Below are 72,089 nucleotides of genomic sequence, written 5' to 3' on the forward strand. Positions count from 1 at the left end.
CACACAACTCTACATTTTGAACATATTGACAACCTAAAGAACGAAAACAGATTGACTAACGTAAGAAATCATCATTCTTCATGATTGAAATTTAAGAGCTCAAATCCTTTACTTTGGGGTTTGAAAGCCTAATTAAGTTGAAAAAGATCCAAAACCGAATGTCGTCCAAGCATGTCTAGTAATGAGGAAAATTGCACATAAACAAAGAACAAAAAAATAATAGAATAATGGTAATCACTTACAAAGTCCAGCATTCTGCTGCTGCTACCAAGGTTCTAAATATGTTGCCCCAAGCTATACTTCTTGGAGGTGGGGTTTTGGCCTATATTCAGTTAAAATTTAGTTCAATTTACATCCCAGATAATTTAATTCATCGAGCACTCTACTGCTGCTACCAAGGTTCTAAATATGTTGCCCCAAGTTATCCCTCTTGAAAGTGGGGTTTTGGCCTATGCCTATGCAGTTAAATTTTAGTTCAATTCACATCCCGGATAATTGTCACTGGTATTTATATACAGAAAAAGTATAAAGCAATGTGTTTTAGTTCTAGTGTAGAGCCAGACCTTCAGGCAAATATGGAAATTAAAAACCTTTATTTTGAAAGTGAGATCCATGAAACAAAAAAAAAAAATTTAAAGAGGAAAAAAAATAATAGTAAAACCTGTCAAATCACTATTATATGAATCCTTATTGATTACCTGCTACGGCGTTTCCTATGAGCGAAGTGTTGCACTTATACCACCTGGGTGTAGCAAAAGTGGGTGAGGTGGGCTAGGTTGTCGCCTCGAAGCAACATGCTATGTCGGCACCTAGGTACAGTGTCAAATATGAGAGGGTTTCCTTATCATTATGGACATGAGCAGGTAAAGAAGTTAGTTCAGGAGACTACGATTAAATTAACAACTTGGAATATAGTATACTTATAGGTAAATGCATGCAAATTGTGGACACAATGATTAGAAGAAAAATTAATTTAACCTACCTTTAAGAAATTAAGTGGGTGGATAAGAAAGCTAAAGAAATTGAAAAATCAGGATTTAACCTTTGGTACACTAGAAAAGGAAAACATAAAAATGGGGTAGGAATTATTATACATAAAAACTAGCGTTGTAAATGTCAAAATAGTAAGGGATAGAATTATAAAAATCAAGATGGTCTTAGGCCAAGAGATAATAAATGTCATTAGTGGTTATGCTCCTCAAGTAGGCTTAGCAAAAAACCTTAACAAACAATTTTGGGAATATGTGGATAATATTATACAAGCCATATCAAGAACTAAGAATATATTCATAGGAGCATATTAGAATGGACTCGTTGGAGGGATAATGAAGATTATAAGAGGATACATGGAGGATATGAATATGAAGACAAAAATAAGTCTGAGAAGATAACCTTAGACTTCGTCATGTCATATGATTTTATTACAATGAATACTTGCTTTAAGAAGAGAGAAGAGCACATATTAACCTTCAAAAATGGACAAAATAAAACTTAAATAAATTTTTTTTTCTTAACTAATTGGGTAGATCATTTAACTCTGCCTGTGATGCACTTAATGTCCTAATTTTTTTACACACAGTCCCAAGCCCGGGTTAAGGAGAAGGGTTGCGTTAGGTAGCTGACAGCCAGCATAAAATTTGTCAGATCACTATGATATGAATCCTTACCGAATATTTGCTAGGGCGTCCCCTACGAGCGACGCATTGCACTTGAACCACCCAGGTGTAGCGAAAAGTGGGCGAGGGTGGGCTAGGTCGTCGCCCCGAAGCGACGCGCCGTGTCGGCGCCCGGGTATGGTGTCAAATATGTGAGGGTTTCTGCATCATTCTGGACGTGGGCAGGTAAAGATGTTAGTTTAGGAAACTAGGATTAGATTAGCAACTTAGAATATAGGGACACTTATGGGTAAAAGCATGGAAATTGTGGATACAATGATTAGAAGAAGAATTAATATAATTTGCCTTCAAGAAACTAAGTGGGTAGGGAAGAAAGCTAGAGAAATCGATAAATCAGAATTTAAACTTTGGTACACTGGAAAAGAAAAACATAAAAATGGAGTAAGCATTATTATAGACAAAAACTTAAAAGATAGCGTTGTGGATGTAACTAGAGTAAGGGATAGAATTATAAAAATTAAGATGGTATTAGGACAAGAGATAATAAATATCATTAGTGCTTATGCTCCTCAAGTTGGCTTAGCAGAAAATCTTAAGAGACAATTTTGGGAAGATATGGATAGTATTATACAAGGCATACCAAGGACTGAGAAAATATTTATAGGAGGAGATCTAAATGGACACGTTGGAAGAGATAATAAAAATTATGAGAGGATACATAAAGGATATGGATATGGAGACAAAAATGAGTCTGGGGAGATGATCTTAGACTTTGCTATGTCATATGATTTTAGTATAATGAGTACTTGCTTTAAGAAGAGAGAATAAAACTTAATAACCTTTAAAAGTGGACAAAATAGAAGTCAAATATATTTTTTTTTAACTAGGAGGGTAGATCATTTATCATGCAAGGATTGTAAAGTTATTCCGGGTGAAAGCCTAACCACACAACATAGAGTTTTAGTGTTAGATATATGCATTAAAAAATGGAAGAAAAAGGATAAAATAAACCAGTGTAGGAGAACTAGATGGTGGAACCTAAAAGGAGAAAATATTAAAAAATTTAAAGATAAAATGATCAAAGATAGGGATTGGACCTCAGAGGATGGGATAGATACTAATACTCTTTAGAATAGATTAGCTAGCTCTATTTAAAAGATAGCAAAAGAGATTTTAGGTGAATCAAGGGGAAAATTCTCGAATAGCAAAGAAAGTTGGTGGTGAGATAAAGATGTACAAAAAATCATAAAGACAAAAAAAATTTGGTATAAAACGTGGCAAAAATGTAGAAATAGAGATAACTTTGAAAAATATAAGGAGGCAAGAAAAGATGCAAAAAGGGTCGTTAGTGAAGCTAAATATAGATCATTTAATAGTTTGTATGATAGATTAGGTACAAAAGAAGGGGAAAGAGATATATTTAAACTTGCTAAAGCTAGAGAAAGGAAGAGCAAAGACTTAGGAAATGTAAAATCTATAAAAAGTGAGGATGATATTGTCTTAGTTAAGGACGAAGATATTAAGAAACATGACGAAGTTACTTTAGTAAGTTATTTAACGAAAACCAAATAGAAGACTTAAACTTAGAATTGTCAAATGAGGAAAAGACTAAAAATATAAGATTTATTCGCAAAATTAGAGTTAACGAAGTTAAATTTGCACTAAAAAAGATGAAAAACGGGAAAGCTATGGGACCAGATAACATCCCAATTGAAGTTTGGAAATGCTTGGGTGAAAACGGAATTATATGGTTAACTAGTTTATTTAATACAATTGTAAAAACTAAGAAAATGCCAGATGAATAGAGGAAAAGCACTTTAATGCCTATATACAAAAATAAAGGAGATATTCAAAATTGTAATAACTATCGTGGAATTAAACTTATGAGTCATACGATGAAACTATGGGAAAGAGTAGTTGAACAAAGATTAAGGTTAGAAACGAAGATCTCAGAAAATCAATTTGGTTTCATACCTGGGAGATCTACCATGGAAGCTATTTATCTTTTAAGAAGATTAATGGAAAAGTTTAGGGAAAAGAAGAGGGACTTGCATATGATATTTATTGACCTTGAGAAAGCATATGATAGGATATCTAGGGAAGTTCTATGGTAGGTTTTAGAAAAAAATGGAGTATGTTGTAGGTGTACTGATGTCATTAAGGATATGTACGATGGAGTAATGACTAGTGTAAGGACTATAAATGAAGAAACTAGAGAATTTCCAATTACCATAGGTGTACATCAAGGATCTGCTTTGAGTCCTTATCTTTTTGCTTTAGTGATGGACCAATTGACTAAAGAGTATTCAAAAGGAGGTTCCTTGGTGTATGTTATTTGCAGATGATATTGTATTAATTGACGAAACTAGGGATGAAGTAAAGGCTGAGTTAAAATTATGGAGAGAAGCTTTGGAATCCAGAGGCTTTAAGATAAGTAGAAATAAAACAGAATATATGAAATGTAATTTTAGTAATGATAGGAGGAATATTAGAGACAAAGTTAAACTTGATGATGAAGAAATAAATAGCACTTGCAGATTTCGATACCTTGGATCTATTATGCAAGCTGAAGGAGAAATTGAAGATGATGTAATGCATAGAGTTAAAGCAGATTGGGTAAAATGGAGAAGTACTTCAAGTGTGCTATGTGATCGTAGAATACCCTTAAAATTGAAAGGGAAATTTATAGGACAGCTATAAGACCAGCTATGTTATATGGATCGGAATGTTGGGCGACGAAAAAACATAATATTCAAAAAGTAAAAGTTGCCGAGATGAGGATACTTAGATGGATGAGTGGTATAACATTGAAAGATAAATTAAGGAATGAACATATTCGTGGTAAGTTAGGTTTAGTTCCTATAGAAGATAAGATAAAGGAGAGACGACTCAGATGGTATGGACACTTGCAACGTAGGCCTTATAGTGCACCTATGAGGAAGAGTGACTTAGTTACTATGGGGGGCAGTGGAAGGGGTAGGGGTAAACCAAAAATAACTTGGGAGAAGATAGTGAATAAGGATTTAATATCCTTGAATCTATCAAAAGAAATGGTCCATGATCGCATAAATTGGCGGAAAAGGATTCATATAGCTAACCCCACTTAGTGGGAATAAGGCTTGGTTTTGTTGTTGTTGTTGTTGTTGTAATTGGGTAGATCATTTATCGTGTAAGTATTGTACAGTTATCCTAGGTGAAAGCTTAACCACACAGCATAGAATTTTAGTGTTAGATATATGTATTAAAAAACATAAGAGAAAGGATAGAATAAACAAGTGTAAGAGAAAGTTGGTGGTGGGATCAAGATGTCCAAACAACTATAAAGACAAAAATAATTTGGTATAAAACATGGCAAAAATGTAGAAACATTGAAAACTTTGAAAAGTATAAAAAGGCAAGAAAAGATGCAAAAAAAAAAGCCATTAGTGAAGCTAAACATAGAACATTTAATAATTTGTATGCTAGATTAGATACAAAAGAAGGAGAACGAGACATTAAACTTGCTAAAGCTAAAGAAGGAATAAGTAAAGACTTAGATAATATAAAATGTATAAAAAGCAATGATGATATTGTCTTGGTTAAGGAAGAAGACATAAAAAAATAATGGTAAAGTTACTTTACCTATCTAATGAAAACCAAGTAGAAGGTATAAACTTAGAATTGATAAACGAGGAAAGACTAAAAATATAAGATTTATTCGCAATATTAGGGTTAAGTTTGCCCTGAAAAAAAGAAAAATGAAAAAGTTGTAGAAGCAAATAACATCTCAATTGAAGTTTGGAAAATGCTTGGGCGATAATGGAATTATATGGTTAACTAATTTATTTAACAAAATTATGAACATAAGAAAATGTCAAACGAATGGAGGAAAAATACTTTAATACCTATATACAAAAATAAAGGAGACATTCAAAATTTTAATAATATCGTGGAATTAAACTTGAGTCATACAATGAAACTATGGAAAAGGGCAGTTAAACAAATATTAAGGCTGAAATGAATGCCTCAGAAAATCAATTTGGTTTTATCCTTGGGAGATCTACCAGAGAAGCTACATATCTTTCAAGAAGATTAATGGAAAAGTTTAGGGAAATGAAGAGGGACTTGCATATTGTATTTAGTGACTTAAAGAAAGCTTTTGATAGAGTACCTTTGATAGAGTACCTAGGGAAGTTTTGTGGTAGGTTTTAGAAAGAAATGGTGTATGTGGTAGGTATATTGATGTAATTAAGGAAATGTATGATGGAGTAATGACTAGTGTTAGGATTATAAGTAGAGAGAGACTAGAGAATTTCCAATCACAATAAGTGTGCATCAAAGATTTTCTTTGAGCCCTTACCTTTTTGCTTTAGTGATCGATGAATTGACTAGGAGTATCCATAATGAGGTTCCATGGTGTATGTTGTTTGCAGATGATATTATCTTGATTGATGAAACTATGGGTGAAGTAGAATCTAAGTTAGAATTATTAAGAAAAGTTTTAAAATCTAGAGACTTTAGGATAAGTAGAAATAAGATAGAATATATGAAATCATGAAATGTAATTTTAGTAATAGTAGGAGGAATATTGGAGACAAAGTTAAACTTGATGATGAAGAAATCAATAGCACTAGTAGATTTCGATACCTTGGATCTATTATGCAAGCTGAAAAAGAAATTGAAGAAGATGTAATACATAGAGTTAAAGTAGGTTGGGCAAAATGGAGAAATGCTTCTAGTGTGCTTTGCAATTATAGAATACATGATCATAGAATACCCTTAAAATTAGAAGGGAAGTTTTATAGAATGGTTGTAAGACCAGCTATGCTATATGGATCAGAATGTTGGGTGACTAAGAAACAACATATCCAAAAAGTAAACGTTGTCGAGATGAGAATGCTTAGATGGATGAGTAAATAAAACTTAGAGATAAATTAAGAAATAAACATATTCGAGGTAAGTTAGACAACTCAGATGGATTGGGCACTTGCAACGTAGGTAATAGAGTGTGCCAGTGAGGAAGAGTAATTTAGTTACTATGAGGGGCAATAGAAGGGGTAGGGTAGACCTAAATTAACTTGGAATGAGATAGTGAGTAAGGATTTGATAGCCTTAAATATGTCGAAGGAAATTATCCATGATCGTATAAATTGACGGAAAAGGATTCATGTAGCCAACCCCACGTAGTAGGACCTAAGGTTTGGTTTTTTGTTTGTTAAAATAATAGTAGTAAAAAAATCCTAAAATATTTACCACACTTTCTGAACCATGTTCATACAGTTGAATATAGAGATTTAACTTAAGGCTAAAATAAACTAGACATGCTATATGATAGTCGACTACAAGAAAATAACAAAGGAAATATCACAGTTCAAAGTATTCTAAAGAATACTGACAAAGAGATATATGGCTCGCAAACTAAGACGTGTCTAAGGACCAGAGGTGTACCCTTAACTAAGCCCTGATTCATGAGACATGCGCCTTCCAAAGTTCTTGTGTCAAACCATTGACTATCTTGCCTAGAAATATGCACAATAAATGTCCTCTAAAAGTATGACTGTAAAGGGTTTCAACATATGAGTTGAAAAGGATGGTGTAGTGTCGCTGAAAACAGTGAGTTTAGCATTAAAAAAGGTGGGGGGATAATGGAAAAATGATGTCAAACAGCGAAACCCATTAAATTCGGTTATCTTATTTTGTCCTTTTTTGTTTCCTTTTTTCTCATTTCTAGTCTTCCATTCATATATGAAAAAGTATACACCATCAAAACTTTGACAGTAGCAATTGAAAACTTGGTTTAACTTTACAAATAGAAAGACAAGTAATTTGAGGGAGGGTATGGGAGCAAGTGAGCAACATGTCATAAATCTCATAATAGACACACCTGTCTTGCAAACTGCTTTTGTTGATGGAGTTCCAATAATACTGTTTTTCAGTGATGGCACCAAGAGAATTTACTGACAGACAGTCGCAATAATTCCACGAGCATGTTCACTTAGTTATCATTACTAAATTCCAATTCAGTCAGAAAAATCCAACAGTGTAGGTAGTTTTAAGGGAATAAAAATTGGACAGTAATCTTACATGGATAGTCCTACTTTGGAAAATTAGAGGTAATTTTCAGATATACATATCTGCAGCTGAAAATATAGATTTACTTATAAGTATGAGAAAAATAGAAGAACATTACATTCTAGGATTTTATGTTAAACTATGAAGTTCCAAACTTCTTATTTTTCATGGGAACAAGTAGGAATTTGAGAGCAAGAGAACAACATGTCATAAATCCCAGATAAGCACACCTGTGTCCCACAAACTGCTTTGGCTTTCTTGCTGGTGGAGTTCCAACAATATTCTTGAAGAAAAGGAAGACGATAGCACCAAAAGAACTTCCTGAAAGATGGTCACAATAATTCCCACAAGCATGCAATCACTTAGTTATCATTACCAAATTCCAATACTGTGTATGAGCAAATCCGTAGCGTAGGTGGTTGTATGGGAATACAGATTGGGCTAGTTCTACTTTGGAAAATTAAAGGTAAATTCTCATATATGGGATAGAGGCACCTCTGCAACTGAAAATGTAAATTTACTAATTAAAGAGAAATAGAAATACTACATTCTAGAAGTTTATGTTGAACTATGAAGTCCCAAACTTCTTATTTTTCATGTAACACTCCAGGTATTGGTATAAGTCATTGGTTTGGTGTCTTAGCACCTCTAGCAAGAAAATAGCATGGATATATGTTAGTAACTTTGATAATATGTGATGTTTAAAAAGCAGTGGCAACTAAAACAAAAGCCCATATCATTCTTCTGTTTATAAACATGCAACCTATTTCAGGAAACTACCATTAAGAGTTGCAAGAAATTAGATGTGCCATAAACAAAATTAGCACAATGATTCTACTAATTGTGAACTTTGTAGGTGAGGTTCTGCCTGAACTATCATACTTTGGTCTCGTGATTTTGGCCGCTCAGTTAAGACAGAGCTTGGCATCCAATACTCTATGATATGGTTCTGTTATTTTCATTGGGCTCTTAAACTCAAATTTTGGAGACTGTTTCTATTCAAAATGGAACACAACATATGCAGACTTCAATAAAATAAGAAAATTTCTCTTACTAATAAATTTTTTGTGCGCTGTAGCAAGTATGCAACTCTCGACCTTTTAAAAAAAATAAAAAATAAAAACCTCTTATGGATTTGGTTGTGGTGCGATTGATGGACTTCTGTAAAATGAAAAGGATTATCCTCTCCTAAATGGGTTATGATGCAAGCTGTCAATATAGGAGATATCAATATTTCCGCTTTTGGGTGAACGCTCACAATATTAATGCCCTGAAGGGAGTCCCATAGAGTGTCTCCTCTCGCAATATTTCCCCACACCATCTCTCTGAAGCTTGCGAGTGGATCTTCTATCACAGCTCAACCTAACCCTGGGAATCCACTTGACCTCTCCTCTTCACCTCTTTCTCCCTTCGCCCTCTCCCTCCTTTACACTTCCATCTTTCGATCAATGCATCACAGTTGACATCTCTCACCCTCTAGTCTTTGACCATGGCAGTGCAAGATGCACAGTGTGGGTTGATAAAAAAATCTTCGACTTGGTCATCGAATGAGAGAAGACTGAGATCCTGAGGCTAATGGAAATGGAATACCGAAAGGAAGACATACTTCCATTTTCCTGGATCTCAAGGAGCTATTTTGGTTCCTTCATGCTCGCAAAGAGCTCTAAGCATCAATAAGAGACACTCCCATGACTTCTTTGAGGTTTCACAGAGTGAGAAACATGGATAAAACCGTGTCATTGAATCGAAACTCAAACAAGCATGCCAGGTTCCTCACCTTTTTAGAGACCAACAGCAGTGGATGGAGAAATATGGTCTTCCCACGAGGACATGACTTGAAGGAGTGGCATAAAATCTCTTATGTGGCAGCTGACCCAGGCAGTCATCTGCTTTCACCCTCTAAATGGAAGCCCAAGGCCAGTATGCACTCCAGACCATCGTTGCTCAGTTTGCACCTGAGAAGACTTCAGTCTCCCTTGAAGTTCCTTTGACTTTGTTTAAGCCTACTCCAGTTTGCTCGTCCCCACTGTGGTAAACCCATAAAACTAATCCTGAGCATTGACCAGCCACGACGCTCCGCAGGGTGAGAAAGACACTAGATCCATACGCTCATTCACTAGTGTCTTCTGGAAGAAAAGCAACATTTCTGGTTCTGATCTCTTCAAACCGAAGTTGGTCAGGCCCAAACACTTCTCTTTCAACAATATTGGGGTGAACCTTGATGTCGGCCCTGGAAATACGAATATGAGGGCTTTTCCCTTCGTCCTCCCAGTCCATAAGTCTACTTCTTTAGCTCAACTCAAGGCTTTCAGGTCCTTCAAACTCCATAAAATCCAGCCAATTCAACAAAGAAGGTGGCTGGTTTCAAGGATAACCCTTTGCAGGAATTCCCCCCCCCCCCCCAAGGTTTTGGCAGCACATGAAGTAGAGGAGCTGGAATCAAGACCCCCTAATCCAAAGGCTGCTGCAAATGATCTAGCTCTGATTCCAACCCCCAAAAACCACTCTAGGACTTTGCAAACTAGCCCCACTCCAGTGGATGTGCAGGATAGCCCCAGCTTCAAAGCATTGAATGGCTTGGACCTAGATAGCACTTATTTTAAGGATAAGTTTTTTTATTGGGTTTTACAGAAGGTGAAGATGGTCAGCAACGCCATTAGGGTGTCTCTCTATGGTTTTGAAGACATGGCTCTGAGATTGTTCGAGGAGATCGAGAAAGAAGAGAAGAGAGAAGGCCCAAACCAATTCTAAAAAACCTTTGGGCAGCGACAAGAAATTGGACACAAATAGGGAGCTAAAACGCTTGGAATGTTCATAAATTATGACAAACTGGGAGGATATGGTGGAGGCAAGCAATAGCCAGGGTCACATTGCTAAATCATGTTAAGGAAAGTCATCTCGTGGAATGTGAATGGGTTCAATGATAAATCTAAAAGAAGTCAATCAGGTCCTCTCTTAAGGAGTGGAGAGGTGGCATTGTCTGCTTGCAGGAGGCCAAACTGGAGACTATGGATCAACTTTTTTAGTCAGAGATCTTTGGGACATGAGAGTTGTGATTGGGTCTCCTATGGTACTGAGGGTAATCCAGGGGCATTCATGTTTTGTGAAATCTTACTGTTTTGGAGCTGTTAAATAATTCCATCAACTCTTGCTCTGCCCCGTGCTTGTTTAAAAACCTGGACGACAACTTTCTACAGGCTCTCACAGGGGTCTATGACGCAGGTGAAAGACCTTGTAGACATCTTTTTTGGACTGAGGTTTTGGAGATTAGAAGCCAATGGGACGCACCATGGATTATTGGTGGAGACTTAAACATAATGATTTACCCTCATGAAAGAAGTGAGAGTGGCTTAGAGAACAGTTGCATAAAAGAGTTTCTAGACTACATCGATGTGAATGCTCACATTGATCTTCGGCTCATGGGTGGAACTTTCACATGGTCCAACTCTAGAGAGCCACCCGCATTCTCGAGGATTGATAGATCCTTAATTTCAGTGAATTGGGAAACACACTTCCCCAAAGCTACCCAGCGCCACCTACCCAAGCCCACCTAGGATCACTTTCCTATTCTTGTTGTTGCAGGAGGAGTCAAACGGGGGCCAACCCCTTTTTGCTTCAAAAACATGTGGCTGAGGCACAATGGCTTTGGGTACACCGTTAAACTCAGGTGGTTCACGCTTCAAATTGAGGGGAAAGCTAGCTTTGTGCTAGCATCCAAACTAAAGGGGTTGAAGGAAAACCTTAAGATGTGGAACAAAAGAAACTTTGGAAATATTCAAGCAAAAATATTGCTATTCTTAATTGTATCAAGGATCTTGATATCTTGATAAGCAGGAGCTAGGTAAAAGTGCACAGTGCACACAGAAGGGCCAAAAGAGTATCGCTCAAAAAGGAATTGACTAATATTATCAGCCTTGAAGAGATTTCCTAAAGACAAAAATCTAGAGCCTTATGGCTCAAGGAGGGAGGTTGGAACACCAGATTTTTTCCATCAAACTACGAATGTCCACCACAGACTGAACACCATTTCCAACATTGAAATTGAGGAGACACTTTGATGGAGGAAGACCTACAAAGTCCTTTATTCGCAATGAGGACAAGGTGCATGCACAGATGGGCACTCTTTTTATCTTTTGTTCAGTGAAACTAGGCGTTCTCAAGCAAAACATTGTCAATACCATTGAGGAATTCTTTGGATCGGGTAGATTTGTAAGCAACATCAATGCCACTTTCTTAACCTTGATTCCAAAAAATTCTAGGGCTGTTAATATAAAGGTCTTCCATCCAATCACCTTGGTGGGAAGCATTTATAAGATCCTTGTGCTGTTAATATAAAGGACTTCCGTCCAAGCAGCTTGGTGCGAAGCATTTCTAAGATTCTTGTTGAATTCCTCGCTACGAGGATCAAAAGCGCCACTCCAAAAATCGTTGGGCGAAAAGAACATGCCTTTGTGGTCGGACAACAAAAATCATGGATCCAACCCTTATTACTAATGAAGTTGTGGGCAACTATCAAAAGGAAGGACAAAGGAGTGTGGTGCCCAAGCTAGACACGAAGAAAACCCTTAACCACATCAATTGGAAATTTTGTCTATATCTTCCAAGAAAAATGGGTTTTGGGGAGCACTTGTGTAGTTGGATTGCCCATTGCATCAACACTCCAAGCTTCTCAATGCTCATAAATGGCAGCCCGTCAGGTTTCATTCGCTCCTCTAGAGGACTTAACCAAGGGGACCCCTCGTCTTCCTTGTTCTTCATTGTGGTGATGAAGGTATTGAGCCTCATGTTGAAGAAAACTACCAAAGGAGGGCTCCTTAAAGGTCTCAAAGTAGGCAAGAATGGGAGGTCCATGGAAGTGTCAACTTGTTGGCAAATTATAGCATCATTTTTTTCCCCATATTCTCAATCTGTGATGCATTTTGGCAGGTTTTGAGACTGTCTTGAACCTCAAAGTGAATCTTGGAAAAAGTGAAATTATCCCAATTGGCAAAAGGTCAAGAAGGCCTTCCCTTGCTAGTCTTCTAGGTTGCAGGAAGGAAACTTTCCCTATTAACTACTTTGGGCTCCCTCTTGGTGCCAAATTCAAAGATAAAGGAGAGTGGAACCCAATTATAGAGAAGTTTGAAAGACTGGTGGGGGATGGAAAAGGAACTTTCTATCAAAAGATGGCAAAAGTCACTCTTATTAGAAGCACCTTGACAAACCTTCCCATCTATTTTATGTCCTCCCTACCACTACTGATTTCTGTTGCTAAAAGACTTGAAGGAATTCAAAGGAGATTCCTTTGGGGTAGCCTGGGGGCAGAATTCAAAGTTCACTGTGTCAAATGGAGCATGGTGAAGCAACCTATTTGTTTGGGAGGTTTGGAATCAAAGTCCCTCCACACTTTCAATAAGCCTTTCTTGGGAAATGGTTATGGAGGTTCATGATAGTGAAAGATCACCTTTGGTGAGGAATCATTGCTTCAAAATATTGGTTAGCTCAAAATGACTGGACTTCTCAAGCTGGTAGAATACCATATGGTGTATTGTGGAAATTCATCAAAAAGGTTGAAATAACTTCCTCCCGTTTATTAGGCTCCAAGTGGGGAATGAGGACAACATTTACTTTTATCAGGGGGTCTTCTAAAACATTCCACTCTTTAGAAACGTGACAGATTGAGAACTCCCCCAGCTCACTGATTTTTCTAGCAATCTTTACTACTTCCAGCACCAAAAGACTCCTAAACACCCAGTTTGGACCTTAGATAACAACTGGGTATTCCCTGTCAGTTCCTTCTACAGGAAACTCTTTCCTATGGATCCAAACAGCAGTACCTCCCCTTGGACTCACATTTGGAAGACAGCTGCCCCTACAAAGGTTGTTTTTCTTGCCTGGGAAGCAATACATGGAAAGATCTTAACCCAGGAGAACTTGCAGAGAAACGGACTGACCGTAGACAACAGCTGATGCAGATTCAGTTGAGAAGATCCTCCTTCACTACCCCAGGACCAGGAACCTTTTAAAGATGGCCCTGACCTTGATCAGACAACAGTGGCCCACTGCCATCTCCGTGGGACCAGAGCTCTAGGCTTGGAGAGGGATTCGGGCAACCAAGTAGAAGAGAAAGGCTTCGTCTCGCAACCCTCTTGCAATTTTCCGATGTGCCATGAAAGAAAGGAACAGGAGAGTGCCTAAAAATTCCTGCGGTTATCAGCTGTCATAGTGAGCTTGTAGTGAATGTATATAATGTAGTTCTTGATTTTTGCAACGCCCTACAGGGCGATTGACTGTCTGCACTCCAGGTTGGCATCCCTTTGATGCCCTTTTGATAAATTTCCTTCACTGATCCAGTAAAAAGGTAACGTCCTGAAGGGAGCTTCTGCAGAGGAAATATAACTTATACAGGTTAAGGGGACATGAATTGGTATATTATTCTATGCCTTAATTGATTTCTATTTTCTTATAAGTCTAAATTCTTTCTTTTTATTTCTTAATGTTTCACCAGATCATATGAATCATCTTAAACACCAATTTTAAATTCAATTTGCCCAGTATAAATTGCAATTTGCAAATTACAAAAACAGATTTTTTTTTAATATAGCAAAATAAGAATACCCTTTATAGATTAAGAATTTACAACCAGGAGAACAAGACATTTCCTCAGCAAAGGCTTGAAAAATCCAACCAAAAACACAGAAAAATCTAAAACCAAAAAGAACAAATAAAACCAGCCCAATCTAACAATCAAGCAATACTGGTGGTCGCGCTAAATATCTGAAAAGCCCACCCCCCGTAAAATTCCCATTACCCACACACCAATGAGATGCCAAATAATGCATCTTCTCCCAAACCAATAAATACAACAACTTCTTCCCTGATACGCGCATTGCGCTTCATTCACGGACCCCCAAAATATTATAAAGAAAGCAAGTTTCCAGAGCACTGCCCTTACCTTTTTTCTGCGAAAACCAACAAAAGAAACTGCCTAACCATCCTCCACCGTCTCTGAACTCACACAACATTCACCTAACAAACCAAATAACTTATTCCATACCCTCCAAGCATAATCACAATGTACAAAAAGAGCCATGCAGATTGTTGATAAACACAACAGCAGCTATATACCTTTCCAACACCTAAGAAACTACACATGAATACAAATATATTAGGAACCAATTTAGAGTGCAAGTTTACCTCTTTCCACAGCAGATCCGGAGCAGAACAAGAATCACGGGAAAGAAACCTTCTTGCCAGACTTGTAAATCTAAGGTGCCATGTTATGGAATGGGTCTAATCATAGTTATCAGAAAACACTAACCCCCAAGCAAATTACGTATTGGTACAAACCACCCGAAATGGAACATTTTGTTTCCAGAATGCTAAATCTAACAATCCAAAGTTTTAAGTCAACATTTTACACAACATAACTTTTTATTAGTTAAAAGTAGGGAATCATCACATTTTAATTCTTATTCTGTCATTATTAATCTATTTCTCAACAGAAAATCTCTTCTACCTTCAGAAACACCTCAACATCCTCTCCAAAATTACAAGTGTCATTACAATTTTTTCACCAACATATCCATTTATATATATACCCCAATGTTCCACATTTTAAAGCATGATCCCATTACCATTCAACGTGCCACGTTCTAGGTAACATTGGGTCTGATTGTCTTGAAATGGATCCAGAAATCTCCCTAACAAAGATTGTCTATCCAAACTCTGTATAAGGAAGAGCAAAATACACACATTGGCAAGAAATGCGAAGGTACTCAACCCACATCAAAACCCTAACTCACTTCGTTATATTGACCAAATGAAGGATTCAATTAATAGAAATTTACGAAGTGAGAGAGAGATGGAATAATCTATGAAAGAGAAAGAGTCAACAATGAAAGGCCTTTGAGAGGAGAAGCTGCACCAAAAGAATCAAGGTTAGAGAGTTGGAGAGAGAGCTTGTGAGAAGCGTTGGGGCATTTCGAAACATGTATGAGATGTTTGCACATAGGTGATGACTATATATGAACATTATCCAACATTCTGAAAGGAAATTAAGAACTCTTGAAAAAACAAACATAACACAGGCAAATGATGTTATTTTCCCGCACATCATCCTATCTTTGCAGCATGATAGCATGAAAAATAAAATAATGCAGTTAAAACAAGAAAATCTTGGTTACAAAGAAACTACTACCCAGACAACTGTACCCTTCAATTTCTACATATTAAACCAGGATTGGGCATGCAAAGGATTCACAGGAAAAAAAAAACAAAAAAAAAAACAAAAACAAAAAACAAAACAAAATAAAACATAACAAAACAAAACAAAAAACGAAAAACAAAAACAGAAGAACAAAACAAAAAACACACAGTGAATGAACAACAACTCAACAAGCTAGAATAAATATTTTCTTCATTAAAACAGAATAATATAAATACATCAGACATAATTGCAATAAAAGACTCAGGCGATCACTTTGCCGCATTCATACTGCAAACCATAATTAAAATCTCTTCCAATATATAGTGCTTAATTCTCAACAAAATTTTAGAAGGCTCATCAAAAAATATACACAACAGGCAACTATTGTTGCAATAAATTCATTAAATTCAACTTTCATCTAAGCAGCTTACGATTTTTCTTCTCTCTCTTCACCCTTTTAGGAAAGCGTTCTTGGGGCTCTAAAACAACTTCACCGTGCATCTGTGACCAGAGCTCCTCAAACTGACTATAAAAGCTTTCCTGAAACCAGTCTAAAATTTCTGAATGCAATTCCATAGGATTCTTCTCCCATGCTTCTTTTAACATCGCACAACTGTCAATAGTTCTCACATTTAACTTGTTTAATAGATTCCCAACCCGCCTTTGGCCCAATGCCTCGGGCCTGAGAATGCTTCCAGGTGGAGCAAGCATGAACTTCCGTACAGATCCTAAGCATGGCAACACATTGCCTTCCAGCAAAGCATAAGCAAATACAGCAACTCGATTCACCTTACTTGTGATGGGCAAGCTATGTAAGGGGAGCTGCCATAGATGCAGGCCAAAAGTTGGAATCACCCAGCAAAAAACTTGGTCAGTTAGAGGCTCGTAATAAGGTTTGGGATCAGAAAGGGGTGCAGAGAAACTGCATGATGACCCAGCATATTTAACAAGCCAATCTGATTTTACACTGGTTGCTCCATGCATGTAAGGTCTTTTTGTACACAACAATTCATTGTACACCAAAAATTCAGGCGCTGAATTTGACAAAGATGACCAATGATGAAGGAACACCGTCTCTTTAACCATGCAAGCTTGATACCTGACTGCTTTTGCTTTTCTATTTCCCTCTGATAAACCTGAAATTCCTCTAGTGCGTTTAGCAATTCTATCTGCCCAGCCAGCACAGATAGCTTGGCTCAAGAGTTCCTCCTCAATCAATAAGAGAGAATGCTTGTCAGAGCAACCTCTCCAAGCATGCTCCACATCCTCCATGGTTCCATGGGTCCATGAAAATTCCTGCTGCAAGCCACGACCAATATTATGACTAAAAACCAAATGAAGCAGTTGCTTTCTTAGCTTGGACATTTCCTCCATGTTTTTCAGATGCAATGCATGTTCATTGCAAAATTCAACTGGACTATTAGAAAGTTCAAAACAATTCAAGGCATAAGCTACAGTAAGAGCATCACTGGTAGGATTAGAAAATTTTGCTCGAGACTTTTTAGTAGTTTCTTTTAATTTCTTTTTCCTCAACTTTTCTTGCCTGTCCACAATTTTCTCACTGTCTAGGGTATTGGATTTCCCATCCTGCTGTAAACCATCTTCATTAGACTGGCTTCCTTCAAATTGCATAATGAAAGGATTAGAAAAGCTCAAAGCTGCAGCAGCAGCGACAGCATATGCTAAAACCAGACCTGCTCGGGCATATACCTTTAGTTTCCTCATTATTTGAATAACTGTAAGCAGCATCCGGGAATGGCGAGGACTCATGGGATACAGTGCCATGGCCTTCCCTAAGGGAGTCAGTTTTCCATTACTATCAAGTGCTTCAAGAGTCTTTAAGCAAGACTCTGCTTCAACCAATGCAGTAGCCTGAGGTGGTGTTGGAAATGGGAAATTTGCAACCTACAACACAAGATTTAGGAAAAACCTCAAAATAGGCATCAAGGCTGAATTTGTATCGAAGAAAATACAGCATAGTTATGTGGATCATGGTTGCAAAATTGCATAAGAATTCCACAGAACACCACAAAATTATGATTAACATTGACACCATGAAAACATAATTATTTACAGAAGTTGAAATAACCAACCATGCCCCAATGGTTCCAATGCTGACATTTGCCCCAGTCAAATAAGAAACAACTTAATCATGACATTGCTGAATATGTAAGGAAGATGCAGATAGCATCCCATCTGCCTTCCTCCCCCCCCCCCCCCCCAAAAAAAAAAAAAAAAAAACACAGAGAGACAAGAAAAAGCACTAAAAATATTAACGCATCATTCATCCAAATAAATATTCAGCATTGCAAATTTGAATCATGCATAATAGGACACATACTATTCTGAAATCACTGGCATGCTTGGCAAGAAATATACTTTAACAAAAGAAAGTCAAACAACCAAAAATAATGTCCAACTCACCTTATCAATACCCATTGATTTCATTAGAAGGACAACACCATCAACAGGTATTTTAGAAATTTCCGCAATGGAGAAGTCGGGAAATATGTTATTAAATACCGCCGAGGAATACAGACGATAACAATGGCCAGGCGCAGTTCTTCCAGCTCTTCCAGCACGTTGAGCCGCTGATGCCTTACTTATCCACTGTATTTTATATGCTTCCATTCCATTAGAGGAGTTATAATTCTTGACTTTTTCCCTTCCAGTATCAACTACATATTTGATGCCTGGGATGGTTAAAGAGGTTTCAGCTACATTAGTTGCAACAACAACAAGACGTTCTCCTTCCTTGATCTCTTCAAATACACGCAACTGCGCCGCTGCAGGCAGCATGGCATAAAGAGGAAGAACACACAATGGCCCAGGAGAAAGAACATTTTCTCCTCTCTTTTCCTCTCCCAAACCAGGATTAAATTTGTCCAAGCAACCATCTGAAGAAGCATGATTGGCCTGCTCTCCCTTGGAATTAGGGTTCAATGTTGCTTTTCCAGCCAAAGCTTCAAAAGCAGCCTTCAGTGAGGCAATGCTCCCATCCTCTCCCAAAACATCTACAAGTTTACCATCACTTGAAGGGGATTTGTCGTTCATTGAATCCCCGTCATCTCCAATTTCCAGTTCACTATCTGTGTCCAAGTCATAGGAGGCATCTGATTCATCTTCATTCAAATCATCATGATCTTCATCAAAAGAGCTAAATCTGTCAGTGTGCCATTGGTCTGAGTTTCCATGAATATCAAATGCTTCATTAACCTCCTTCGCATTAATTTCTCCAATGGAGTTCATTTCAGAAACCGCAGTTACCTCATGACCTATGTTTCCTCTAGAACTTCTCAAGATCAGCTCTCTCGATGCTTTACGTAGCTTCTGGCACAAGTACTCTACTTCCCTTTGCCCTGTAACAAATACAAGTATGCCACCTGCTGGCAACCTCTTGTGAATTGACAAGACCTTTTTATAGGCTTGGCCAATATAGTCAACAATCTCTGTTCTCTTTGAGAAGTGTGTGGTTACTGGAAATTGCCTGGTCGGAACTTCAAGAACAGGTGGTGAAAAAGCAAATAACCTTCTTCCCGAAACAAAGTCCTCAACTCGCAGGGTGGCGCTCATCAGTACAACCTTTAAAGGAGATATCATGCATTCAGGACTTATTTTTCCTTCCAAAAGCATCTTTTGCTGTTTCTCGAATTCGTCCTGCATTGCACACAAGATCAATTACCAATTGTGAATAAGGAGATAAGAAAGCCATAAACTTTTCCCTGATAGTAATGACAATAATAATATTAATAGATGTGTTCTAGCTTCACCTGACGGAGTTTAATGATACGAGAAAGCATTCCAATCAGTATGTCTGTGTTCAAGCTCCTCTCATGAGCCTCATCCAAAATTATGATAGAGTAACGCTTTAATAAGATATCACCCTACACCAAATATCCATTGGCAGGAACATTATAAGCAGAAAATTAATTCTCACAGGCATCTGAACGTAGACATTTTTTGATTGAAACATACAGAATTAAATTCACCACACATGACTCAGTAAGTTCAAGATCTAGAAGGCAAATTAACAGAGCAATATTTCCAAAAATAAAATAAAATAAACCTTCCTACTTCAATAACACAAAATGGAAAGGCTGTCTTATGGAATTCAAACACTAGCACCGTATCAAGCCTTAAAGATCAAAAATATCACAAATTTAAGTTTTTCCATCTCTTACAATTATCACAAATTCTGTCAGAGCATCCATCTCTGTGTCCATTTCTGTCATATTTTCTTGATCTCTCAAGACCAAAAAATTTGAATTCAAATTCAAGGCCTTAAATTACGATAAATAGGCATGACACAAAATATCAACTTAATGTGCCAGATATTGAGACAGGCAAAAGACAGGGAAATGTATATCCAGCAAAAGTATAATACTGTATAAAGAAATATATTGGTAGACAAAAAGAAGAGCACCTTTCCCCTGTAACAAGCTATAAAAGCATAAATACGCATGACACAAAATATCAACTTAATGTGCGATATATTGAGAGGCAAAAGACGGAGAAATGTATATCCAATAAAAGTATAATACCGTATAAAGAAATATATTGGTAGACAATAAGAAGAAGACTATTCCCCTGTAACAAGCTATAAAAGCATAAAGTTGCAAACTTACTGATACAAATATCTTTTTTTGAAACATAATTCAAATATAATATTATTACAACAAATAAAAAAGCTACTAATCGAATGTAAAACCCAAAGTATAATGTTTTGTGGAGCAAAACCTGGAGTTCTCGTAGCAAAATTCCATCAGTCATAAACTTGATAGAGCAATTGTCCCCAATCTTCTTTTCATGCCTAACTTGAAAACCAATCTCCCTTCCAAGATGGAGACCAAGCTCAAATGCCACTCGCCTGGCAGTGGCAAGGACAGCAACACGGCGTGGTTGGGTTACACCAATAATACCACTCCGAAAAATGGACTGGTTTGAACCATAGCCAGCTTCATAAAGGAACTGAAAAAAAAAAAAAAAAAAGTGGAAAAAATGCTAGTAAGCAAAGAACAAGATGGTTACTTAGGTAAACATCGGTCTTAAACTACAGCGGATCATTAAACTAATTCACCTGAGGAACTTGAGTGGTTTTCCCACATCCAGTCTCCCCACAAATAACAATGGTTGAATGTTCATTTATAGCTTCCATTATCTCTTGCTCCATCATGACTATAGGAAGATCCTTCCGTTTATTATCAACCTCATTTGGTCTTGAAACATGTACCACAATTGGGGCAGTCAAAGCTCTCTGCAGAGGGCAATCTTGGAGTTTGCTAGTACTGCTAAAATCTTCTTTTCGACTATCACCCTGTTGCATATAAAAAAACACAGATCCTAAGTTTATACTAGTTGACATAAATATTCAAATAGGTGTGCAAAGTACAATTTCATAATCAGCAGCATAGGTACTTAATTTATCTACACACACACACACACATCCTTCCATTTATTATCAACCTCATTTGGTCTTGAAACATGTACCACAATTGGGGCAGTCAAAGCTCTCTGCAGAGGGCAATCTTGGAGTTTGCTAGTACTGCTAAAATCTTCTTTTCGACTATTATCTGCTCCACCCTGTTCCATATAAAAAAACACAGATCCTAAGTTTATACTAGTTGACATAAATATTCAAATAGTTGAGCAAAGTACAATTTCATAATCAGCACACACACACATATGCATATATATATATATATATATATATATATATGTATAATATGAACATGTTCAACTAAAATAACTTGGTAGGATAGGCTTGGCACATCGGCAAGGCTGCCCCATTACAACCTGGGCATCGCAGACAAGCCATGGGTATAGTCAGTCTACGTGTGGGAGGAATGACTGTGTACACCAGCAGCCCCCCTAGACTCAAAGAACAATATTTTTTTTTTTTCTTTGGGATAACAGATGGCACAGTTATAAAACTAGCTAGCTACTCCAAGCACCATAGTAACCTCATCTGTAGTGAGAGTCAGTGTGGGCCACTCAGACCCTACAGTAGCCAAAAGGAGAAATTCATATCCTGTGGGGTTCAAACCAAGGACCTACATTTCTTAAACTGCTTATTATGGCTCTCCTCACAACTGGCTGCCCCTTCGGGTTTTGAAAGCTCTTTAGTGTTCTCCCTCAGCACTTCTAAACAAACAAATAAACTTTTCTCACTACATTGTTCAGAGTGCAACACCTTCAACTATGTGGCATGTTCCATTGCAGCATATCATCTTGAATCACAAAGCACTAGAGAATCTGCCACTGCATGTTACATTTTACAAGTTCACATCTGCACATGGTGGTCTGGACCCTAGAAGAGATATTGATGCCCCTCATATTCTGAGCTTATACCTGTAATATACATGATTCTTTTCAAGCAAAAATTATGCATTTGGGCACATGTAGGTTTGTTTTATTTCCATTTTCATTTTTAAATTTTTGTTATCTTAAGTTGTTTTCACCGTCAGAAAAAAGGATGAGGCATGTTTGTAGTCACTTGCAGACATGTTTCCACATTTACATTTTTCCAAGCATGTTTCATGTGGCTAACTTCTAAAATGTTCTGATGAAAACAGAAATGACACAAACTAATACATTAGCAAATGCATCCTAAAATAGTTCATAATTTAAAAAATACTATTAAAGTTTTTTTTTTTTTGTTACCAGATAGGTTCACTTTTTAGACACTATCAAGAAAAGTTAATGACTCTATTCCCCAATTGTAAATTTCAATATTAGATGTGCACAAATCCAGAACTGAATATTTAGCACTCCATCTTACATTGAAATGAACATTATTTGCCATGAATTTCATTTTCAAAGTATTAAATATCTCTTAAGAAAGAACATTGTTGCCATGCATTTCACTATCAAAGTATTAAATATCATTGCATATTTTTTCTTGTGTTTTACAATATCAAATTTTTGGTGATCTAAAAAAAAAAATGCAATACACATTATAAAACTATAGGAACCAACACAAAAACTTCAAGAATAACACATAAATAATATAATGATATTATCATACATGGATATACAGCCTTTTGTGTGCAATTTTAAAGTAGGTGCATACCGTTGACTCGATGCACTTTCTGTCATCATAATTACATGAACAGGACAAAGAACTTCTGATCTCTTCTTTAATAACTATGTTGCTGCTAAAAATGGAAACCTCTTCAGCTGGCAAGGTGGTATCATGTGTAATGCTAGAAATCTGTTGTGGAATAGAGGCCGAGGAGATGGAAGAGTTACTCAAAATTTCTCTCTCAACCATTATTGGTTGCACAACTTCAACATCATCAAACCCCTGCTCTCCCTGGTTCTCGTCGAAATTAGGATCAGTTTTACATGAAGCATTATTACCACCCTTTCTCTTGAAAGATTGATCACTACGTGGCACTTCTAAACCTGCCTTATGATATTGAATTGCCTTTCTACGTCTTCTCCGCACAGTTTCATCCTACAGCCAAGATAGACACTTCAGTAACATAAAATATAATAAGAAAACTACTAAAAGTTAAACAAGTGTCCTTCTATTAAATGAACAAACCTGACCAATATCCTTTGAAGACTGAAGAAGCAAGTATGCATCCTCTGCAATCTTATATTTCCTATAAATAAAATGCGAAAATAAATATAGAACAATCTAAGCCTTCCAGTGATAAGTGAACAGAAAAGGAATTTATCAAAGCACACCATAACAGCAACATACTCAAGGTTCTCAATACTTTTCTTCAGCAGAAGTGCTCTCTTCCTACACAAATGAAAGGAAAATAGTCAGAATTTAGTAAAACAGGGGAGGATAAATCAAAAAAACACACGAAACACACACATGAACCCACCCACACACCCATCAACCCACCTACACACCTCCAATTCCCTCATCTTTCTTGTCCGAGAATTGCTTATTTTTGAAATGGTCTTTGCTTTAACCATACACTTCTGTACAGAGAAAATCAAACATTCAAATTCATATATAAAACAGATTCAACCACCAAGTGGTCTGCTGCACACCTGTTTCGCGCCTTTTTGTTTATTCTTCTTCTTTTCTGGCAATATGATTGCATTGCTATCACCACCTTGCAAGCTAACAAATGAAAGCAAAAAGAAAAGGGCTTCTTAGGGTCTTAGCCATGAGAAAAGAATTGTTTTCAGCAAGGTCAATGTATATCACCCAATACTATAATAATATAAATATATGCCTTCGCAATTGAAAACAACACATGCGTATATTTCCCAAACAAAACTAGAACTAAAGTTAGAGGTCCAGATAATAAACAATGGTTGCTTTTCTAAGAGAAGCAAAATTGAATGTCATTGTCTATACTAATAAGACAGAAAATATAGATGTTGTTAAACTCTACAACAAGAAAAATTCTTTTGTTTGATACTTTTAATTCAGAAAATAATTGTAGGCAATAATATTTTACCTCCCCGAATCTTGTCTCCGCAGGTCAACAAATTGTCCCAGATTTTCTAAAGATGACTTCATTTGCTCCTGGTTTCCACAATTCTAGAAATGGTAGTCTTAACAAGCTGATTCAGCTGAAAATAATTATGAACATTAGGATAACTTTTCTAAAACAAAATTTGGTCAATAGTCAAATTGCCCATATGATTAGCTACGTAAAGCAATTCAATAACCCAAAGCGTTTGATTTTTTACTTTCAGTGGTTGTTATCTCTAATCATGGGATTGATGCCTGCATAAATGCAACGCCCAGTGCACAAGGCTCCCACCCCATATTGGGAGTCTGAGATTGTATGTGTGCATACCATGTGAAAAACATCAAAATACAGATCATGCTGTCCCGCACACCGCCATGGACTCGTACTCCAAGGACACCAGCTGGAACACTATCAACAGAACTGGATCTATTTTGTTTATTGTATTCATCACATGTTCCACTTTATCAACTTGGTTCTATGTAAGAAAACACTTTAACAAATGGGGAAGAAAAACAAAACAAAAGAAAATATAAAAAAAGGCACTCAAAAAAGGGGGCAGAACAACACACATATACATAATGTGTGTACACACAAATAGAAAGAGAGACAGAGGATAATTGTAATGCGTCATTGAATACATGTTGAAACAAGAAGAGCCATTGAAAAATACAATTGACATGGTGATAGTGCATTTCATAGGCAGATACTGGTTCCACACACCATGGTTTTGAAAACTGGATCGGTGACCGAACCGCAAAAGCCACCGGACTAATCGAGGATTGAGGATCAGACTGTATGGGGATTGGGGAGGCAAACCTGGAATGGAGAAATCCCAAATCTGTATGGCTGTTGTGACGCGCGGCAGAGTGGAGGCATGCGCGTCTGCAGCTAAGGGGAGCTTTGAAGTTGATGGGCAGCGGAGTAGAGGCATACGTGTTGTGCGGTGACCTGCAGTATCTAATGGTTGTGGGTAGGGGTGGCAAACGTTCGGTTCAGCCAAATTTGGTTAATTAACCAAATTAACCGAAAATGTCGGTTAATGAAAACTGTTAACATTGAAACTAACCCTTTGTCTTTCTTTGAATGGTTTATTCACCAATTGCATCCTCCAAGTTTGTCACCTCCACCTCTATAGGCAAGTCATTGCTCATTTTCCCTTTAATATCTAAAAATAAAAAAAGGTAAAGCACAATCATAAAGTAAGTAAAGTAGTAAAGAACATCATAGGCATATGGCTATGAATTGCAACTTGTGACAATAGTTATGAACAACGCAACATAATAAAAATTATGAATTTTTAGTGGTATGAGGTTTTATTACATGAAACGGGATATAATCACATTAATCAACTCCATTTTCACTAGCAATAATCAAAGCCAAAATAGCAAAAAAATTAACACAATATGAATGAAAAATTATCAAACACAAGCTGCCAGCTTAGCCATTTGTTCAATATTAAAATATTGGCAAACAATGAATAATAGAAATCAAATCAAAACAAGGCCCTAAATTTTATTTTCCTTTTCCAAATGTACACAGCAGACAGCACCAACACAGCATAATTATGCAATAATTATACAAACCCTTCATACAAACAATATCATAGCAGACAACATCAACACAGGATCAGTTCCAAGAACAACAAAGAAATCAACCAGCATTTACTATAATCTAAGTAAACACATTTCAAAAGAAGAGCACCATTATGGGTCATAATGGGCCAAAATAAGAGCACCGTATAAGCTAAACACATTTCTATAATTTATGGCATTATCCACCAGAAGCTCACAGTCACTGATGCCATACAATCTAACCAAGAAAAGCTGATTGGGCATGAAGCATGAAGTACTGAAATTTACAAGCAGCATAAGAACTAAAAACAAACAGGCAAAAAAGAAAAATAAAAACAAGACCGAACACTCACAGATGTAAATCAAAGTATACCGATGTAAATCTGTGAGGGCGCAACAACCAGCACAAACGATATCCCTGCTGAAATTCGTCAATCTAACCAATAAATCAAAACACACTCCGTCGGTCCGTCCGATGCCAAAGACATGAACGACGAACGGCAATCGCCCGTCCGAAACTGTGAATATAACTCACAGATTTAACTGCGAACGGAACACCTCTATCCAGACTGAAACGAGGGAAGAGGGGAAGGTCGAAGCCTCGAAGGTACCTGAGACACTGAGTGAAGAGCCGTCGCCACGCCCACGCGAGGGAAGAGCCGAAGAGGGCCAATAGGCCAAGATTCAAGAGGGAAGTCAGGGTCAGGGAAGAGGGATTAGAGGGAGAACCGCAGAACTGAGCAGTGGAGAAAGATGAGAGAGAAGCCGAGAAGTGGCAAGGGGAGAACGGAGATGGGGAGTATGTACATACGAGAACAATAAACCCTGGCTAGCCCTCCGCTCCACCATTTTTTTCCCATCGCGCCCTTAACAAATTAACACATACCAATTTATATTTAAAAGTTAATTAATTATTAAAACGATTAACACATTAACATTTCATATTAACCGAACCGAAATTCGATTGAACTTTGGTAAAGCATAACTAAACCAATCGAATCGATTTTCTTAATTGAACCGAACCAAACCAATCAATTTCGATTGGGTAATTCAGGTTTCTCCGAATTACGCTCACCCCTAGCTGTGGGAGATGGAGAAGTTGAGAAGGGGGAAGGAGGAGAATTGACGAGTCAATGGTAAAAAATGAAAATTGAGGAAGGTGTTTAACTTTATACTTTAGTCTTAAGGTTTGTTATTTTTTTTACTTTTTATACTTTTATAATTTTAATTTACAAAATTACCCTTTGGCATATATGTATTTTTAGAACAAGTTTTAAGGTTAAAATAATATGAACAGGATTAACTTAGCAATGAACTCAAATGGCACTAGCTCAAACCGGTTTGTACTAGTTCAGTTAGTTCTCCGTCGAGTCAAGTTTTCTATTTTCCCCCCACACCCAAATTAGACATGTGCCAGGTTTTTGTTAGACGAGGTTTAACTTCCCGATCCAAGGTTTTTTTATTTTTTTTTCTTTTTAAACTTTTATAATTTTAATTTACAAAATTACCCTTTGGCATATATGTACTTTAATAACAAGTTTTAAGATTAAAATAATATGAACAGGATTAACTTAGCAATGAACTCAAGTGGCACTAGTTCAAACCGGTTTGTACTAGTTCAGTCAGTTCTCCGTCGAGGTAAGTTTCCCATTTTCCCCCCACACCCAAATCAGACATGTGCCAGGTTTTTGTTAGACGAGATTTAACTTCCCGGTCCAATTTGATTTTTAAAAGCTTGAGTAATGTTATGAAAACCATAAAGGGTTCATGAATGTCACCTCTTCGTTTTTCCACCACCATAAATTCCTTCTCATCCTTATTGCCCTATAAAAGGGCACCCCACCCCCTCGCTCTCATTTGAATACACATACATATAGCATGCTTATATATACATATTTCATGCTTGAAGTGAGAAGTATATCGAAAGGATTAGAGAATATGAGAGATAGAGAGAAGAAAGATACTTTGTACAAGGGCGGCTCCAAATAATCTTGTAATTCCTCACGAAATAATGAAATTTTTTATCTCTTCCGCTCATGAAGTAAGTATAGCCGAACCACGTAAAAATTTTTGTCTTGTCTCTATTTATTTTCTAAATCTTTTATAACACGTTATCAGCATGAAACTCTAACCAATTGACATATTTTTATATATTTATACCGCCTTAATGGACAATTTTTTTTTCTATATATTAATATCGCCTTAATGGCCGATCTTATTTTTATACCACACACACACACACACACACACACACACACACACACACACACACATATATATATATATTGTATCAATCTCAATAAGAGATGGTAAAATAGCCCTCTTCGAGAGGCTATATATATTTAATCTCTAAAAAAATGGTAAGATAGCCCTCCTGAAGAGACAATATATTTAAATTTTCCGTTTACATATTTGATCTCTTGAAAGAGATAGTCCTTTTGAAGAGGCTATATATCTAATCTCTATAAGAGACACTATATATTTAAATTTCCTGTCTATATATTTAATATATAAAAATAATAGTAAATATTTATCTCCTAAAGAGGATATATTTTTAACATCTTGAAGAGATGTTCAAATCAACCTGCTGAAAAGGTAAAATAGTATTGACGTGACGTTTTCGAATGCAAACTAGAACAAGGTATGGTTTTAAAAATATTATCGTGCAAAACATGGTGTAATGGAGTCACCACTAACATTTTGAAGTGTGGTTAGAACACTTGATTACTACCTAATTAAGGGTAGAATCGGTCTACGTTACCATATTCGGGTTCGATTGTTCGGTTACGCAATGGGAAAATATTAGCACCCCCTACACATATGTTCTACAAACGATACCTAATTAATCAAAAATTATCTCACGAATTAAATTTAATAAGCCTTTGAAAATTACTCCATTTCGTAAATTTATGAAATGCACATGTAAAGAAATAAATCACACAAAAATGTACACAATATCTATATTCCCTCATAACTGAGGTATACCATACTTTGAAGAGTCCATGTCTCCCTTTTAAATCATCAAGATATGAAAATCAAAAAAAGTAAATTATAAAAATATGCTCCTAGGTCTTTTGAAATTTGTAGGATTTTTCTAAGTAAGGAAAAATATATTTTGAAGGAACCTTAGGAGGTTTTTGAATTTAGTCATGATGAAAAAAAAGTGAGCAAAAACATTTTTTTGACCTCAAAGCATTTTTGAAATTTTCCCTGATTTTTCTGAATTTTTATGTGATTTTTCCAAGTAAAAAAACAATTTTGATCTCAAAAATATTTTTTTGTGATTATTTGTAATTTTTTTTTTTTTGTAAGTTTTCAATATTTTTCCCGAATATTAAAATAACAAAAAGACAATTAATGAAAATAGTGACAGTCAAAAACAATTTTTTTAGAATTTTCTTCTAATTTTTATGAATTTTTATAGCAAAATAACGAGTTTTTGATAAAATATTACCAAACTTGTCTAATTGGTTCGACCCTATTTCCTGAAGTGAATATGAATACATCTCATGGTCGAGAATGAGGTCGAATGTATGGTTGTGGGCATAGTTATGGCCGTGATTGAAATTATCATTGGCGTCGAGATATGAGGATATGATCCCCCAGAAGAGGGATAACCCTTGAAGAGGGATGACTCCCAGAAGCGGGAGAATCAATGATACACATCATGAAATGAATACTTCAGACGCGAAGAAAAAGATCATTGGTTGCATACTTGTCGTACGTTGAGGTAGTTGGTAGATCTATACCAAGCCTTTATAAATGACAAAAAAAAAAAAAAATAGTAAAGAAGTAAAATAAATGTTGCCGATTTTCTTGAAAATCAAATAATAATGCAAAGTAAGCAATGTTTTGTTTAGATTTATCATTGCTTTGATCAATTTTAAGGAAAAAGTTTGTTTAGTTAAAGAAATACAACACACACAACTTTTTGAGATAGATAATATTTTAATTACTTGAATATATTTTCAATAAATGTCAAAACAATATCTATTTTTACAAATTTGATTGAAGGTTTTGGAAGAGTTAATATAAAGTTACCCAATGGTACTTTATTACAAATTGATGAAAGTTTATATTCCAGCAGATATAGAAGAAATCTATTAAACTTTAAAGATTTAATGAATATTACATTGAAACTACAAATGAAAGCAGTAAAGATTTCCTTTATACTATTTATATTGTTTATGAGAAGAAATAGATTTTAGAAAAATTGACCACTTTATCTTTTGGACTGTATTATCCAAAGATTAAAGCAGCAATAAAATTATATAATATCTTGTATCATAAGTGTAACAACTCAAAGTTATTTACACTTTGACATGATTATCTTGCACATCATAGAGATCTAATGATGCGAAGAATCATTAAAAAATTAACATGGTCATTCACTAAAAGAACAGGATTCTTTTATCAAATGATTTCATATGCATTGCTTGCTCTTAAAGGAAATTAATTATCATTTTAATGAAATAGTATTCCCTACATTAGGGGGAGAAAAATTAGTGTCTGAAGCACAACGTGAAATCATATGGAATGCCATGAGTTTATCTCATTTAGATTCTCGCACAAATCATATAGTGAACTTGAGGTTAAAAAGATTATGCATTTGCAAGGCATTGCAAATCAGTTACGAGATTCTTTTGTAGATACTAAGGTCATATTAAAATCTCATATACATGCTGCAAATATTCTAGCACATATTGATGTCCCTAAAGGACAACAACTGGCTAATGAACCTAAACCACAAGTTAAGCATGGAAGACCTGTTGGTGCAAAAGATAAAACTTCCAGAATGAGAAGATTGAAATTTATAAACACTCCAGAAGAGGTTACAGAGGTGGATAATCCATTCGACATTCATAAACCCATTTCTCCTAAAAATAAAATTCATAGAATGAAACCTCCTAAAGAGGAATCTCTTGAAAAAACATCCCTTGAAAAGGGACAAGTACCTGGAAATAATAATGAGATCTCAATTCATTACACAGGAGAAATATGGGATGGAAATAAAGTTGTTGTCAAAAACACATTTGCATATGTAGTAGCTACTAACATTACCAGAAGTAATGAGGATCCTAAACCTAAATCTGTTACTAAATGTTGATATAGAAGTGATTGGCCAAAATGGAAAGAGATTATCACATTAGAATTAAACTCTTTATTAAAAATAGAAGTTTTTGAACTTGTAGTCTAAACACTAGAAGATGTCCAACCCGTTGGATACAAATGGGTATTTATGCGCAAGCAAAATGAAAATTATGAAATTACTCGATATAAAGCAAGGCTTGTGGTACAAAGTTTCTCGCAGAAACCCAGAATTGATTATGAGGAGACATATTCTCCCATAATGGATGAAATCACTTTCAAATTCTTAATTGGACTAGCAGTCACTGAACAACAGAGCATGCGTCTTATGGACATAGTAATAGCATACCTATATAGATCATTGGATAATGAAATTTATATGAAAATCCCAGAAAGATTTAAAATTTCCTGAAGCAAAACCTAAAAGTTTACATTCAATTAAACTCCAACATTCTTTATATGGATTGAAGCAATCTGGACGCATGTGATACAATCGATTAAGTGAGTACCTTGTGAAAGAAGGTTTCATAAATGATCCACTTTGTCCATGTATTTTTATTAAAAGATCAGAATCTGGATTTATTATAATTGTTATTTTATGTTGATGATTTGAATTTAGTTGGGAATCCTAAAGAGCTCACGAAAGTTGCTAATTATTTAATGGCGGAATTTGAGATGAAAGATTTAGGAAAGACAAAATATTGTCTTGGCTTACAGATTGAACATGTAAATGGCGGAATTCTTGTTCATCAATCTAAATATACTGAAAAGGTATTAAGGCAAGTTTATATGAATAAAATTCATCCTTTGGGATCTCCAATGATGGTGCGATCACTTGATGTTAAGAAAGATCCATTTTGACCTTATGATGAGGGGGAGGAATTACTTGGTCCTGAAGTACCATATTTAAGTGCTATCGGCTCTCTAATGTATCTGACCAATTGTACAATACCCGATATTACATTTTCTGTAAATCTACTAGCACGATATAACTTTACTCTTACTCGGCGACACTAGAATGGAATTAAGCACATTCTACGCTACTTAAGAGGTGCATCTGATTTGGGTCTATTCTACTCATTTGATTCCAAATCTCATTTAGTAGTATATGCAGATGCTGGATATCTATCTGATCCTCACAATACTAAATCTCAAACTGGATATGTATTTCTTTGCAGAAAAACTGTTATATCTTTGAAAATAATAAAATAGATGATTACAGCAACATCCTCCAATCATTTTGAAATACTAGCTATCCATGAAACTAGTAGAGAATGCGTATCATTCAGATCAATGATCTCTCATATCCAAGAAAATTATAATCTTCAATCAATCAAGAATATTCCAACAGTTTTATATGAAAACAACGCTGCATGTATAGCTCAACTAAGAGGAGGATACATAAAGGGTGACAAAACAAAGCATATCTCTCCAAAATTCTTCTATACACATGAACTCCAGAAAAATGGTGATATAGATGTTCAACAGATCTGATCAAGTGATAATCTAGCAGATTTATTCACCAAAACTTTTCCTACTCCAACATTCAAGAAATTGATTCTTCTTATCGTAATAGAGCATCTTAAAGATCTTAACAGAATGAGTTAATATATGAGTGACATTCAAGGGGAAGTATTATGAAAACTATAAGGGGTTAATGGCTATCATCCCTTCGTTTTCCCACCACCATAAATTACGTTCCATCCTTATTGCCCTATAAAAGGGCACTTCTTCCTTCTCATTTGAATACACATACATATAGCATGCTTATATATGCATATTGTATGCTTGAAGTGAGGAGCATATAGAAAGGATTAGAGAAGAGGGGAGACAGAGAAAAGAGAGATATTTTGTACAAGACTGACTCCAAATCATCTTGTAATTCCTCCCCGAGATAGTGAAGTTTTTTATCCCTTTCGCCCATGGAGTAGGTATAGTCGAATCACGTAAAAATTTCCTGTCTCGTTTGAAATTTGAAAAATCTTATTGAAGGAAAAGAAAAACATGAAGAAATTTATTTTTTTTCATATTTGATTATCAAGTAAATTGAGAAAAAATCAAATCAACAAATAAAAATATAATTTTACACACCACTTATATTTGAGTTTTCTTAATTTTTAACCATATTAATTTTTAAAAAAAAAAATTTTAGCAACATTTGGTATAGAAGAAAAAATATAATGAAAAATGAGTTTCCTTTTTAATTTCCTTTGTTTTTCTTTTCCCAACCAATGTTTTTTTTTTTTTTTTTATCCAAATGAGCCCTAAGGCTTGGATGTCAAATATTTTCCTTCAAAAAAAAAATTTTAAGACTCTATTTGGAACTCAAGAAAATATTGGGAAAAGGAAAAGAAAATATCAAGGAATCACATTTCATGTTTGGTTATCGAGAAAAGTGAGAAAAAAAAAATAAAACATATATCAAATTCATAAAAAAATTTCGATTTTACACATCATTAATGTTTAGTTTTTCTTAACTTTTAACTATATTAAAATAAATCTTATTTTTGATAATATTTAATATAGAAAGGAAATATAGGGCAAACTGAGTTTCCTCCTTATTTTCCTTTCTTTTTATTTTTTCCAAGTAGAATTCTTAATCCAAATTAAGGGAAAAAATAATCTCTCCTATTGGCATAATAAGACTTAGAATCTTGTTTTAATGATAACAAATCAAAGGTATCTAACATGTTTGTTTAAGTAAAGTTTTAGGACTCAAAAGCTTGCATAGCGATCAAAATAGAGTGTTTGAAGAGTTTCAATAAGACTTGTACTTAAAGTTATAAAGGTCGATGAAGTTAAAGCTTATTGAAGATAAAAAGCTTCGAGTTGGATATAAAGAGCAAGCCAAAGCATGAAGACTTCGTATTTAAGATAGTTTGATCATATATAAGTCTTATGTAAGTACTTCACAAATTCAATATTGATGCATGAAACTCTTAGGAAATTTCAGTGACTTAGAGACCTGATTTTAAATCATGGAAAATATTTTCATAAAGTCTCACTTACGTTTTCCAAGATCAAAGTAAAGTTTTGAAATCAAATTTTGAAAAAAAAAAAAAAAAGTTGCAAGCAGGACAGGTGACTGATGAATTTACATTAGGCAACTGAAATTTTTGTGCTAATGTTTTTTAAGCAAACAGAACCGAGACAGGTGACTAACCCTCAACGTTCAATCGACTGACTCAACATTGAGTTTTCAAAATATGCTAAACTTAAAAAGCTCAGGCGACTTAACCCTCGAGGCACAATCGACTGAAGTTCATGTTTTAACTTTGAAACAGTGTTGGAAAAGTTTCTAAAATTGATTTGTTGACTCCTAAACTTGGAGAATACTTGAGAAATACGGCAAGAAACTTAGAAAATGGTAATATACTTTACTACTCTATAAATACTTATTATTTTTGTTAGCTTTGGTGCAATCCCAATAGGGGATGAATTGGTATTTAAAAATTTTATCTCCTAGGTCAATCCACTAGCAGCAGTATTACACAAACCTAAGATCAATCTAGTGCATATAAAATAAATCAATGTAAATATACAATGGAATTTAAACTACAATAGAAATTTAACCAAGCATGCACAATAAAGCAGTAAAGGAGACGACACCAGAAATGTTATCAAGGTTCGGCAAATAGCCTAAGTCCCCGCCTTGGCTAACAAGCACAAGGATTACCACTATAAGCTCACTTAACGGGTGGAGCGGCACCTGAACAACCTGGTCAATTAGCACAGGGCTGACCTCAACCTTTAACAACCAATCCTTATTGGGTTGGATTACCACCCCCTCAAGTCATGCCTGTAATATAATAAATTTCTCAAACAAATTTGCGTACAACAAGTATGCTTCTTAACTAAGCAGATTATGTACCAATCTAATCAATACACCATCGAATGATATGATAAGATAAGCTCAATGTGGTCTTAGTATCTACTCTCAAAGTTTTATGCAAATAATGCAATCAGTATGTGAGAGTGTAAGTGATAAGATCTTTGTGTCAAAATAATATTCTCAATCACAGCACAACAACAAAGATCACAAGTATGTTTCAAATATCTCAACAAATGTTTTTCTCAATATAAACCACAAGAGATATTTAAAAATGATTTGTAAAAATTATTTAATTTTTGTGTCAAGATGATGATATCAAACAAATGATATAGCAACAAAGATTTTTTGGCACTCTAGCGAATATCTCAAAATATATTTCTCAAAGACAACCACAAGAGATATTTATGAAAATGATGTGTGAAATATTTTTAGCAATCAAAATCCAATATGAACTCCTTGAGTATTGCAAGGACAATGCAAAACTCAAAAGCTTAATGAAGTATTCCTAGGGAAGACTTATTAAACAAGTCTCCCAAGGAAACTTGAAGCTTTGTTCTTTAATAAAATAATCTCAATCAATAAAGAACAAGAGAAGGGTGCAAAAAGATTAAGCAATAAAAGTAAGTAAGAATAAGTGTAAGAGGCTTAAAAATGGAAGTAGGATTTTTAAAATTTCAGAGGATTTTTGCTAATTAAGATTGCTAATCTTTAACTAATTTTTGCAAATGAGGAGGTATATATAGAATTTCCCAAAAATATAACCGTTCAGAACACATTAGTCATTTTGGAAAAAGTTTAACTGAGGTTGACTCACTCTAAAAATGAGCAGCTCATAAACTATCCTAAGTTTAGGAGTTTTGTCATGTAATATTCAGTCTAAAGGCTAGATCGTCTCCTCAGGGAATGCGGTTAAATTTCAAATTTTACATATTTCCAATCGAAAATAAAAATTTACTGAACTCAGTTTAGATTCGAGTTCTCTGGTTATTTAAGATTTCTTTTGACAAATTAAACGAACATGCAAATTAAATTCTAATCCTAACATGCACTGAATTTAATAACGAGAAACGAAAATCCTACTCTTAATCAGGCCAGAATTGAAACATGCATTTAAACTCCGGAATAAAAACTAAAGACAATAACTTTAACACGTAATTATAACACGCAATAATGAAAACTCAATCAAACTCAAATGCGAACAATAAAACCAAACTTCTAATAAAATCAAAAACTTGAATCAAGATTAAAAATTAAACGCAAATAAGAACTCGAACAAAAATTAAGGCTTTGATAACTTAAACAATAACAAAAAAAAATGGAAACTTTAATAAGATTAACTCTAAACTAAATTGAACTTCAACAAACAAGTTTTAAAATTTAAGAAAAACTACTAATTTAACTTCTAAAAAAATATATATTTTTTTCTTTTTGTATTTTATCCTTTTTTTTAGAACCAAACTAGACTTTAATTAATTAACTAAATAACTCAAACAATAATTAAATCTAATGCTAAATTTACTTGAGAGAAAAAAAAACTTGAACAATAATAATACCCCAAACAAGATTTAAAAATTACAACTTTAATTAATACTCAATAAAAAAAAACTAATACGATTCATTTAAATATAAATAAGGGAAAGGAGGAGAGAGAGAGAGAGAGAGCAGATAAAAAAACCACAGCTGGCTGTGGCTCGGGTTCAGCAGCCGTGGCAGCAAGACAGGAGGCTCGGCTAAAGTTCTTGGCAGCAGCCAAGATGGAGGAGGCTCTCGAGGTGGCTGGCCATGAACTTGGAGGGAAACCGGGGTATGGCAGGCAGTAGCACAACTGGTTGTCTCGGCAAGAGGCTTGGCTGAAGTTCTTGGCGGTAGCCAAGATGGAGGAGAGGCAGTTGCAACAACAGCTTCAGCCGCAACAGCAGCCGTTGGGGGATGAGCAACAGAGGGGCTTCTCGGCTAGAGAAGCTCACAAACAGCAGCAGCAGTGATGGAGGTTGTGGCAGGAGGGGATTAGCAAGGTAAAGGGGGAGAGAAGAGAGGGAGAGAAGAGGGAGAGTAGGGAGAGACAGCGAGAGAGTAATGAGAAAGGGGAAGAGGAAGGGAAGGAGGAAGAATGGCTGGGGGTTGCCGGCTATGGCAGATAGGAGAGAGAGTTGAGGGAAGGAAGAGAGCTGAGAGTAAGGGAGAAGAAGAGGGGGTGCAGCCTCCTGAAGGAAAGAAAAAAAAAAGAAATATATAGGGAGAGGTGGGAATGCCATACGCCCAGCTAGGAAAGGGTCCGGACCCAGCTGCATGACCAGGTCACATCAGGTAATTATATTTATATACATATATATATATATATACATATATTTTTTTTCTTTTCTTTTTTATCTTCCTTTTCTTCTTGAGCGAACATGGATGATTTTGACCATTCTAGAGTCCGTTTCTCTCAAAACTCAAAACACAGAAGTTGTAAATAATCTTCTCATATTTCTCCAAGATTTCGAATCGTCTCAATTGGAGCTTGAATGGGAAAATTATGCTCAAATTACAAATTGGTACTAGTTTTAGCTCTTGATAATTTCTTGCGATAAAAAAATGTCAAAAATTCATAAATTGCTTAATAAAACTCAAATATTACAATTAGGACACCGTGTTAAAATATTAAGAGTAATTAGGTATTTAATTAAAAATATAAGCCCCAATGCATGAAGTAAAGTACCTAATTACGCAGTTTAAGCGCGTAATCACACCCCCCAACTAACGTTTTACTAGTCTTTAGCAAATAACGTGAATGAATTTCAGGACGATATTCATAAATACTAACTCCAACAACATGGATACACATGCGACACAACCATACTATTTCACATACAAGAATATAACTAAATTTCACGTAAGCTCGTTCATATTCAATGCACACAATTCCGAAGCATGTCACTCATGCAAGTTTCATCATTATATAGCATTTAAGAACAGTATACTCACATAAAGTTAACCAGTAGTACAATTCAGAGCTAATGCGATCATATAAGTTCGAGTATAAATAGGTGACATCTCGAGGAATTTGTGATGTGTGTGACTCATTACACCTAGGATACCAGTGGACACTTATAGAACGGTCGTTTTGACTCGGCCTAACTGGTATACCCTAAAAAACACTCAAAAAGAATGGGTTCACCCGTTATATGTGAGGAGGAGTGTCGCGATCAAACATCCCACGTATTGTAATGAACAAATGCTAAGTATATGGAGTGTGGACTAGTTTGAGAAGGGTCTAGCCTATCTATAAGGTGTCGGGTCCTTCACCCTAACATCTTCTCACTTACTCGTCATGTCTAATCGAGACCACCCTAGATCAACTTATTCATAAACTTGGTGTGAATACATCTTAGGCATTAAGCGATTGAAGAGTCTTCATATGTGGAGAACACGTGTCATGTCCATGACTTTTTGTGGTATTTGTGTTGAGCAAGTATTAACCTTTCACTTCATGTGCATTTCTATTTTTTCCTTTTCTTTCTTCTACTCATTCTTCAATTTCCGTCTTTACTTGGTCAATTAGGACAATCATTACACTTCTTTTGTTTTCTTCATACCATCAATAGGAATTAAGCTCGAACAGTGGTCCATGAACTAAGTCTATTTTTAGGGGTGGTTAGCCTTCACATTTTAAGTAGGCTACAAGACCTAGGTTTTTATCTCCCCACTAGATGTCACCTCTAGGCTAGCAAATCAAAAACAGAGACTAGTGTACAAAGAATTGTCCAGAAGAAAAGAGAACTGAGTTTTGTGAACTCTGATTTGATGTTCACTCAAAAGGACGATAAATAACTCAAGGATATCTCACAAGGTGTCATAGTCGCCACGGGTGTTCTCTCAGTGCTCACAAGGAACCCTAAGTACAATGAATCACGTGAACGTGTCTATTCAGCCTCGTGTGATGCCATGTAAATACAAGAGTTTATATATTCAGATTAACACGAGTGTACTACCAATCAATTTTTCATCGAATTACAAAGTCATATAAAGAGAAACTACACATAAATGACTCAAGTGTGTAATTCTTAAGTTATATGCAAGTATGTGAAGGGTATATGTCAGTGTTAATCATGGGATAATCGTTTATCCTCAATACTCTTTCTTTCTTTCTTTCTTGTTTTTTTTTTCAATTTGATATATAAAATCCAGTATGTATACGTGCACAGTGTCACATGCAAAGGCTCACCCCCCAACTAAAGTGGAACATTGTCCTCAGTGTGAAAGCATAGGGGAATAGAAAAAACTGTGCATAGGTGAACAAACTAATAGAGAATCACTACCAACTAATGCGACAAAAAAAGAAAAGAGAGATGCAAATAAAAAGAAATAAAATAAAAAGAAAAAATGAAAAAGAAAAACAGTAAAATAGAAAGGTTAGAGGACTCCCCTAGGGTCTTGCAAAAGGAAGACCTCTTTATTTGGATCAAATGGAGTCATGAAGGGCTTTAGACGCTATCCATTGACTGTGAAGCAGTTGCCACTCTTTGGATCTAGAATCTCTACAGCACCATGAGAATGAACTTTTTCAACGACGTATAGGCCACCCTATCGGGACTTCAGTTTCCCAGGAAACACATGCAATCTAAAGTCATAGAGAAGCACTTGCTGAGAAAGGAAAAGTTGTTTGTATTTGATTTTCCTATCATGTAGCAACTTCATCTGCTCTTTGGCTAAGTGGGCATTGTCGTAAACTTCCCTCCTAAACTGTTCAAGCTCACATACCTGCAATTTGCTTAAACCCTTGGCATCATTAAGTGAAAAGTTAATCTATTTTATAGCCCATAAAACACGATGCTGAATTTCAACAGGTAAATGACATGCCTTACCATAAACTAACCTGTAGGGAGACATCCCTAAGTTTGTCTTGAAAGTCATTCAGTGGCCCCAGAGTGCATCAACAAGTTTTTTTTATCAGTCCTTTCGATTAGGATGCACGATTTTCTCAAGTATAATTTTGATCTCTCTATTGGCCAACTCAACTTGACCATTAGTCTGAGGGTGGTACAGAGCAGACACCTTATGGGTCATTCCATACTTTTGTATGAGTTTTTCAAAAGGTTTGTTATAAAAATGCAACCCTCCATCACTAATGATCACATTGGGCATGCCAAAACGTGTAAATAACTCCTTGAGAAAACTGATGACAACCCTATGGTCATTTGTTCTACAAGGTATAGCTTCCACCCATTTGGAAACATAGTTCATAATAACTAAAATGTAAGAATGTCCAAAAGGGTTTGGGAATGGTCCCATAAATTCAAGGCCCAACAGTCAAAAATTTCAAGAGTCAAAATGGGAGACATAGGCATTTCATTCTTTGCGTTAATTTTCCCTAATTTCTGATAAGCCTAACAGGTTTTACAAAAACTCTCAACATCTTTGAACATAGTAGGCCAATAGAGTCCACTTTGCAAAATTTTTAAAACGGTTTTCTTTGCAAAAAAATGACCTCTACATGCTCCACTATGACAAAAATACATCACAGAAATGAATTCATCATCAGACACACATTTACGAACCAACTGGTCAGAGCAGTATTTAAACAGATATGGATTGTCAAAATAATAATGTCGTACCTCTGCAAAGAACTTACGCTTATCTTGAGTTAACGAATGTTCTAACATTCGGTCAATGACAAGGTAATTCACAATATTGGCAAACCACGGAGCGCATAACACTGCAAAAAATGCTCATCAGGAAAATCATCATTTAAGGGAGAGGGAGATACAGACACATCAGGTGGCTGCAAATGAGAGAGATGGTTAGCTACAACATTTTCCACACCCTTTTTATCTCAAATAGTGATGTCAAATTCCTGGAGAAGTAGAATCCATCTGATCAACCTGGGTTTAGCATCTTTCTTTGTTAACAATTATTTCAAAGTAGAGTGATCAGTAAAAATAATAACAGGCGATCCAATGACATAAGAACAAAATTTTTTAAGGAAAATATAATAGCTAACAATTTCTTCTTAGTGGTGGTATAATTTTTCTGAGCATCATTCAAAGTTTAACTCACATAATAAATGACAGACGACTTGTTATCAATTCTTTGACCCATAACGACACTTAGGGCGTAGTCACTAGCATCAGTCATGATTTTGAATGGCAAGTCCCACCAAAGAGGTTGCATGATAAGCGCAATAGTCAAATGTTTCTTTAGCTTTTCAAAAGCCTGTTGACATTCATCAATCCATAAGAATTCAATCTCATTCTGCAATAAAGTACATAATGGTTAAGCAATACTACTAAAACCCTAAATAAAATGCCTACAGAAGCCGACATGACCAAAGAAATAATGGATATCCCTAACTGTCTTAGGGATAGGTAATTTGGAAATCAGCTCTACCTTGGCCCTGTCAACCTCTACTCAAAAACCAAATGACCAAGCACTAAACCACTACTTACCATAAATATGAAAAATTTCCAAATTCACAAGCAAATTCTTTTCCTCACATCTTTTCAAAATAGCAGTCAAATTTTTTCAAATAAATATCAAAGGACTTACCAAACACAGAAAAGTCATCCATAAAAATTTCACACATATCATCTAACATATCAGAGAAAATATTCATCATGCAATGCTGGAAAGTAGCAAATGCATTGCATAGACCGAGTGGCATTCTGCGAAAGGCGAAAGTACCAAAGGGACAAGTGAAGGTAGTCTTCTCTTGATCCTCAAGTGCTACAACAATTTGGTAATAATCATAAAATCCATCCAAGAAACAGTAAAAGGAATTACCAGCTACTTTTTCGAGTATCTGATTTAGGAAAGTAATGGGAAGTGATCTTTTCAACTAACCAAATTCAATTTATGATAGTCAATGCACATTCTCTAACCTGTTACTTTCCTAGATGGGATCAAATCTCCATTAGCATTTTCAATGATAGTTAAACTAGATTTTTTTAGAACTACCTGTGCCGGGCTTACCCATTTGCTGTCGGAGATCGAATAGACGATATCAGCAGCTAATAATTTTAGCACTTCGTTCTTTACCACCTCCTTCATGGTTGGATTCAGCCTCCATTGTACATCTCAAACTGGCTTAGCGTCTCCTTCAAGGAAGATGTTGTGAGTGCAAATTGAGGGGTTGATACCCTTGATGTCTGCAATGGTCCATCCTATCACTTTGCGATGCTTCCTTAGTACCTGCAATAGCTCAGTTTCTTGTTTAAGAGTAGGGTGAGAAGAAATTACCACAGGGAATGTGTCGTCTACTGGACCCAGGAAAACATATTTCAGGTCTTCAGGTAATGGTTTCAGTTCGAGTGTTGAAATTTCTTCTTCTGATGACTTCATAATTTCGGGCAGATCAATGGCCTTAAATGTTGGCTTCATAATTCCAGAACCTGAAACTTGTCAATGAGGAGAAGGTGTTCGTCAACGAGCTTCCTTTATTGACTTGTCGACGAGTCCACGTGGACAAACTTTCTATATAAAGCCGAAAATCATTTTTCTGCGGGAATTTCAGGCATAATTCTTCTCTGTCTCTCTCTCTCTAGAAAACGTATTCTCTCACTTCCCTCTTAGTTTCCAGTTCCGTCTCTCCGGTTCGATGATTAGAAGCTACCATGGTGATCTTGGGGAGATTTTCTACAATATAGCCGGAGCGAAATGTTGATTTGAGAAGTTTGAGAACAATCCCAAAACCAGGGTAAGTAGATTATTTGAGTATTGTTAGTATTACCAAATTCATTTGAGCCCCGATTTTGTATTATATAAGAATATACTGGGGTTTTGTGAAGTAAAATCAGGGTATTACATTTTCTAGGGTGTTTAGGGGACCCCAATGGGTAATATTTTAAGAACCCAGGTAAAATGATACATGATTTACAGTTTAGGAATTGTGCATATGTGGATTTGGGGAAATATGTATGTGAAAATTATCTAGGTGAATTCAGTTGTTTGATTGGGAAATTACATGTGTATTATCTCAAGATGTTGAAATTATGAATGCCACACACGTGGGATTATAAATAGCAATTAGTACTCAGATAGTCAGGTAAGGGAAACATGTTATGCTAGGAAATTTTAGTATGGTTATTGTTGACCTTACGTGTCACGCCCGGTTTTGATTATGACAAATACTCATTGTATCTAATGGGTAATTGAGTTTTTGTGCAGGAATCAAGAATGACAAGATCAAGATGTGCACAAAGCAAGAAAGGCTTGAAGACAGTTTCATAAACTCTTAATTGAAATATTTTCCAGTGAAATTGTCTGTAATAGTAATTAGGGTTTTTCGGTTTGTAATAAGCTCACACACATCACATGAATGATTTACTTTGTAAGCTCAAACCGAACCATAGAAAGACCTTAGAGTGTACCTTCGGGCGACCGAAGGTCGACCGACACCGGACTTTTTCGGTGTCTTCCAAATTGGACCCCAAGTGGCCTTAGGACACACACATATGCACATATGTTTATTAGGCACTTAAAATTGATTGAGTTGGGTCAATTCGGGACCGAAATGCACACTTGGTGCACTTTCGGTCGACCGAGCCAAACAGTTCAAATTGGCCCGGTCGACCGAAACCGGTCCGGGTCAACTATTTGACCCGGTCCCGGTCGACCGACCCCTTACAGGTCATTTGACCTCGGTCGACCGAACCACCTGGGAGTCAACTATTTGACCCCCCGGTCGACCGACCACTTTTGTACTCCAACAACTCGGTCGACCGAAGCGCCTCGGGAGAATTCCCAACAACTCGGTCGACCGAGCCGTGCAGTTCAAAAAGGCCTCGGTTGACCGAAACTTGGAGATTTCAAAAATCGCCCTTACCCGGTCGACCGACCCCTTAGTTCAAAATGCCCTCTGTCGACCGAGCTACTTGAGTCCCGGTCGATCGAGCTACTTTTGGTCGACCGGACCTCTCGGGTTGCTCCCATTTTTACCGTGGTTAATACTTTTCTAAACAAGGTTAAAATGCACTAAACTTCATTAAACTTTTCTAATAATACCCTATAGGTCCCCAACGGTCATATTTTCTCCCTTGCCTATATATATGCCTTCATTTGCAAAGATTAGTAGATGATTAGCCACCTTGATTAGGGAAAAATTCTTTGAAAAACCAAAACCCTATAATACTCATTTTATTACTCAAACCACTCATACTTGCCTTCTAGCATTGCCTACATATTTTGTAAGTTGATTGAGTGTTTTGCTTAATAGGTTTGCTCTCCTTGTGTTACTCGTTTGACTTTCTTGAGAGCCAAACCTTAGGATTCTTAGGAGGCTTCTGCTAATAAAGCATTTCCTAAGAAGACCTTGTTAGATCTTCTAAGCTTGCACCTTCATTGCAAGATCTTGAGAAGAGTGTATTTGTTTTTGTCTGCAAAAACTTTTCAAAACACTTTCAAATATCTATTGTACTTTTATGTTGCAAAATACTTTGAAGAGATATTTGCATGTGTGATTGTGATCTTTGTTGCAACATTCTTTCACTCATATATCATTTGCTGAATACAAAGATTACACGTCTTTTGCAAATCAAGCATATACATCGTTTAATACTTACATGCTTGAAATATCTAAATGATCGAAATATACAAGACTTGACATCTTTGTGTGAACCTATTTATTGAACATATCTTGTGATACAAAGACTGTTAGTTCGACACTCTCACGTACACATTACACTGATAGAATATACTTTGAGAGTTGAACCATATTGACCACATTGAGCTTACAAATTATTTCATATTTGTGGTGTATATTATTGCGCGAATTTGGGTACATATCTGCTTTACTTGAAAGCACCATTTCAGTATAATACACATTGGTTGTATTTCCAGGCACGGGCCTGAAGAGGGAGACTAGCCCTGGAATAGTCCCGGATTGGCTTAGACCCGGTTAGGAAAGCTAGGTGCGTCGTCCTGTTAAGGCGTGTAGGTTGAGGTCAGCCCCGCTAATTGACCTGGTTAAGGTTGAGGTCAGCCCTGTGTTAATTTGACCTGGTTGTAAACGGTGCCGCTCCACCCTTAAGTGAGCTTTTAGTGGAATCCTCTAGCTTGCGAGCTTGAGGCGGGGACGTAGGCACGGTTGGCCGAACCCCGATAACATATCGTGTGTTCATTTATATTTCCGCACTTTATATTAGCCGCACATGTATGTTATGGGTGAATGATGCGTATGACTTAAATTTCACATTATACTTATCTACGCATTTGGAAATTGAATAGGCAGACCCTAGGTTGTGTATATACTGCTGTTTATCCGGCTTAACCTAGGTGATAAATTTTAAAATTCCAATTCACCCCCCTCTTGGGAATACACCAATTCTAACAATTGGTATCAGAGCCTCGTTGCACTTGACTTAAACGTTTTTGTAAAAGATCGCAATGGCTCACATTGGTGTATCCCCATTCGTTGAGGGACAGTCACTTTCCAGCCCTCCAGTATTTTGTGGTGTCAACTATACCATGTGGAAAGTTAAAATGACCATATTCTTGAAATCTATTGACTGGAGGGTCTGGCTTGTAACTACCAAAGGAAGATGTGCACAAATACATGAAAATGATTTTAATATGATTAGTTCTAATGCCATGAACATGTTACATCTTGCTTTAGATTCTGATATCTTTGTTGAGTTTGTGGCATATCAAAGTGCACAGGAAATCTGGGATAAACTGGAAAAGAAATATGGAAAATCCCAGGAATTAGAAATGGTAACTCCTCCAGATGCTCCAAGCTTAAATGATCAAGAGGAGGTAATTCATGAGCTAGACATCAAAGATGAGGTATATGATTCTTACTCTAGCCCTCCTGATGATTTATGTAATGAATGCTGTATTGGGTCATATACTGAATCATCTGTTGATAGTGCTGTGAATGGTTCATGCGATATTTACTATGAAAAATCCTGCGATGAATCATATGGTTGTTTTTGTGACATATCAAATGCTGGACCATCTGTTGAAAATCATGATAATTTTAATAGTGATGTTTGTGATGATTCATATATTGAATATTGTAGTCTATTAAGGAATGAATCATCTCTTGTGCCTCGTGATAGTCCTATTGAGCATGCATATAGTGATTCATATGAAGACCGTTGTAATTCTCTTGATGAATCATGTATTGATTTGAATATTAAAAGCATGCTATCACATGAAGAACTAGAAAAGACCTTATTGAAAATGCACAAGTTTCTAGTTGGAACTTCTAAGCATGAAATACGCCTAAAGAATGAGAACAAAAGAATAGCAAATCAATTAAAAGGGCTAAAAATTTTTCATGCTATTCTTGAAAAGAAAAAGGTTGAGAAGATACTGAATATTGCATGCTTAGATGAAGAAACAAATGATTATTCGAAAGTTGCTCCTGAGATTAATACGAATAATCATGATAAACCCTTTGGATCTAAAAAGAAAACTCATTTTAAAAGGGGTTCGGGTTGCTCACATAGAACGAATAATCCAGTCTCACCAAAGAAAGATGGAATAAACAAGCACAATCCTTCACATATATGCCATGCTTGTTTATTTTGCAAATTTGTGTGGCATACGTGGCTTAACTGCTTACTAAGCAGCGAGAGAGGACTTGAAAAGGAAATGAGATGGATAGTCAGCGAAGCAAATCTTGTAGAACTCAAGGAAAAGCAAATTCAAATCGAGAATACATTCTTGACATATTTCCTTAGTTCCGAGGCTCACATTTAAAATGTTGTGATGACGATAGGATTGAAAAGCGGTCATTGGGTATAGTGATAATCGTGGTACACGCACTCACCTATCCCTTTCATAGGTAGCCCTCACCAAAACCGCGAGTCATACTCAGTGAGTCTTAACTCGTTCTTGGTTCGTATCCCTACTCCTTCATGTCATCATCTCTATAGGACACTATCCAATCACCTTTGAGTCCAAGTTAAGAAAAGCGTCATACTCCGTAGTGCCCGGTATCTAAAATAGATTGATAGAGTCAGTTCTTGGTACACACCTCACTTGAGCGATATTTCTTCACCAAGAACCCCTAAGAATCATGGTTATGCTATTACACATCAAATCTGGACCTTAGGGAGAACTCTGGATCAAAAATCAAGAAAAACTGGGAAATTTAACTGTGCTCGGTCGACCGAGCACTGTAGTTATAAAATGCCTCGGTCGACCGGACCATGTTGACTTTGACCCTTCACGGTCGACCGAACCTTCATGAACAAAAGTCTCGGTCGACCGAAAGTCTCGGTTTCCCCCTGGTCGACCGAAACCTGGCACAATACACCCTTACGGTTGACCGACCATTCTAGTTCATTTTTGCCGCGGTCGACCGAAAGGTGTCGGTACCTTGGGAATTTCAAGCGTCGGTCGACCGTATCTACTCCTGGTCGACCGAGCTGCGATATATATGTTGAATCTCTTCATTTTCACCTCATTTGCACGAGAAATCTTGAGAGATCCTTCCCCATTTCCTAGCAAACCCAGTATACTAGCCTCACATCATCATTCCCATGGCTCACATTGAAGCTCACGATCTTGCACATGCCGAGGATGAGTACTTTCTCTCAGACAGATGCAAGATACGGTACATACGAGAGTTCCGTCCCAAGGAGGCTATACTTGGTAAGATACTCGACTTAGTTTTTATGGGTCAATATTTTCAGAATATATTGGATATGTTCGAGTATCCGGGGTGGAGATCCTTTATCTCCTACCAGCCTGGGGGACATTACCCGACGTTCGTTAGGATGTTCTATGTCAACCTTGGCAATGATGAGAACGGATATTTCTCTTGTGTTCTGAGGACAGATGTGCGTTTTGATGCACAATATATCTCTGAAGTCCTCGACATTGGCCGTGGTGATTTTCAGTGCCCCGAGGTGGGTAACACCTGGATCCTTGATCAGGGATTTACCGTAGCCACATTCGCCAATCTGACCATGTCTGACCCTGGCACAGCTAGCCAAATCCATCCTCCCCAGTACAGACAGTTTAGCCTAGAGGCTAAGATCGTGCACCATCTGATCACATATAATATCCTGCCCAAGGCGGGATCTAGAGTGCACGTCTCCTTTTTGGATTGCTTCGTCATGTGGTGCCTCTTTGCTCGGAAGAAATTGGACCTGCCGAGTTTGATTATCTAGTGGATGATGGCCAAGACGATTGGCCACCGAGTGATCATGCCATATGGGGGAATCCTGAACAAGCTGTTTAGGAATATTGGAGTCACAAGGACGAATGTGGCTTCACTGAAGAGGAAACGACCAGCGGACATCTTCTCTGGAGTGACCCTTAGACTGATGGGGTATGAGCTCGTAGGGAACGTTTGGGCGTCCTCTAGAGTAGCACATGTTGGGGCCCCACAGGAGCCACCACAGCCTCCACAGCCATCGATGGTGGATCTCATGGCTGCTATCTCCGGCTTGTCAGACATGTTCATACAGTTTCGAGGATCAGTACAGTCTGACTTGTAGGATCTTGCATCATCATCTACTGCACTTCGGCAGGAGTTCCAGCAGCACTCCATCTCCACTGATAGCCGCCTTACAGACTTGGAGCGGACTATGACAGCTGGCTTCAGTGAGCTGAGTGATCGCATTTAGGAGATGCAGGAGGAGAGAGATCGGATGACGATGGATTTTGATTTTGATGCCGCCGATGGTGGTGATGGAGGAGAGGATGGAGGAGAAGATGGAGGGGAGATCTAGACTCCAGAGTTGTCCACAGATCAGATAGCGTGGCCTTGATTCTTTTTGTTGTTTTGTTATATCATCTGATCTGTATTAAATAAAACAGCTCTTTCGCTTTATCTTGTACTCTTATGATATTATTGACATACTACCTTGGTTATTTATGATATATACATATATGCGTCTGAAGTATCTTGACTTGCATGCTCTTGTGATTAATTGTGTATGGTATTGAAATGCATTTGTTGAGATTTGCCTGCTGGTAGATGATAGGTTCTCGTGTGCCTTACTTTTATAATATTGGTTGTTTGAGATCGTTTTTGTGCAGGTAATATTTGGGAAATATCCTATTTACAGCCGGCATGCTGCCGAATTTTCTATAGACATTTGCCCAAATAATTGAAACATTACTTGTGTGTGCCAAATGTATATACATACATGTGAAGTATTTGTTTCATAATTTGCATACATTTAGGGGGAGCATCTGAAATAAATATTCATCTTGTCTTGCTCACAAAATACACTGGGATTGGGTGTACTTTAAATCAAGTGTGGCTTGTGCTTAAATAGAATGAAATATGTTCATATTGCCACTGCTACTTGATTTGCCATATGATCATGCATGTAAATCATAAATTTTTGGATCACTATGGTTATGATTTTTCTGGTTATAAATGAGTATGCGCATAATTGACAAACCAGAAAAGGTTCTCTTCTTTTCAAGCAACTTCCCCAATTCTTTTTGCATATATTTAAGGGGAATATATATATACATATATATATATATATATATATATATATGCATATCTATATCCAGTTATAAAAGCAAGAACTGAACTCATATTGGATATATCATATGTCTTGCTAGTGTGCTTACTTGTCTACATGACTTGTTCTTTCCATGCATTAAAATTTTATGTCATATCTTAAGGGTGGTGCGCTATATAACTGGCTTATTGAAAACATGTGAAAATGCATGTGAATCAGTTAGACTGCATTTATGCTCAAACCTTATTTTTACTATCATATGCCTTGTGCCCTTAACTCAAATCTTCCACGGGTTTTATGATATGTCCCATTGTTCAAAGGTTTTTGTATATTTCTGGCTTAATTATGGTTGCTATGACATCTACATCTTGAAATCACCAGTTATATTGATTGTGCACACACTTTATACCTTCATTGCACAAATTGTCCAATTTATGTTTAATATCTCACTTGCTAAAAATTGGACCATACTGAACTGCTTGAGTAGTTGCGGATTAATTGTTAGAAGATTTAAACTCAAACAGGTCATACTTATACAGGATATCTTTTGGAAAGTCCAATTTACAAACGACACTCTGCCAAAATTTTTCCAATATCTTTCCAAAATCCATCACGTATAAGTATACTAGTCCCATTGCCTAGAATTTTCAATTCAAATAGCCCTTTTTGCTGTTGCCAAAAGGGGGAGATGGAAAGGCAAAAATAATGGTCTTATTCATTTAAATACATTTGATGCATATTGTGAGGGGGAGCCTTCTTAGGCTTAACCATATATTTTGAGCCTTCTTAGGCTTAACCCTATATTTTTGCTTGTCGTATTTGTCATCATCAAAAAGGGGGAGATTGTTGACCTTACGTGTCACGCCCGGTTTTGATTATGACATATACTCATTGTATCTAATGGGTAATTGAGTTTTTGTGCAGGAATCAAGAATGACAAGATCAAGATGTGCACAAAGCAAGAAAGGCTTGAAGACAGTTTCATAAACTCTTAATTGAAATATTTTCCAGTGAAATTGTCTGTAATAGTAATTAGGGTTTTTCGGTTTGTAATAAGCTCACACACATCACATGAATGATTTACTTTGTAAGCTCAAACCGAACCATAGAAAGACCTTAGAGTGTACCTTCGGGCGACCGAAGGTCGACCGACACCGGACTTTTTCGGTGTCTTCCAAATTGGACCCCAAGTGGCCTTAGGACACACACATATGCACATATGTTTATTAGGCACTTAAAATTGATTGAGTTGGGTCAATTCGGGACCGAAATGCACACTTGGTGCACTTTCGGTCGACCGAGCCAAACAGTTCAAATTGGCCCGGTCGACCGAAACCGGTCCGGGTCAACTATTTGACCCGGTCCCGGTCGACCGACCCCTTACAGGTCATTTGACCTCGGTCGACCGAACCACCTGGGAGTCAACTATTTGACCCCCCGGTCGACCGACCACTTTTGTACTCCAACAACTCGGTCGACCGAAGCGCCTCGGGAGAATTCCCAACAACTCGGTCGACCGAGCCGTGCAGTTCAAAAAGGCCTCGGTTGACCGAAACTTGGAGATTTCAAAAATCGCCCTTACCCGGTCGACCGACCCCTTAGTTCAAAATGCCCTCTGTCGACCGAGCTACTTGAGTCCCGGTCGACCGAGCTACTTTTGGTCGTCCGGACCTCTCGGGTTGCTCCCATTTTTACCGTGGTTAATACTTTTCTAAACAGGGTTAAAATGCACTAAACTTCATTAAACTTTTCTAATAATACCCTATAGGTCCCCAACGGTCATATTTTCTCCCTTGCCTATATATATGCCTTCATTTGCAAAGATTAGTAGATGATTAGCCACCTTGATTAGGGAAAAATTCTTTGAAAAACCAAAACCCTATAATACTCATTTTATTACTCAAACCACTCATACTTGCCTTCTAGCATTGCCTACATATTTTGTAAGTTGATTGAGTGTTTTGCTTAATAGGTTTGCTCTCCTTGTGTTACTCGTTTGACTTTCTTGAGAGCCAAACCTTAGGATTCTTAGGAGGCTTCTGCTAATAAAGCATTTCCTAAGAAGACCTTGTTAGATCTTCTAAGCTTGCACCTTCATTGCAAGATCTTGAGAAGAGTGTATTTGTTTTTGTCTGCAAAAACTTTTCAAAACACTTTCAAATATCTATTGTACTTTTATGTTGCAAAATACTTTGAAGAGATATTTGCATGTGTGATTGTGATCTTTGTTGCAACATTCTTTCACTCATATATCATTTGCTGATTACAAAGATTACACGTCTTTTGCAAATCAAGCTTATACATCTTTTAATACTTACATGCTTGAAATATCTAAATGATCGAAATATACAAGACTTGACATCTTTGTGTGAACCTATTTATTGAACATATCTTGTGATACAAAGACTGTTAGTTCGACACTCTCACGTACACATTACACTGATAGAATATACTTTGAGAGTTGAACCATATTGACCACATTGAGCTTACAAATTATTTCATATTTGTGGTGTATATTATTGCGCGAATTTGGGTACATATCTGCTTTACTTGAAAGCACAATCATTGTACCATTTCAGTATAATACACATTGGTTGTATTTCCAGGCACGGGCTTGAAGAGGGAGACTAGCCCTGGAATAGTCCCGGATTGGCTTAGACTCGGTTAGGAAAGCTAGGTGCGTCGTCCTGTTAAGGCGTGTAGGTTGAGGTCAGCCCCGCTAATTGACCTGGTTAAGGTTGAGGTCAGCCCTGTGTTAATTTGACCTGGTTGTAAACGGTGCCGCTCCACCCTTAAGTGAGCTCTTAGTGGAATCCTCTAACTTGCGAGCTTGAGGCGGGGACGTAGGCACGGTTGGCCGAACTCAGATAACATATCGTGTGTTCATTTATATTTCCGCACTTTATATTAGCCGCACATGTATGTTATGGGTGAATGATGCGTATGACTTAAATTTCACATTATACTTATCTACGCATTTGGAAATTGAATAGGCAGACCCTGGGTTGTGTATATACTGCTGTTTATCCGGCTTAACCTAGGTGATAAATTTTAAAATTCCAATTCACCCCCCCTCTTGGGAATACACCAATTCTAACAGTTATCAGTATAAATTATATGTTTTACCAGATTATTATTCAGATAATAAAATATTAGTATAACTGAAAATGCAGATTTCAAAGCATGTGAATCTAATTATTTAATTGTGTGGCATGAGTTCGTAACAGATTAGTATAGTATTTATATAGTTTACAAATACCATGTTTTACAGTATATTAGCAGAAAATATCAGGAAATATACATATTTTATAGAATGATGAATTTTCAGTATACGCACAGATCGAAATTTTACAGAATATTTAGAAATATGATTTATAGTATTTCTAAGATACCATGAGTTACAGTATACGTACAGAAACATATATTTTCAGCATTTTTAGAATACCATGATTTCATAACCATAACACCTATACACCTAGATATTCAGATAGATATTTAGATATACAAATATTAGATATTCAGTCAGTTATTCAGATTTTCAGATTATTCAGATCAATTTTATAGTGTTATGGTTATTTCAAAATCATGGTAAAACAGTAATATAGAAATATCAGTTATATATGTATATAGTATCAGACCCCGATGGACCAGATTCAGTTAGCAGAACATGATACTGTAACTATTTTCAGTTCAGAGTGCAACCACATAACTTAGATAGTACGTGGATTTTCAGCAGTCGATCATGCCTATGTTGTGAACAGGCTCCCCGTCAGTTAGGGTTGAGGAGGCCGATCTGACTTTCAGAGTTCAGTTGACTTATCCTAGTCGGCCAGCCAGTGATAGGTACCTTTTGCTGGCCGCATAACCCTATCATGAGGGGTTAAATCATGACTTTTAGCTATCCATTCAGGGAAATTTTCTAAGTTATTATATATATCCAAATCTATAGAAACTGTAGATATACCTATGAATATTAGAAGTATTATGAATAGAATATTTAGAAAAACATTTTATGTTAAGCAACATAGGTATGAGCTATATTGTGTATTAATATTACATGTGTTTCTCAGACTTAGTTATTTATAGTACTTCTAAATCAGATTTTACAATTATGTAAACTCATCTGCCACACACTAGTAATAGCATATTTCGTCTTACTGAGCGTTGTCTTATCCTTGTGATTTAACATTTTTTAGGTGATCCAGTTAAGCAAGCAGATCAGACTTGTAGATAGAGGGGGACAACAATACTGCCCTATTTGTAGGGTGAGTGTTTTTGGGAAGTCCTTTTTGAGTACCCCTAGGTCCAGGTGAGGGCATTTTGGGAATGGCTAGGCATGTATATTTTGAAAAAATTTGACACTCTGGTATTGTCTATATTGACGTGGTTATATGTATTATGCTTCCTGCTGCATAGGTAGTTTATGGTTATACAGGTTCCATGGTCCTTACCTGGTCTGTGATGATGGTTTGGTTTATATTAGAAGGTATCAGAGCTGTGAAATTTTATAGTTTATATACATTAGAAAAAAAATGGCATGAAAAATCAGGTCGTTACAATATATGCTCAAGCCTTTTAAAATAAAATTACCTCAAGAAAAATGAGCCTTTGAAGCAAAAATATATGAGTGGATATATGCTCCAAGCTTCCTTCAATAACCCACAAAATTTTCTCCCAAGAAGAATTTTCAAAGTGAAAGAGTAGGAGAAATATGAAATTTAATGCACAAAGGGGTATGGAAAATAAGGGAGAAACAAAGAATGTGTAGATATGCTCTTAAGATGTTTCTCCTCAAATTTTCAAGTGTATTTGGCTTGTTTTTATAGGAAAAAACCAAAACTAACCGTTTTATGGCCGTTGGGGTATTAAAATATGATTTAATTTGAAAACTAGCCGTTTTTCGGCCGTTGGGGAGCTTTCTTGGCAGATGCCCTTCATTTTTTTGCCCATAACCTTTTCTATACAACTCTAAATTGAACGTTCTTGGTACCAACAGATAGTTGAGAGAAAATACCATAACTTTTATGTGAAAACTTTTTAAGATAAGAAGTTATAGACTGAGAAAAATGCCCATTATTGAGACGGAAGAAACATGAAGGGAATTTTTCTGTTACAAACACCTTTCAGTGTTTTGACCATAACTTTTTCTATACAACTTCAATTGAATGTTCTTAGTGGCAATAGAAAGTTAAGAAAAAATCCCACGACATTCATGTTGAACATGGTTTAAGATGAGAATGGATTGATCGAGAAAATCGCTCATCAATGAGTCGGAAGAAACATGAAGGGGTCTTTGAAAATCTTGCTTTGGAGTTTTTAATTTAAAAACAAAATTGCACTTGAAATAATTTTTGCACATTTATAAAATGATTTTCCATGAAATATAGAGTGCCTAAGGTCGGTCTAAGGTTAAGTATGAGTTTCAAATTAAATCATGAGATGCATGTACAATTAAACCTAATTAATTATTACAACCCAAAAATAAATAAAGTTTTCAAGCTTGCTCTCCTGATTCCCATGGAATGCGCCAATTGGTGTGAGCTTGAAGTGCATTTATGGCTTCCATTTTGTATCCTTCACTTGTGCTTCAAGAATTATAAACCTGCATATTCACTAGGTACACTAGTGAGACGCTGTTGTTTATTATAATCAAAATAGGGATCGAACTTAAAAAGTCAACATACTATTTGGTGAAAATTTGAAGAAATACAATAGTCAGGCAACTAACTCTTGGAGCTCAGTCGACTAACTGACTACGGTTTAGATAAGAATAGTGCATAAAAACCCTAATTTTTCACCCTCAGTCTACTGACCCTGTTTCGTCTCTCTCCCAAAAGTCTCTCTTCGATGGTCACGAGTGATCTCACACAAGATTTCTCTCGATTAATCCTTAAAATAAACCCTCCTACTTCATTCTCACTTGATTTCCAAGGATTTCACCGTTCATTTTTCTCAAAATCATCATGCAGAGAACAAAGACTACAACAAACAATTGATCTTCTTTTGGGAAAGATGACAACAATAACATAGAGAAATGGGTTATGACTCCCCACACCAAGCGACTAGTGAATGAGAATCTATTTGCAAACCATGGATTGGAAAGCTTAGAAAGTAGTGACACATGGTGACCTCATCCCTACTAAAATCATAGACAATAAAGAAATACCGATGAAAAAGAGATTATCGACAATGAATTAAAGATGCCACAAATAAACTTTAGTGCAATGAATGCACTATATTGTGCTTTAGATGTAAATGAGTTCAATAGGATTATGGGATGTAAATTAGCTAAAAAAATCCGGGATAAGCTTGAAGTAACCTATGAAAGAACGGTTGATGTAAGAGATAGTAGAATTGACATGCTCACTAGCGAGCATGAGGCATTTAGGATGAACCCTGATGAAACCATCACTAGTATGTACACTAGGTTCACCCATATTATCAACTCTCTAAATGCATTAGGTAAAAACTATACTACCTTGATTAGAAAAATCCTTAGAGAACTTCTACCAATTTGGGAACCTAAAGCCACTGTAATAACAGAAGGAAGAAATTTGAAAAAATACCTCCCTAGATGAACTAATAGGACCACTCCTCACATATGAGATGACAATCAATGAAAGAAATTCTAAAGGTAACAAAAATGAGAAATCAATAGCCCTTAAGGCTGTAAAAGAAAGTTCTAGTGAAGAAGAAGACAATGAACTAGATGACGATGATGTAGCCTTAATCACTAGAAGACTTGGAAAGTTCTTTAAAAAGAATAAGAAATTTACTAGTAAATTTAGAGCTCAAAATTTGATAAAGGACAAACTAGCAAAAAGGAAACTAAGAATGAACCTCCTACATGCTATAATTGCAAGAAAGTTGGACACATTAAACTTGATTGTTCACAGCTTAAGAAAGACTCCAAGAAGAAGAAAAATAAGGCAATGAAAGCTACCACATGGGATGACTCAAACTCAAGTGAATCAGAAAATGAATTAAGCGATCAAGATGTGGCAAACCTCTGCTTTATGACGAAATGTTAATTAAGGTTTAATCCCAAGAGGGGGGGGGGAATGAATTGGGCGTTTAAAAATATTTTAGTATTTCAATCCTTAATTGAAAACCCAACCATACATCCAAAAATTTGGATATACACCGATTTCAGTATTATACAACTAAATTGATTTAATCAGTGGATATCTCAATTAATTCAGTATTACCCAATTATTCTCGCGTATTTTAGATATTCATATATACCACCATTTAAAGCATGCATTGCAGATATAATATGAATATAAGTGCAGAAATATAAAAGAGATAGAAAAAGATAGCGCAGACACCGGATTTTTAACGAGGTTCGACCAAACCCGGCCTATATCCTCGCCTTGCGCAAAACCCCCAAGGATTGCACTAATCTGCTCCTTAAACTCGGGTGGAGCTTTCTGTTACAAATCTGCTGCTTGCAAAAGACACAATTTGCTCCTACGCTGCTGCTTACAAGAGACACAACTTCCTCCTACTCCGCTACTTACAAGAGGCGTAGCTTCCTCTTTCCCCTGTTCACAACCAAACCGTCAATACAATCAATTGATAACATTTCTGAACACTCAGATGCTTATGATCAAGCTAATGAGTACAATAAAATTCCAAAAACACATTCATAGGATATAGTCATGAAGCTCAATGAGTGTATGTGATGTATTCAAAAATGTTTTTGCAATAATCAAATATATGATCTTTGTATATGAAAATATGTGTGATGAGTTTTCTTAAAGATCTACACTCAATGTAATATATCTCCAAGAATTTATTTTTCAATTAATATGTGTTGGAGATCTAGGGTTTTCTCAAATAACTTTTGGTAAGAATAAAAGAATATTAATTCTTTGAATAAAAAAAATTTCAAGAATGCTTCAAAGATTTAAAGTCCTAGAATGAACTTCTCCCACAAGATTTTTCAAACAAAAATAGGAAACTTAGGGTTCTTGCTCTCTTAATAAAATATTAAATAAAAAAATGAGAGAAAAAAAAAACTTTTACAATGAAGATTAAATGCCCAAATATAAAACCTTGTATACCAAACCTCAATATCACAACGTGCTTGCATGAATGCTCTTCAACAGCTGAGAGAATGCCCAAAAGATGTTTGAACTTGAAAAAGTGTAGGCAAAGTATGCAAAGGTTTAGAAATCTTTTCAAAACTCTCAAGAGGTAGGCAAAAACTTACACCCTAGGGTTTAGAGGTCATATTTAAAAGTGTTCTCGGACTTTGGTTAAGTTCTGGCCATTGGATCAGTTTAATCAAGAATTTTATGTGCGTATTCACGCTGAACCGCCATCTGCACCGTGACATTCGTCGACGAGAGCACGCCTTCGTCGATGAGTGTATAACACCCATTTGTCGACAGGAACATGGGTTTGTTGACAAGAGACCTGTCTGAAATTTTTGGGCTCTCGGTATTTTCTCGTTGACGAGGAATAGAACGTTCGTCGCCTAGTGGTCATTATGCGTTCATCAACGAGGCCTCTAAAATCTGCATCTAAAAATTTGTTCAACCTAGAACTCATGCAAATGATTTTTTCATGAAATGCTTGAGTCCTAAGGTCAGTCTAGGGTATATTTGAGCTTCCAATTATATCTTATGAAATATGTAAATATGAGTGAGACTAAAACACACATTACAACTGAAAATCTGAGGTTTGCTCTTTTAATTTCATGGAATATGCCAGTTCATATGCGCTTCAACTTCCTCATGGCTTCCATAGCATTTATATCATCTGTGCGTGCTAAATACCAATCCTGGTAAAAGGCTCAATACACAAATGAGATAATTGTGTTTTGTCATTATCAAAACGAGATCGGATTCAAAATGTCAACAATGGACTCAAAAAGTGAACAATCTCTCCATTTTTAATGATGACAAACACAAGAGTAAAATGCATAAATTTCAAAATAGATATTGTAATTCAATATATCCACATAGAAGACATTGAGATATTTCAAGTTGAGAATTTTAAGTTCAACTCAATATGCATCTAGATATAGCAATAAAGCATATGCACATTAATCCTCTCCCCCTAAAAATCCTCTCCTCCTCAACACAAGGAGTATATCATTTTGCTCATTAATCCTCTCCCCCTTTTGGCATAAGCAAAATGGTTAAATTAAGTATAAAAAAACACAAATTCTTAGCTTTAAAAAGGATGACTCCCCCCTTTTGAAACAATTTTTATTTTAGCTCAGAACAACTCTCCCGCCTTTAAAAAAAAAACTTTCTTTTTATTTATTTATTTTTATTTAAGCTTATACACATTGTAGACTATGCAATTTTAAAAAAATATCTCTCACCTTTTCGATTTTCAAAAAAAAAAATTGTGCTCTAATTTTTTTTTTTTGCTTTAAGTACATTCCAAAAAGAATCATAACTAGAAAGACTAACCATACATATCCTAATTATATCAATGCATTTTAGAACAAGATCAAATGGTTAACTTAAGGAACTTGTGGCAAAGCAATATATTTTTCATTTAGAGTATTCAATAAGATCATCATAATTGAGTGCATGCCACAGAAAGTTCAATGCACATCTAAGCAAAAAAAAAATATTGGTGAGCATAATAAGGTAGGAAATAATTTCTAGACGGGGCCCCTATGAATTTGAATACTTTCGTAGATGAAATGAAATGCTTATACTTGTCAAAGATTAGTTTCACTACTAGTTCAAAGCCATATAAGCAATCGTTGTAAAATATTTTAGACAAACTATAGCGATACTATGATGCACATGAGTTCTTTATGCTCTTTCTTTATGAATGGAGCTCAGCTCCCCTAAATATTTTCAGGCATGCAACAAGTTTAGTTTAGTATAGTTTTTTTAAAAAAATTCATTTGGTTAACAAGTTGCATCAGATATGCATAAAAGAATTTATACATACCATTCATTATTTGCTACCAAATGTTAATACAAAATATGATACCAAATGTGATTATGCTTATTTTTCAGAGCCATGGCATTTTCAAGTTAATTTGCTCCCCCTCAGTTATGCACTTATCATCATCTTATGTCTTTTTATTTTAATCATTATTCACCTGTTTAGTCGAGTGATATAAGAATTTCAATGATTTATACTTGGCTTTACCTACTTTGGCTTAGAAGACCAAAAAGTCAAAAACAATTCTTCTTCAGGGTCATAAGCCTATATTGCTTCTTTCCTTATAGATCTCAATGCATAGGTTTCCTAGTCATTTGCATTTTTATATAAATTGAAACCTATTGCAAATAACTTAGTCATTTGACATATTCAAAAGCTTCTAATCAATTTGATTTGAGATTTGAGAGCTTGTGAAGTGAGATTGAACAAATACTCTTAACAATTAAATTATCATTAAGTTCAGAAGAATATTCATTATGAGTGGACAATGTTCAAAATATTTTGTGGAAGCGAATATATCCAACTACTTAGGCAAAGAGCAATTTGGGAGAATATTAATTTTTGAATATTGCTCTTTGGGTATTTTGATTATCCCACCATTGGACGGTGCCTTATAAGTATGTCTTCAATTTTAAGTAAGGGTATGAGCCTAGGATAGATGAATCTTTATCGGTGATGATCGTGATATGATAAAGATTTCTTATGGAAGAGATAGCTTTAGCATTAATCAAAATTAGGAAATTTTATATTTTAAGCACAAAGGGAATATTTATTAAAATGTCTTGATATACCATTTGGATCCCTTGGAGAATTCCACTAATTTGATTATAACAGGATATCTTTTAATGAGCACTTGATAGATATAGAATTTATGATTTATCAGTGCTTAATCTTAGAGTGATGACTTATTTTTTATCAAGGCTCTTTATATTCATAGATGAGTTTGGGGATAAATGAAATATAAGAAGATGAATATCCTAAAACTCAAATTTGTGCAATAGACAACTATGCTTAAGATTTTAATCATGGATTAAGGATTAAGAATTATTCACCAGGCACAATTACCTTGTCCATTTGGAAGTGAATTTCATAGAGCATGCTTTTGAGATTTTAGACAGTTAATCTCTCAACCTTCACTTTGAATAAATCAAGGTTTGCATGTTGTCCAATATTTTAACATTTTACCTAATCATTATGATATAAAAGCATTAGGTAGTCAGACTAGATATATTGCTTAAAGGAATCATATTTGTAGAGACACAGTGAATTATATTAATTAAACAATAAGAGGAGGAGAGAAAAGGGAATTATAAATTTAGAAGTTAGCATTCGTCGACAAACACGTCTGATGGGATCGTCGACATGGACACATGTCTCGTCGACAAGAAGTAACCGAGGGGCTATTTTTAGTTTTGAATTTCGTCGATGTGGAATAAGCGTTCGTCAATGAACTCCCTTCGTGGCCTTGTCGATGAGGTGACATGTCTCGTCGATGAGTGCAGGTGTATAAATAGCCTGAACTTGATTTTCACTACAGAATTCACACGAAGAACTTCTCTCTCTCTCTCTCTCTCCTCTTCGGTTCTCCTTCCTTCTCTTTAAGATTTTGGGTCCGTTCTTTACCGGATCGACAATCTGAAGCCGCCACGCTACTCCTGGGGAAGTTCTCTTCAAGTCTGTTGTAGTAGATCGTTGGTAGGGCTAACTTGGATTCCAACCCGGGTTCAGGGTAAGACTTTTTATTGAGTATTTAGCATTCTTACAATTGTAGAAAAGGTAGCATTTGCAGAAATACTGAAGTTTTGTTTGGGGTCATGTTGTTTTCAGGGTGTTGAGTGGGGAACCTTGCGGATGCAGTATGATTACGCGTCAAAACTGCGTAATTGGGCATCTTAACTCGGACTTTACGGTTTATATTTTTAATTAAATGTCCAAAATTATCCAATATTTTAATAAAGTGCCAAAATCATCATTCTTGAACTTTATTACATTATTTATGAAGTTTTGGTAATTTTTTGTTGCAGGAAAAATCTCGGAAACCAAAACCAACACTTGTTTGTATTTCATGCATAACTTTTCCGTTCAAGCTTCGATTGAGACGATTCAAATTTCTGGAGAAAGAGGAAAGGATTATCTACAACTTTTATGTTTTGAGTTTTATGAGAAACGAGCTCTAGAAGAGTCAGATTTGTGATGAATAGAGAATGAAAAAAATGAAAAAAAAAAATAACAATTCGGGTTGGGTCAAGTTGCCGGGTTAGCTTCAATTGGGTCGGGTCAAGTCTCTCACATGGATCTTAGGGAAAACCTTTTCCTCTATTTATTCTTTCTTTTTTCCCCTGTTCTGGGTGTTCCCTGCGCACCAACACCTTTCCCTGCATCCTCTCTTCTTTTCTTGTTTTCTTTTCTCTTATCTTCTCTTCTCTTCTTCTTCCCCTTCTCTCTTCTCTTTACCTTGATTTTATTCCCGTCCTCTCTCTCTATTTTTTGTTTGTCTTTCTTCTTCCCTACTCTCTGCTGTCTCTCTGCCCTTCCTCTTTCCAATACTTCAGCCTCCAGCACCATCACTCCAGATCCTCTGCAACTCTCTCTCCGGTTAACTCCAACAGCCTCCTTCGTCCTCTGCTCTAGAACCAGCCCAGCAGAAATCAATTCATGACAATAACCAGCAGTAGATAGCTCGCACAGACCAGAACAGAGCACCAATAACCAGCAGCAGAAGTGCACCACACCCAAGCCTCCCCTCCAGCACAGCTCCGGCCAAGTTCTCCAACTGCAGATTCTGCAAACAGTGCTGTCACAGCTCCTGCCATAGCCTCGGCAACACACCATGCCAGTTCCAGCCGAGATCCTCTACATGGCCTCCTTGTACCACCTTCAAGAGCAGCCTCCCATGGCTGTTCACTCTCTCTCTCTCTCTCTGCTTTATCTTCTTTTATTTTTTCTTTTCTTCTCTTTTCTTTCTCTTTATTTTTAAATTACAATTAGATATTTTATTTTTTATTTTTTTTGTTAAAGGTTATGCTTTCCCTTTCTTCTTTTTCATGTTATTGCCTTAGTCATAAACAATGATTCTTACTATAGGAGAGTATTGAAAAGAATTGAGTTTTGAGGATTGTTAAATTAATTTAGTTTCATTGCATTTTTAATTATCAAAGTTCATATTTTTATTGTGTTCATTACCGCTGATTGTTAGGATTTTGTTTGTGTTTTCGTGTGTGTTTGAATTTGATTGAGTTTCTATAGTGTGTTTTTAATTCCGTGTCCAAAGTTACCATCTTTAATTTACGTGTGTTTTGATGTTTCCTTACGTAGACGTAGGGTTTCTATTCTTGTTTCTTTTATTTAGTGCATGTTAGTTTAGAGTTTTAAATTACGTGTTATTTAATTTGTTAAAAGTAGAATTAACCACCCTTGAAATCCCGAATCTGAACCAAGTTCAGTGCAATTTAATTTTGATTGGAAGAACATTAAATCTGAGATTAAAACACATTCCCTGAGGAGACGATCTAGCCTTTGGGCTTAATATTACACGACAAAACTCCTATACTTGGGATAGCTTCCGAGCTGCTCATTTTTCAAGTGAGTCACAGTACTAGTCGTTTTAGGGGCTTTTTAGTAGTCAGGTAAAGGAGTAAACTAAAACAGTAATTTTCATGAAAATTATTATTAATTAATAGCAGATTAATTTTCAAAAAGCACGTATTATGTATAAGTATATTTGAGAAAATACTGCTATTACACAGGAATATGTTTTTAGTGTAAAATGTCAGAAAATGTAATTCTAGAACAGATTTGATGTTTTTATTCAGTTTGAGTGGCATGAATATTATTTCACGTATATTGTATTATGTTAAGTCAAATTTATAGAAAATGCACGTTTACAGTTATCTTGAGGAATAACATGGATAACACAGGAAATTATGGTTTCAGAAAATATGATAAACAATACATATGCTTAGTTCAGTATCTATGATATGTTCGGCACAAGGCCGTGATTGATAGCCAGCGCAAGGCTGCAGTTATGTATGTTATCTAGCACAAGGTCGCGATTATTTATGTTATGACAGAATTCAAAAAATGCTATCAATCTATTTATGTTAAAACAATATATGATCATGTACTATATGTTATTAGAACTCGAATAATGGTTCAGATCAGATTTCAGGGGCACGGTACCGTAGCTATACAGTTCAGTTCAGTTCAGACTTGTGCTAACCACCCCTGCCAGTAGAGGGGGTGGGAGATGGATAGTCGATGTGGCCTTCAATGTAGAGTTGTAGACATCCACCTAATAGTCCGAACTAGGGTGTGGCGAGCCCATTCTACTTATAGACATTTTGACTCGGCAGTGGTCGGCCAGCCATTGTCGGGTCCCACCTTCGGGCTGCACAACCCGTCATGGGGGGTAATACATGACACCAACTAGCTATTCATCCTAGGTATATTTCAGTACTACTAGTTATAGCAAATGATTTTATGAACATTATAATACAATATGATTTAGCATAATTATGAGATTGTATGTTTATTCAGTTATGATATTATCAGTGTTTTCAGGCATGTAATATGTACTGTATATTTATTATAGCATGCAAATATTTATGTTGCCACACAACTGTATTTAGTTTATTTCCCTTACAAAGAGGTGTCTTACCTTAGTTTTAAACTATTTCAGGGAACCCAGAAAGACAGGCGGACCTAACTTCGGGCCGTTAAGGCAGTTGTTCTACCCTGCTAGAAGGGTGAGTTTTGAACTAGGGTCAGTAGGTTTTTGATGAAAGATCCTAGTTTTATATTTTGGTGTTTTTGAGGATTGTATATATACATCTACAGAAATATGGTGGAATGTAAGTAACTCTGGTATTGTATTTTATGGTTGGGTGGATGAAATTTAGATTTATTGCTGCTTGGGTGTTTGCTGTGTGTGACAGGTGCATCCCCATTACCCACGGGTTCGGGTTGACTTTGTTATGTTATAAGTTAATGGTATCAGGGTATTTAATGTGGTTGGTTATATAGTAAGATAAGCAGGACATTACAGTTTGGTATTAGAGCCTAAGATGCTAGGTTTTGTAGACTCTAGAATGCAGCGGTAACAATACTAGAGTATAGGATAAAAGAATTTGAGGTTTGGTTTTGTAATCTAGATACAGGACTTCCGTGATGGTTTGTGTGTCTTTCTTGGGGTGATGATTTCAGGAAAGTCATAGTAAACTATTGTTGGGTTGGGTATCTAGGTTGTAGGATTGAACCTTGAATTAAGATCAGAGATGATAAATTAGTTAAGGATATAATATACTAGTTAGATGATATGTTATGGTAATAGGGTTCTAAGCTAAGTTTATCGTCTTTTCAGGATGAACCCTGGAGGTAGTAGCACCTATGCTAGTGGTAATGAGGGTGTTGGGCCCTCGGGAACTGTGGGTGGCGATTTAGACGCAGTACTGCGCAGTGTGGCTCAGCAAGTCATGGCTGAAATTGTTAGGAACTCCAGAGTGCAGGGTGGTCCATCTACATGCTATAGTAGTTCAATTGAGAAGTTTATTAAGATGAATCCTCTGACTTTCTCAGGAGGAACTGATCCTACAATCGCTGAAAACTGGATGCAGGAGATTGAAAAAGTGTTTGTAGTGCTACAATGTACTAAGGAGCAGAGGGTGCTGTTTGCTACATATAAACTGACCGGAGAGGCCAAAAGATGGTGGACGACAATGAAACTTCTGGAGCAGCAGAGGGCAGTGCTTATGGAGATGACTTGGGAATGATTTAAGGATATATTTTTCGACAGATACTTTCCAGCCTCGTCTAGAGAAGCCAAGAGAGGGGAGTTCCTGAATCTGAAGCAGGAACCGCAGACAGTGCAGCAGTACGCGGTGAGGTTCATTGAGTTTTCTCGCTTCGCCCTGTACATTATTTCAGACGAGATGAAGAAGGTAAGACAGTTTGAAAGAGGTCTGAGGATAGAATTATATAAGCAAGTGTCGATACTGAAATTGTAAGATTTTGCTGAGCTGGTAGACAGAGCAGCTATGGTAGAAGCCGAGGAGTGTTTGGAGGCTGAGGAGCAGATACAGAGAAAGAGATCCATGCCTTCTGGTTCCTAGCAGGGGTCCAGTCGAGGTTTGTGAAAGAGAGGTGGCTACTATAGGGATCAGAGGTAGAAGTTAGGGAATCGCGGGTTTCAGGGTATGCAGTCTTTTCCAGCTTATCTGACTTGTGGGAAAAGACACCTGGGGGAGTGTTGTGTCGGGTGAGGTATCTGCTACCGAAGTGGGGAGCCAGGGCATATGATGAGGGATTGTCAGTCTCAGATTGGAGCTGATTTCGCTCCTAGTCCTTTTCAGGGAGGCTATAAGGCGCCTCATGGAGGTTAGCAAAGGAATATGACTCCAGTGAGAGTTTATAGCTTGACGCCTGGTGATGCTGAGACAGCCAGCAACGTGGTGACAGGTATGGTTAGCATCCTTTCATTTAAAGTTATTGTATTATTTGATTCAGGAGCCACACACTCTTTTGTGTCTATGGGGTGTATTAAATTGTGTGAGGCAAAAACATGGCTGTTAGACACTAAATTGTTAGTAATCACACCGACCGGGTCAGTAGTGAGGTGTAGTAGGGTGCTCTAAGGCTATCTAGTGGATATCCAGGGAAAGTATTCTCTGTTGATTTGATAATGCTAGGCATGCACGGGTTCAATGTAATATTCTACATGGATTGGCTGGCAGCTAACTTTGCCAGTATATACTGTCGTTCAAGAGAAGTGATATTCAGACCTCCGAGAAGACTAGAATTCAGGTTTATAGGGTCACGAGTGCAATCCCTACCTCCGTTAGTTTTAGCTATTTAGGCGAGGAGACTACTCCTGAGTGGTTGTTAGGGGTTCGTGGCCTTTGTGAAGGAAATGTTAGGGAATGAATTGAAGCTCACTAGTACACCAGCGATAAAGGAGTTTACAAATGTTTTTCCAGATGAGCTACCAAGCTTGCCACTTGATTGTGAGGTAGATTTTCCTATTGATCTGCATCCAGGTACAACGCCAATCTCTAAAGCACCTTATCGAATGGTGTCAGCAGAGTTGGCAGAATTAAAGAATCAGTTGCAAGATTTTCTTGATAAGGGTTTTATATGGCCGAGTGTATCTCCGTGGGGAGCTCCAGTGTTATTTGTGAAGAAGAAAGATAGGTTCATGAGGATGTGTACAGATTATAGGAAAATTAATAAGGTGATAATCAAGAATAAGTATCATCTACACCGTATAGACGACTTATTTGATCAGCTCTAGGGTGCACGTGTTTATTCTAAGACTGACCTCAGATCAAGCTACCATCAAGTGAAGGTTAGGGCAGAAGACGTCTCGAAGACAGCCTTGAGAACCAGGTATGGGCATTATGAGTTTTTTGTTATGCCTTTTGGTCTAACGAATGCTCCTGCAATATTCATGGATTTGATGAATATACTCTTCCACCAATATTTAGACCAGTTTGTTGTTATTTTTATTGATGATATACTGGTCTATTCGAGGAGCTATAAGGAGCATGAGATGCATTTGAGGCAGATCTTATAGACGCTCAAGGAAAATAAGTTGTACTTCAAGTTCAGCAAATGTGAATTCTAGCTCGAGAAAGTTGCGTTTTGGGGCATGTCATCTCAAGGGATGAAATTTTTGTGGATCCTAGTAAAATGGATGCAGTAGTGAATTGGGCTAGGCTGAGGAACGTCTAGGAGATTAGGAGTTTCTTGGGGCTGACTGGTTATTACCGTTGTTTTATTGAGGGATTCTTAGCATTATCATGGCCTCTGACGCGACTGATTAGGAAGAATGTCAAATTTGAATGGGATGACAGCTGTGAGCAGAGTTTCCAGGAATTGAAGCAAAGGTTTGTCACAACACTAGTGTTGATCATCCTATCAGGGGGTGAGGGTTATGTTATTTACAATGATGCGTCCTTGAAGGGACTTGGCTATGTATTAATGCAAATGGTAGGGTGGTAGTATATGCTTATAGGCAATTGAAAGAGTATGAAAAGAACTATCCTACCCACGATCTTGAATTGGCTGTAGTAGTACATGCATTGAAGATTTGGAGGCATTACCTATATGGTAAGCGATGTGAAATCTTCTCCGACCATAAGAGTTAAGTACTTTTTCACTCAGAAGGAACTGAACATGAGGAAGAGAAGGTGGTTGGAGCTTATTAAAGATTTTGATTGCACTGTCAGTTACTAGCCATGAAAAGTAAACGTGGTAGCTGATGCACTGAGTAGGAAGTTTGTGGGATCAGCTCTAGTAGCTATGGAGATTCAGTATCCGATCTTGCTAGATCTGGAAAGACTCAGCATAGAGTTGGTTAAGAGTGATCCTCAAGCATGTATTGCCAACTTAGTGGTGCAACCTACTTTACAGGACAGGATTAAAGATGCTCAGAAAGAGGATCTAGAATTAGCAGAGGTAATGGTCAGAGTACAGGGTGGTCAGGAAGAGGAGTTTTGTATTACAGATGACGGGGCTTTGAGGTTCCGTTCTAAATTATGTGTTCCTACTGATGTTGATATTAGAAGTACCATCCTAGAAGAGGCTCACAGATCTCTATACACAGTTCATCTCAGCAGCACGAAAATGTATAGGGATCTGCGAGAGTCTTATTGGTGGAGTGGTATGAAGAAGGAGATTGCTGAGTATGTAGCATAGTGTTTGACGTGCTAGCAGGTAAAGGCTGAGCACCAAAGGCCGGTAGGCCAGTTGCAGCAACTTTTTATCCTAGAGTGGAAATAGGATCACATATCTATGGATTTTGTTTCAGGGCTACCGTAGGCATTGCATGGCCAGAATGCAATTTGGGTGATTGTAGATCTTTTGACCAAGATCGCCCATTTCCTTCCCATCAAGATGAGCTACTCCATTAACAGACTGGTAGAGATTTATATTCAGGAGATAGTTCGTTCTCACTGTCTGCCAGTGTCTATAATGTCAGATCTAGACTCGCGTTTCACGTCATGATTTTGAAGGAGCCCGCAGGAGGCTCTGGGGTCTCAGTTATCTTTTAGCACGACATTCCATCCTCATTCAGATGGGCAGACTAAGAGGATGATTCAGACATTAGAAGATATGCTTCAAGCATGTGTGCTAGATTTTAGGGGTAGTTGGACCCATTTTATGCTGCTTGTGGAATTTGCGTACAATAACAGTTATGAGGCCAACATTGGCATGACACCGTTTGAGGCGCTCTACGGTAGAAGGTATCGTTCTCCTCTATACTGGGATGAAATGGGAGAATGGTGAGTTGTGGGACCAGAGTTAGTACAACAAGCATTGATAAGGTTCGACTCATCAGAGATAGAATCAGTGCAGCTTAGAGCCAACAGAAGAGTTACGTCGATACCCGCTGCAGGAAATTGGAGTTTGATATCGGCGATCTCGTGTTTTTGAAAATAGCTCCGTTAAAAGGGGTTATGAGATTTGGAAGGAGAGGTAAACTTAGCCCTAGGTTCATTGGCCCATTCGAGATTCTAGAGAAAGTGGGGTTGGTTGCCTACAGGCTAGCTTTACCACCTGTGTTGTCTAGGATACACGACGTGTTCCATGTCTCCATGTTGAGGAAATACGTTCTGGAACCTTCTCCCGGAAAGAGTAGGAATTGTGTAATAAGAAGATTCCTGTAGTAAAAGTCTTGTGGAGAAATCATGCAATAGAAGAAGCTTCTTGGGAACTCGAGGGACAGGTACGCCAAAGATACCCGCATCTTTTCAGCAGGGAGTGGTATTAGTTAGGAAATAGTATAAATGAGTATGTAACATTTCTTTCGCAAGATAACTAACTCACGTGATAATTTTTAGTTAGTGGATAGTATTTTGGTTTCAGGAGAATTTTATTTTGTATATGTAATCTCCCAGAACTTTGAATGAAACCACGGTATTCCTCCGTTATAAGTGAGGGTAAGTAATAAAATAAGTACGTTGTTTGTCTTTAGGTGATGGTGAATCATATGGATAGTAAATTTTGAGGACGAAATTTTTATAAGAAGGGGAGAATATAGAGACCTAGTGAATTATATTATTTAAATAATAGGAGGAGGATAGAAAAGGAAATTGTAAATTTGGAATCAACAGGGTCTTGTTGACGGACACACTTGATGGGATCGCCAATGTGGACATGCATCTCGTCGACGAGAAGTTACCGAGGGGCTATTTTTAGTTCTTAATTTCATCGATGAGGAATTAGCATTCGTCGACAAACTTCCTTTGTGGCCTTGTCAACGACGTGACGTGTCTCATCGACGAGTGCAAGTGTATAAATAGCCTAAACTCGATTTTCACTACAGAATAAACGCAAAGAACTTCTCTCTCTCCCTCTCTCTCATTTTTTGGTTCTCCTTCCTTCTCTCTAAGATTTTGGGTAAATTCTTTGCCGAATCGACGATCTGAAGCAGCCACGTTACTCCTAGGGAAGTTCTCTTCAAGTCTACTAGAGTAGATCGTTGGTGGGGCTAACTTGAATTCCATACTAGGTTTAGGGTAAGACTTTTTATTGAGTATTTGGGATTCCTACAATTGTAGAAAAGTTAGCATTTGAAGAAATACTGAAGTTTTGTTTGGGGTAATGTTATTTTCAGGGTGTTGAGCGGGGAACCCTGCAGGTGCAGGACTAGTCGTTTTAGGGGCTTTCCAGTAGTCAGGTAAGGGAGTGAACTAAAATAGTAATTTTTCATGAAAATTATTATTAATTAATTGCAGATTAATTTTCAGAAAGCATGTATTATGTAGGAGTATATTTGGGAAAATACTACTATTACACAGGAATATGTTTTTAGTGAAAAATGTCAAAAAATGTAATTCCAAAACAGATTTGATGTTTTTATTCAGTTTGTGTGGCATGAATATTATTTCACGTATATTGTATTATGTTAAGTCAGATTTACAGAAAAGACATGTTTACAGTTATTTTCAGGAAGAACATGGATAATACAAGAAATTATGGTTTCAGAAAATATGATAAACAGTATGTAACACCCCGACCCCGAGGGGCCTGGGATATTAACTTTTTACTACTAATTTACAGCGGAAGCAAATAAACTCAATTTTTATTAAACCAGAGCACTAATATTCCATATTACAATCATTTATTTCAAAAGAAGGAAAATTACACAAACATAAATATCTGAAACCATACTAATATTTTTAATCAATCTTTATTTTTCTAATCCCCACCCGCATGCTTGCTAAGCCTGATTCCCGACATGTCCTTCAGAGTTATCTGAAATAAAATATGATTGGGATGAGACGACGCTCAGTAAGTAAATAAGATTATTATTAGTGTGTGGCCAAAATGAGTTTTTAAAGAATTTCGTAAAACAATAATGAATACTATAACTTCAAGATTTCTTTTAGAATAAACATAAATTTAACAATTTCTGCATAAAACTTTTGTCATCAATTTCAACAGTAAATTTTTAAATCATATACTATAACTGCTAAATTAAACTTTTAACTTTAAAACTGTAAAAATATTTAATGATAAACATACATATACTTTTCCTTATACGTTTTCCTTAGATCGTCATATAAGCACCAAAATGATCCTTTTCACGTAAACTTACACTTTTCCTTCAAATTATCAGTAACTTTGTACACGTAATTAAATATGTATAAACATATATTGTAAAAACCACCCTTAGGCCTGTTTGCCGTAAGTCATGTTTACCCCCATGACTGGGTTGTGCGGTCCGAAGACTGGACTTAGCTGGCTGGCCGACCAAACTAAATCAACGTACGTAAACTTTAAGTGAGATTTTCCTTATTAAGTCCTGGACTTAAACCAGGTGTGCACTCAGGAGAAATCCACTAACATAAATAACCACTCTGTAAACAGTGTGGGTGCACTCTGATCCGTATAAACTTTAAGCTGCGGTACCGAGCATCTGTAACTTTGAACTTTCCTTGCCATAAGGGGTTTGAAAATCATCTTATTATCATTTATGCAATTTAAAATAATATCGTGAAAATCTTATCTTTACTCATATTTACATAAAAAATGTAACGTAGAAATAAACTCATGCCACACAATTTTTGTGTTAAAAATATATATATAATTTTATTTTTGAATAGAAAGAAATGCTGAAAATTTACCCGAGGGGATTGGAACATTTCTTAACCCAAAAATAGATGCAAGTATATTAAAGATAGAACTGGTATAATTAAATATGCGTGAAAATAAACTCATGAAAATTTTGTGGAACTAATTGACATAATTAAAATTTACGTACAAAATAAGCTCGGGTATGAATTTAAAATAAAAAGAAACTAACATAATCAAAATTTACTTACCTTCTTCTTTTACCGTGTGCTACGAACACAATAATTATCTTTAAGAAATGAGATCGGAAAAAGTGGGTGATTGAGAATTTATTCAAAAATTCTCTCTCCACCACAAATTCTTTCACTCACTAATCCTTCTCTTCCTTGGAAAATTGTTGTGAAAAATGAAGGTTGAGAGCTCCCTATTTATAGGAAAATTTTGGGGAAGAAATGGAATTTATAAAAGTGTGGGGAGATGGGTGAAATTATAATTTTAAAAATTAAAGAATGGGCAAGGTATGGGTTGAGAATGGGATGGGGATGGAGGCCATGTGGGAGTGCTTGCCACCATTCCCATTAAATAAATTCTTAATTAATTACTTACCTAATTAATTAATCAATTAGTTAATTAATTATTTTATTATTTTATTATTTTTCTTAATCATTATTATCATTGTTATTACTTTTAAACTATTTTTAGTATTTATTTATTTTATTATTTATTTTTGAACAAGAATTTAATTTAAATTTTAAAAACTCATGTGGGCCCCACATGGTCTTGTGGGCCCCATGTAGTCTTGTGGGCCCCACACAATTTCGAGACCCAAATGGATCGTACGTAATTCCAATAACTCTTATACGATTTTATGCATCCTGCATAGTTTTGAGAC

At 36.5% G+C, this 72,089-nt stretch overlaps 2 protein-coding genes across 21 annotated transcripts; one reads left to right on the plus strand and one right to left on the minus strand.

Annotated features, from left to right (window-relative positions):
• Window positions 1-12,276: 12,276 nt before the first annotated feature.
• On the plus strand, window positions 12,277-13,096 carry LOC131156089 (uncharacterized). The gene is made up of 2 exons (XM_058109538.1): window positions 12,277-12,487; window positions 12,594-13,096. Exons 1-2 carry the CDS (start codon window positions 12,277-12,279, stop codon window positions 13,094-13,096), a joined length of 714 nt encoding a protein of 237 aa, XP_057965521.1.
• A 2,952-nt stretch (window positions 13,097-16,048) lies between these two features.
• On the minus strand, window positions 16,049-26,737 carry LOC131155263 (ATP-dependent RNA helicase DEAH13). 20 transcript variants are annotated; one of them, XM_058108284.1, is made up of 16 exons: window positions 26,482-26,737; window positions 26,224-26,288; window positions 25,366-25,464; window positions 25,116-25,256; window positions 24,282-24,396; window positions 23,866-23,938; window positions 23,714-23,793; window positions 23,564-23,605; window positions 23,402-23,462; window positions 22,925-23,311; window positions 21,319-21,435; window positions 20,933-21,169; window positions 20,593-20,823; window positions 19,626-19,739; window positions 18,280-19,512; window positions 16,049-17,760 (listed from the first exon to the last, which is right to left on the minus strand). In XM_058108284.1, exons 5-16 carry the CDS (start codon window positions 24,341-24,343, stop codon window positions 16,270-16,272), a joined length of 4,128 nt encoding a protein of 1,375 aa, XP_057964267.1. In that variant the 5' UTR covers window positions 24,344-24,396; window positions 25,116-25,256; window positions 25,366-25,464; window positions 26,224-26,288; window positions 26,482-26,737; the 3' UTR covers window positions 16,049-16,269. The 20 variants fall into 20 exon arrangements, with proteins under 20 accessions (XP_057964267.1, XP_057964275.1, XP_057964259.1 ...); XM_058108292.1 differs by having other exon boundaries at window positions 21,343-21,435; window positions 26,482-26,720; XM_058108276.1 differs by having other exon boundaries at window positions 25,116-25,247; window positions 26,244-26,291; window positions 26,482-26,720.
• Between the last annotated feature and the right edge of the window lie 45,352 nt (window positions 26,738-72,089).

Source organism: Malania oleifera, chromosome 5 (assembly GCF_029873635.1).
Source record: "Malania oleifera isolate guangnan ecotype guangnan chromosome 5, ASM2987363v1, whole genome shotgun sequence".
NCBI classification, from domain to species: Eukaryota; Viridiplantae; Streptophyta; class Magnoliopsida; order Santalales; family Ximeniaceae; genus Malania; species Malania oleifera.

Excerpts from the sequence above, each read along its gene's own strand:
- LOC131155263 (XM_058108285.1), bottom strand. The coding sequence starts at position 24,343 with ATGAAGTCATCTTTAGAAAATCTGGGACAATTTGTTGACCTGCGGAGA. Across the intron at positions 23,312-23,401 it reads CTTCAAAGGATATTGGTCAG|GATGAAACTGTGCGGAGAAG; the intron begins GTTTGTTCATTT and ends TCTTGGCTGTAG. Across the intron at positions 21,170-21,318 it reads ATGTTTCAAGACCAAATGAG|GGTGATAGTCGAAAAGAAGA; the intron begins GTTGATAATAAA and ends TATATGCAACAG.
- LOC131156089 (XM_058109538.1), top strand. The coding sequence starts at position 12,277 with ATGGGTTTTGGGGAGCACTTGTGTAGTTGGATTGCCCATTGCATCAAC. Across the intron at positions 12,488-12,593 it reads CAAAGGAGGGCTCCTTAAAG|GTTTTGAGACTGTCTTGAAC; the intron begins GTCTCAAAGTAG and ends GCATTTTGGCAG.